This window comes from Miscanthus floridulus, chromosome 1, assembly GCF_019320115.1.
Source record: "Miscanthus floridulus cultivar M001 chromosome 1, ASM1932011v1, whole genome shotgun sequence".
In the NCBI taxonomy this organism is placed as follows: domain Eukaryota; kingdom Viridiplantae; phylum Streptophyta; class Magnoliopsida; order Poales; family Poaceae; genus Miscanthus; species Miscanthus floridulus.
The window spans coordinates 2,718,929-2,791,017 of record NC_089580.1 but is presented as its reverse complement, the minus strand read 5'-3'; the positions used below and the strand labels follow the sequence as shown (position 1 = coordinate 2,791,017).

The following is a 72,089-nucleotide window of genomic DNA, read 5'->3' as shown; positions in this document are numbered from 1 at the left end:
GGTAGGGTGGCTAGTCCCTCCTATTTTGTTTTCAGCAAAAGTTATTTTTTCTCGGTTTGGTCCTGTGGTGATTGCCATGTCTGGCCATGTGGGGTTGGGAAATAGAGCGAAAGGGAGGTAGATATGGAAGCTCAAACTCACTAATAATATACCTATGAGGTAATATAAAGGCGGATATTGTTTGTAGAAATTTTCAACTAAATTTTATACATGTCTAGATCATCATTTAATAAAACTTGGAGGGTACTATGTCACATGCAAATATTGATATAACATAGTAAATAGAACCAAAGATTTTTTTTTCTTTCCACTTATCATCTTCTCATTCATTAAAATCGTAGAAGTTCTCCGGTCGTTTTTAGATGGAGGGGCTGCCTACATATTACTCAATTATTTTTTTAAGTCTCAGTTAGTGTTCAGACCAAGAGTTAGAGGACGACCAATTAATCAACTATATTTTTGTGCAAACATAGGCAAATAGACTTTTCTAGACCACAACCTAATTTTTTTACTTCAAGTGATAGTAACATTTGTTTGACATTTTTTGGAGTCCAATCAATTCTTTTTTTTAGCAATATCGAAGGAAGACACAGACAATATCATGGCTAGATAAACAAGACCAAATAGTCCACAAAGTTGTGGGTAGCAGGGTCATTTGGCACAGCCCAAGTCCTTAATCGGCAAAGGAAAAGAAATCGAGGAATGCAAACTCTAACACGCATCCCCTTGGTCACTACACGCATCCTTGGTGAGGATGTTGTTTATGCACTAGGGAGGAAGAGGTTCTAGATTCAAGACTAGATGAAGCTGTGTTTTTTCATGAAGCAAGTGTCGACTGCTTTGTTGAAGATTCCCGAATATTGCTCACTAGATGATATGCTACGACTACTAAAGTACACGGCAGATTGTACGGTTCACATAGGTAACCTTGTCCAAGTGGAACTAGCCATTAATTACCATAGTTGCCTACTTGCCTACGCTCGTTGATGAACCCTCTGACTATTGCTTCCACTTTGTGGGAGTTGTTTGCATTGTCTTCTTGCTCGACATCTTGAACATCGTTGACCCTTCTGGATGCCACTACCTTTTCATAAGGTGCCATCTTTACACTCGAAACTTGACTTCGGAGTTTAAGCTTTTTCAGAGGTGGAACATTTAGTTTTTCTTTGTTTAGTTGGAACCTATATAAGCACTTCTTTTACTCCTAATTTTTTATGGCTTTGGTATCTCATGAGCCAATTTCTGTGGAGTGACGACCTGATTCTTTCTCTCTCTTCTTTTGGCATCGCAATGTGTACTTGTGTAGTTTCTTATTCCATATATGCTTTCTAGGTCTATTGCTATTGATGGCGATTAAGAAGAGCGCCTTCAATATGGCACACACGTGTCGAGAACAGAGGGCACAAAATGTCCTCTAAGGATGGAAACAACGCATGGTCCTTCTTACTCTTCCTACACCTGTATATTTTTCATTTAACTTTCATACTTCCCATTAGCAAGTTATTTAGTTTCCTATTTCAAAAATTGAAACTCTCTACTGACATGTCAGAAACTTCTACTAGCTATTTTGCGCGCCCATCCAAAACTTTGGACTTGAAATTGAACAACTTTGCACTAGTTATCTTTGTGTCATGGGAACAACATCATCTTAGATAAATGGGACACTATTGCTATGTGTAGATGGAAATATCATTTTGAGATGAACTTGGAGTACTCTTAATCCAGGGCCAATTCATAAAAAAGGCATCACCTATTTTTTAGACAATGAAAAAGAATATTTGTCTTCATCCTCACAGATGAGGAATCGGTACAAAAGAAGATTCATACTCTACCGTTCACGAGGCTCACACATAAAAGGGAAAGACCATCCATGAGAGGCAAAAAAGGCAAGTTTCTCCCAGTAGAGAATTAGCTGTCATCACTAATTGTTCGGCACTAGTGATTTGTGATGCCAATCCGTCCTCGATCTCATGCCTTACTTGTTTGCGCTGAGAGAGCAAAAAAATCATTATAATTAATAAGAAGACAATTGTGCCACTGCGCATAGTGGCTCTCACTAAAATGTATAATTACTGACCACGACCCCCAAGTAGTGATCTTATTTTGGCATGATTTATTGGCATATAAACCATCACGCTAAGGCCACGCTGAACATGTTTCACTAGGAGCCTTGGCCCATAGGAGAAGCCGAGACACGTCCTACCCCCTCCGAACTCGTGATATGAAAAGGTGGATGTGTACTATGTAGGGCACGCATGTAAGACAAGCGAAAACAAGTAGACAACCAGAATACAGCAGCATCCTAGGCTCATCTTCTTGTGTAAAAAGCTGCTTTCTAACATGAAGAAAGGCCCTAAATTTAGGGCGACAAAATCTGACTTCATCCTTACAAATGAGGAATCAGACAATGCTTATCACAAAAGAAGATTCACACTCACTCTAACGTTCACAAAGGTTCACAACACATGAAAATTCAAAAACGTGATCCTAATAAATGCAAAAGGCCATCCATGAGAGGCAAAAAAGGCAAGTTTCTCCCGGTAGAGAATTAGCTGTCATCACTAATTGTTCGGCGCTAGTGATTTGTGGTGCCAATCCGTCCTCGATCTCATGCTTTACTCGTTTTCGCTGAGAGAGCAAAAAATATTTTTATAATTAACAAGAAGACAATTGTGCCCTTGTCCACACTGGCTCTCACTAAAATGTCTAATTACTGACCACGGCCCCCAAGTAGTGACCTTATTTTGGCATAATTTATTGGCATATAAACCGTCACGCTAAGGCCACATTGAACATGTTTCACTAGGAGCCTTGGCCCTTTGAGAAGCCGAAACACGTCCTACCCCCTCTGAACTCGTTAAATGAAAAGGTGGATGTGTACTGTGTAGGACACGCTTGTAAGACAAGTGAAAACAAGTAGACAACCAGAATACAACAGCATCCATAGCTCGTCTTCTCGTATAAAAGTCTGCTTTCTAACATGCAGAAAGGCCCTAAATTCAGGGCGATAAAATCCGGCTTCATCCTTACAAATGAGGAATCGGACAATGCTTATTACAAAAGAAGATTCACACTCACTCTCACGTTCACAAGGCTCACAGACATGAAGGTTCAAAAACGTGACCCTAAAAGCGAAAGGCCATCCATGAGAGGCAAAAAAAGGAAAAGTTTCTCCCGGTAGAGAATTAGCTGTCATGATTGATTGTTCGATGCTAGTGATTTGTGATGCCAATCCATCCTCGATCTCATGTTTTACTCGTTTTCGTTGAGAGAGCAAAAAAAAATATTTATAATTAACAAGAAGACAACTGTGCCCTTGCCCACACTTGCTCTCACTAAAATGTCTAATTACTGACCACGACCTCCAAGTAGTGATCTTATTTTGGCATGATTTATTGGCATATAAACCGTCACGCCAATGCCACGCTGAACATGTTTCACTAGGAGCCTTGGCCCTTTGGAGAAGCTGAGACACGTCCTACCCCCTCCAAACTCGTGAAATGAAAAGGTGGATGTGTAGGACACGCTTGTAAGACAAGCGAAAACAAGTAGACTACCAGAATACAGCGCAGCATTCGATCTAGGCTCGTCTTCACGTATAAAAGGCCGTATAAAAGGCTGCTTTCTAACATGCAGAAAGAGGCCCCTAAATTCAGGGCGATAAAACGTAAAAGCGACCAGAAACAATGTAAAAAGCCTAACAAATAGCAATGGGAAGAGCACACGGTACTACCATGACTCACGAGAGAGATCGAGCGCTGGGTAGAAGATCCAAATACCGAGGCTTTCTTGGACGTGGATGCAAATATGCAAAGGATGGATGTTTTGGCAGGCACGTAAATGACTCCACCACACCACTACACGCCATTAATGGAGTTTCTACTGAACATAATCAGCAGCATCGAACGAATTCGACCCTGCCTGCGGCCTGCCAAGGATGGACGTCGATCTCTCGATCTTGCAGATAGCATGCGTGCCGGCCGCCCGCCCGCGCCACAAAACAAAGGACACCGGCCGGACCGCCGGACGCTATCTCTAACCCCGCCTGAACCATGCATGGCACTGTGCATGCCTGCATGCAGGATGACGACGACTAGAGTTGACTGATGCCTGCGCCTGCGGCGTCCTCGCTAGCTCTTCAATCGTGCAAGCTGCCGAGCTCTCGATCATGGCGATTGCCAGAAAAATGAGGGTCGATCGATCTGCGCAGGGAAGAAACAAAAACTACCGATCGATTTCGAAACCAAAGAGTCTAATGTTAATACAGAAGCAAAATTAAATTAAGTTTAGGAATTGAAACAGTACAAAACATGGTCCGATCCATGGGATGTCCAGATTATTGAACGCGAACTACACGACGAACGGTTTCTCCGGGGAATTAAAATGCTAGTACAACATGAAAAGATATACAACAAAGGAACGACAACGGCAGTAAACAAACTGGCACGCCCTTTTGACGAGCTAGCTGATGCTGCTGTCAATGCTTCAATGGAACCTGGCCAGGTCGAGAGTGACCTCGTCCTCAGACGGCGTCAGGAACTCCCTGGAGGCCATCTGAACGACGTCGACGTCGTCCGGAACGGCGGCACCTCCTGCATTGCTGGGCCGGCACCTCCTGCGTCGCCGCCGTAGGTGGAGCTGGCATGGTGGGCAGCGAACGGCGAGTGCCACATCATGTTGTCGACGAAGGGGTAGGTGATCAGGTTGGCGGCGGCGTAGGAAGCAGCAGCCTGGTGGTGGTGGTGGTGATCATGCTCCATCATGTGCGGCCCCATCGGAGCCATGAGCTGCATTGTCGGCGCGGCGCCGTAGTAGGTGTTGAGGTCCAGCTGCAGGAACGGCGCCACGGCGTCGGAGTTCATCGCGCCCAGGTTGGCCGACGGCGGCGCGGACGACGACGACGCGCCCAGGTACAGCCCCATCGCAGTCAGTTGGTCGAAGGCGCTGCCGGGCGGTGCCGCCGCCGCGCGGCGGCAGCAGCAGCAGAGGATTGTGGACTGCTGATCACCTTCGCCGCCGTACGAGTACGACCCAAGGTTGTTGTAGGACGACGGAGGGGAATCCTCCTCCGGCGGCGGGGTCGGGGCGGCGCCGTCGGCGAGGTCAGGGTACACGCTGCGGATGTACTCCTCGAGGATGGACCACTGGCCGGGAGGCACCTGCTGCGCGTTGTTCTTCTTCTTGAGGCGGCGCTTGGCCTTGAGGCTTCGCTTGGTGGCGTTCCAGTGGTTCTTCACGGCGTTCTCCGAGCGCCCCGGGAGGAAAGTGGCGATGGTCGACCAGTGGTTGCCGCAGCGCTTGTGCGCCTTGATCAGCGCCATGTCGTCCTCTTCGGTCCACACGCTCTTCTGTTAATCGTTGCAAGTCGACAGAGATAGACCGATCGATCAGTATTAGCGTATGCAGATGCACAGAACAAAACAAGCAGCGGTGCATATACGACAGCTCAAAAGATCGAAATAAAGCACAAGGTTAATCGACTTTGCAACATCGATCAGAATTTCCGATCGGTGCAGTGGTCACGAACTCAGAACATCCATACATCAAAATAACTTGGCATATGCATAACCACAGATAAAAAATTAAAAGATTCTCTCCACACGCTCCAATCGAGTACCTCAGGAAGGTAGGCAAAGTCCTTTTCCAATCAATTCGATCGTGGCTTTGATGAAGAATTGCCACAGTTAGTGGCCAGAGTCAAAAACACATGCAACATGTACAGCTCCCACTAATTTCTTACCGAGTTAATGCCCACTTTCGAATTAGACCAAAATTTAGCAGGATTTATACGTAGAAATTAAAGGCAAAAGAAATTCCCCTCGCGGATCATGTGGGGGAGAGCGAGGGGATATCGTTCCCCCAAACCAGCTGCTACACACTATTGCACACAGATCGAATTCAAGCTTCCACGCATCAAGATCTATCCATCCAAGAAATCGAACGAGACGAGGACAGATCGATCGATCTAGGAAAAGAATATGCACCTTGAGGTCCGGGCGCAGGTGGTTGGTCCATCTCTCGCGGCACTGCTTGCCCACCCGGCCGGGGAGCGACTGCGATATCACCGCCCACTTCCGGTCGCCGTGCCTCATCACCATCTCCCTGAGGATTCTGCAAGCCAGCGAGCACGGATCGAGCAAGCGAGCACGCACGCAGCAGCACAAGTTCAGCATCAGCCACGAGCAAACACTTTTTGCATCGAATCGAAGAACCAAAAAGAAGAAGAAAAGAAGCCAAATCAGAACAACTCAGGAGTCAGGACTCAGGAGCACTCACACGTCCTCCGCCTCGGTCCAGGGCCCCTTGTGCTGGTGCGCCCTGTAGCCGCCGTTGCCGCCGCCCGCTTGTTGGGGCTGCTGCGGCTGCTTCTGCTGAGCCCCGCTCCAGGCAGCGCGCAGAGCGCTGGACATGATGCCGCCGTACCCGGCGGATGTCAGGGCTCCTCCGGGCAGAACCATGCCACGCGGCGCCTGCATGCCGAGGCGGCCGACCAGGAGAGAGGCCATGCCGGCGGGCATCGTCATGCCCGCGCCCAGGATCACCTGATGAGCGCCGTTACCTGGGTGCACGCCGCCAGCCGCCACGTCCTGGTGGCCGAAACGCACCGATCTCCCGGACTCCATTCCCGGCCCACTTGCCTGGTCGAGGCTACGAACAAGGGGAATTGCAGAGGCCCCAGCTAGAATTTCTCTGCTTGGGAGAGAAGGGGGGCAGGAGGAAGAAGCAGCAGGGAGAAGAAAGGGCCACACCGGGCTTGCAAGTGAGGAGTGGGCCTTCCGATCCGGAGTGCACGCGATATATAGCCGGGCCCGCGCCGCCACTGCCGTCCATCTTCGGCGCATCCAACGGTCAGCGGTCATGCTGCGGGTGACCTTCCAACTCTCCCTTAATATTCGTGCGGAAGAGGACAGGGGAAGTGAGGTGGCTCCTTGTCACCACTCCACAAGTCCACATCACTGAGCCTAGCCTATGCGCGCAACGTGGGAGGCGCAGGAGCAGCGGTATGGGCCCCACCTGTCAGCACTGGTACACATGTCTTGGCCCGGCTGGTTTTTATTACAGTGGATGGATATATAGCTGCAGTATGGATATACAGCCGGTCAATAGCATGGGAGCAGATTTTGTTCATCCTGCTGGTCTTGGACACAGTTTGCACCCCGGAGCAAGGTACGAATGCAAGGATTGTTGATCTGTTGGCTAAGAAAGAAAAAAAACCTGCATGGAAAGTATATTTTGATGCATTTGGCGTGAAATTCAGTTTTTTCCATATCACGACAACGCTTAGATTCAGCGAATTTAAAGGAAAAAGTGACCGTTAGGCCTGTATAGGGGGAAACGTCGTGTATCGGAACGGATGAGAGGCGTGAAACGACAATTGATTTGTGGTTACTTGAAAAAGCCACAACGTATTTATAAAATATAAGTGTCCGCCTTCGATAAGGTATGTTCGCCATTTTATATAACGTGGGGCGGTTAGTCCCTCCTATTTATTTTAGCAAAAGTTCTTTTCCGTCGGTTTAGTCAGATATGGGAACATTAAGTCACCAATGATATATCTGTGAGGTAATATAGAGATGGATATTATTTGCAAAAAAATTGAAATATATTTTATAAATTTCTAAATTATCACTTAATAAGACTTAGAGGGCATTATTGTGCAAAGCAAAATATTGATATGATATAGTAAGTAGAACCAAAGATTTTTTGTTCTCAAACCTAATCATCTTTTCATCCATTAAAACGGTAAAAGTTCTCCGATCATTTTTAAGGGGGAAAGGAGGGCTGCCTAGATATTACTCAAATATTTCCTTTTCAAGTCTCAGTCGGGTTTTATCTAATGGCTATAGGAGAGAAAAACACTACACGGGAAGTATATTTTGATGCATTTGGCGTGACATTCAGTTTTTCCATGCCTTGACAACGCTTAGATTCGGCGGATTTAAAGGAAAAGTGCTCGTTAAGCCCGTATAAGGGGGAAACGTCATGTATCGGAATGGATGAGAGGCATGAAACGATAATTGATTTGCGGCTACTTGAAAAAGCCACAATGTATTTATAAACTATTAGTGCCCGCCTTCAATAAGGTATGTTTGCCATTTTATATAATGTGGGGGTGGCTAGTCCCTCCTATTTGTTTTAGCTAAAGTCCTTTTCCATTGGTTTAGTCCTGGCGATTTCCATGTGTCCACATGGGTTTTGAGAACAGGGCCTATAACGTAGAGCTTATTTTTAGAAAAATTTGGACACAGATTTCAAATTTTTCTGAAGTCGTATGAATTTTCTAAGATTAATTCATCTTCTGAAAAAGAAAAAGGGAAGAAAATACTCAGAGCTACCGTGTGGCGCTCTCTGATTGGCTGACAGCTCAACGGTCACTGACAGGTAAGGTCTGGAATCTACCGTCACTGATAGGTGGGGTCTGGGTCAATGGTCAACATTGACCGATCAACGGTCAACACAGACCGGGCTTGACTGGGCTTGGTGGGCCAGGTCGCAAGCCAGTCTGGGTCGGGCCGGGCCTGACACGCGTTGGGCGCTCGGCTAGTCATATAGCGGGCTCAGCTCATGGAGCTGGCCTACGGTGGACAAGAAAGTGGTGCACCGTGGACCACTACTGGTCCACAGGGAACTGGGTTCACGCAGTGCCTGTATGCACGGTGCACCGGGTGCACCAATAGGAGAAAAAGGGGGAGAGGGCTCCTATTCCTTTGCTCCTAGGTGCTCGATATGCATGGCTCCAGAGGGCTCACCGACGATGATGTCTCGCGATGGGGCTCTTCCACAGTCTCTAGGGGCTGATCCTATGGCCTCTAGAGGCTCGCACGCTCTCTGATGGAGGCGGCGAGGGGCAAAAGATAGCGACTTTGGGCTCAGTGGTGGCGCTCATGGCGATGGTGGTGTAGAGGCTCGCACGGGCAAGGTTGTTGTGCAGCCCTGGCCTTCGATTTGGCATTAGATGGGTTTAGGGGTAGGCTAAACTAGCGGCATCGACGACAATTTCGTAGGACAGAGTCCGCCCCGCGGTATGGCTTGCGGTGGAGGCATGGCTGAGGCACGACTACGATGACCAGCGGCTAGCGAGGGTCCTAGGGGCTAACGAGCACATGGCTAGGTGTGCTAGGACGCAACGATGATGATTGGCCCCTCCTCAACTCACGAGGGGGTCGATATCGGCGGGAACCACCACAGCACGGTGGTACTATGGGTGCGTGGTAGCACCGGCACTGTGAACATGATTGGGTGACCTAGGGCCTCTCTATAGTTGTGTTCAGGTGCTAGAGATGTTCTTCGGTGAGGCGGAGCTCGCCGTGAGGCTTCTGAGGTCTCTACCAGCCTGGCTTGGCCGGAACGAGGGCTCACCATGGCGGTGGCATTCTAGGGCCCCTAGTGGCCCTGTACGGTGTTGCCAGCGCTAGCATCGCATGCGGGTGTGCGTGCTAGGCTTGGTGCTTGCCAAGATCCAGCCGTAGGGCCTCTTAGGTGGAGAGACCATGATGGCGGCCATGGCGGTGTCCACTCAGGTGAACAGAGGAAGGTAGAGTGGCTCACCAGGGACTCAAGGGGGGAAAGGCTAGTGGTGCAGTTACAAGGTGGGGCAGTGGCAAGATGAGGCTATGCAGTGCCGAGCCGCTACACTGCTGTAGACGATTGAGGCAGCATCCTCGCTCTGGTGGCTCTCGGCAAACTCTGGTGAGCTCGATGTCCTCCTCCTCTCCTCTAGGCTTCCTCCGAGTGTGAGTGGGGTGTGCCACCAAGAGTAGCAGGTGGTCTAGGGTTCGGACAGGCTCGAGGCAGGGGATTTTATAGGCGGCGGCAGCTATGGCGCGGTGGTGGATGACACTTGGCGCTCGAGGGACATGTTTAAGGGGATCTAGGGGCTAGATCTAGGGTTTGGGGTGCGCTAGGCTCGCATGCATTTCAAATTCACAAATTGGAGCGATGGCCGATCAAAAGCAGCAAAGGCGTGGCGGTTGTGGTGACATCATCGTGGCAAGGGCCATAGCGGCAGGCGTCATCGCCTCTGCTGGCATCAACGAGGTGAGGGCATGGATCATGATGTGGCAGGCATCTAAGGGATGCCTGAGGAGGGAGCAGCGCGCGGACGACAAGGATCGAGGGGCTATCCCTCCAATTCTCGCGTGGCAGAGGTGCTCAGCAGAAAAAGGAAAATAGGGGAGAGGGGACAGGTGGGGATGATAGTTGGGTTCTTAGGGCCTACCTGTTAGCCTCGACAAGAGAGAGGAAGGGAGTGGCTCTGGTCTAGCATGGCGCTTCCTCAACTGGGTGGCGTAGCACGCACAGGCGCTTTCGGTTGTCGGTGGCACAGGGAGAATAGGGTGACATGGGCCGGATGGTCTAGGTTGCGTAGGGGCACATGAGGGAGGGGAAGCAAGCCAGCTGGGCTGGCTTAGTCATATCCGTTTCCTATTTCTATTTTCTCCCTCTTAACCGATACTTGTATACATGTATGCATGTATACTCTACTAGAGGTGGGTCCACTAGGTCAACCTTATAGGGCTTCGCCATGCTAGGGTCCTAGCACACTAACACAAGACAACTTGTTCATAGAAGTGATTACTTAATTTATTAACAAGCATAAGACCTGTCGGTGATTTGTAGACTGACTTGTGAATTTATACGAGTGTCATGCTGCTCTCAGAAGATGATGGTAGCATACAAAAGACACGAGAATTCTTACAATGGGGGTGCAAGAATGGTGGAAGAGGTAGGAGATGGACTGCCCAAATGAGAGCCTTTAGAGTCTGGAGATGATGTCTAGAGGGGTGCCCTGGCTGCCCTTATATAGAGTTCGAGGCCAGGCCACATATAAAGAAGAAGGTCCTCCCGACCGAGGGGGTCGTGAGCCTGAGGGAGGGAACCTATCTAACTTGTCTTGCAAGTAACGCCATCTTGTGGTGCACCTCCTGGCATGGATGTTGTCATGGTCTTGTGCCCACATCGCGACATGGTATGGTGTGGTGCTACTGTGCCGGCTGTGGCGACATTGTAGGCATGGTGGTGGTTCACCAGCCATCGTGCGTGACATGGTCTCACCATGGCCTTCATCATCGCCTCCTGATCTCCTAGGGGTGTCGTACAGGAGTTGGTAGCCTCCCCTAGGTTAACAATCGTCTTGTTGCCTATGGAGTTGGTGGTCATGATCCCGAGCTCCAGGATCTTGGCCCTTGTTGGCTTGGATGGCCTCTTAAGTCAAGGCCACCATCGTGAATCCCATCCCGTGGTGGGTGGAATTGTACATATGTCTTGTCGGGTCGTATTTGGATGGTGAGTCTCTGTGCTGGCCATCACCACTCGACGGTGTTGTCTTGTCTTCATTGCGTGGCGTAGGGATGGCGTCTGACTAGGCCAAGGTGACTATTGTCCCCTTGGTCCTTGTGGGGTTAGTACAGCATGTCTACTCTTGTTAGAGCAGGCGCGCTTGGTGGGAATCGATCTCTCCCCATTCCTCCTAGAGGTCATGGCGAGGGAGAGGTCATGAGTCATTGCGTGGCATGTGGTCAAGGCAGAGGCATGGGGTCATGGCCATCCCCTGCCTTAGTGTTGGCCCAAGTCCACGCAACTTAGCTAGGCCTCGATTGTTTTGGGCTTATACTAGCTAGCGTACCATGGGCCACTCGAGCAGCTAACTAATCGGTGCCTTGAGATACCTAGGGTATCATAACCCCGATAAGACCCAATAAGAAGCAACTCACAATTTGAGGTTAATGCACATGCTAAACCATCTAATTGGGCTTACCTAGTGCATCTAGGGTTGGTTTCCCAGTATGTCCACTCACCACGCAAGGTTTTGAAAAAAGTTTATGAAAGTTGGGATTTCCTGCTCTAGGATTTTTAGGGTTGTTACAATCTATCCTAAACCCAACCGTGCACTCTATAGCAACTTGGTTAAGAGAAAAGAAAATCCCTATGCTTATTGCTTTGCCTTCAGGCTTGTTTCCATCTCCTTCACTTCTCCATGTTGAGCACTTGCATCTTGTGGTCATAATCATGTCCACCATGCTCCTAGCCTTGCTCAACACCAACATGTGGACCCTAGCTCAATCATCTCCAAATGAAAAGCATTAGCCCACTAGTTGCCACTCAATTACCAAAACCAGACTAGGGCTTTCAGACATGGATAATATCATGGACAGAAAAAAACAAAACCAGCCCACAAGTCATGAGCAGCATGGTCATTTGGCCGAACCCAAGTCCTTAATGAAGTAAATTGAGGAATGTGAACTCTAACACACATCCTGTCAGATATATATATTGGCCAGAGGTACCTTCACCGCCCGTATACCAATCCATGTGTTTCTACCGGGCCGAATATGACGAGGGATGAAGCCCATAAAGGCCAAGCGAATCCATCAACTTGGAGATCAAGTCATTCAGAGCATATCCAGCGTGCCATCATATCTAGACGATAGGATAGAATCATTTTGTTGCGCATTCCATGTAACAAACTAGGAAACCCATCTGTTAGCCGATTGGATCTATTGTAACCCTACACCCTGGACTATATATATAAGGAGGGGTAAGGGCCTCCCGATTGGGATCCCATCTTCTACATTCTAGCGCATAGCTACATGCAACGATCCCTGTAACCGAGTATACGAATACAGAGATAAGCTACTTCAAACTAGGGCTAGATATCGAGCCAACTTGGCTCATTATAGCTTGACTCATTATCAAGCTGGCTTAGCTCGGCTCATTAGCGTAATGAGCAAGTCTAGCTTGGCTCAGCTCATTTGGTAGATTGAGCCAGCTTGTGTGGCTCACGAGCCACAATACCAAAGTACCTCGGACCACTACAGTACCTTGGATGATGATGGAGTCGCTCGATTTGAGGTTGCGGAGTCTCAACCTCCTCGACCGTAGACACCATGCTTGCCTCATGACAACAATGGCATCTTATTTAAGAGTCATGGACCTTGCCCCTCATGGGAATCTGGCTTGCGGTTGCGGCAAGTGATGGCCAACAAAACATGGACTATGGAGATGATGTTATGCCATTGGATCACTGGGCGATCGAGCTGTCAACTAGACCTAGGAGTTGTAAAATATAGCTTTTGGTATTTATTTTTTCAATTGACTCTTTAGTTTCTGGTATTTAATTTTTTTCATTGGCTCATTAGGATCATGAGCTGGCTCAAGCAAGCTCTTTAGCGAACTGAGCTAGAACATTGGCTCAGCTCATTACAAAATTTAAATGAGCCAAGCCAAGTCAAGCCGAGCTGAGAGTCAAGAGAGCTAGCGAGCCATGAGTTTTTTGTCTAGCTCTACTTCAAACTAGATGTAGGGCACCACATGCCTGAACTAGCATAAAATCCCTATCTTGTTTGCTACCCATCTGATTCATCTAATGCGAATGGTTGCTAGGTATTGCCAGAGCTAACTTCCGACATATCCCCTCGGTCGCTACACACATCCTTGGTGAGAATGTTGTTTGTGTATCGAGGAGGAAGAGGTTCTGGATCCAAGACCATATGAAATTTCATATTTTTGTGATTTCTTTATGGCAGGACTTTGCATTCCATGTGATAAGTTTGTTCACTAAGTTTTTGTCCAGTTTAGGGTGCAACTTCATGAGCTCACACCGAATGCTTTCGAGAGGATGAGTGCCTTCTCAATGTTGGTGAAAATGCACGGTTGTGAAGCTAGTGCCGACTGCTTAGCTCGATTTTATGAGATGCAACAACATAAAAAGTTTGTGGTGGATCTAGAAAGTAGCTCCTAGATCATGGCCTAGTATGATTTGTGCAATTTTTGTTCCTCGAAAGATGAGGGTCACACTATCTATAGTCTTGGTGTATTGTAACAAGTGGGAGAAGCGGTCCGAGTATTTGCTCTACCACATATGGTCCCATTTGGTACATCTAGAGGGACAAAGGACAACCCCTAGTTTCACAAATGGTTCCTTTTGAAGGTGTTGTGAAGCCATTGTTTGCATCGAATAGTGAAACCTTGCCATGGGGATGCATCATTTATTAACATTTTACATCATCAAACGTGTAATGACCCAAAAATCCACCTTTTTTAAAACTTTTGTTAAACCCTTATTAAGCCCAAATATTCCTTCTTTTCTAAGATAATCTGAGAACCAAAGCCTTTGGCATGAACTTGACCAACATATCACCGTCCTTAGATGTCTTGGAAGCAGCCTTTCAGAACCCTCTTTTATCATCCCTCTCAATAAAGACGTTCATTGATGTTTGGGCTTTAAGTTTGATTTTGGTGTTTGATGAACAACATGACCATTTGGAGCAATGTTTTTTGCTAGTATACAAGGTATAGTTCAAATGGATGCAAGGTGGACTTGGACTTGGCCAAAGGGATGATTCAGATGATCAACACCTCGAGCAAGACACTAGAAGCCATGTTGAAGACCCACATGACATGCAAGAAGTCCAAGACATAAGATGGAAGCGACGCGGATGTGAAGACCATGATGAAACAAGCTCATTACTACTAATTTAGCGGCATCGGATTAGTTCGGTGCCCATTAGAGGGTAGCACCGGACCATACAGTTAGCAGGGATGCAGCCATGCATGTCAGGGTTTGAAGCATCACAAGATTAGTCTGGTGCTCAATGGAAGCTAGCACCGAGCCAAGCGGTCGCCACCAGAGAGGGTCTAGAGGTAAAAAAAGAGCCACCAGATTAGTCCAGTGATGAGCACCGAACCAGTGTGCCTAGTCCGATGACTATTGAAGATTGGAGCCATGGAGTAGTGTACTTAATGGATTAGTCTGGTGGTACAGAGAGTCAGCGCACTGGACCAAGCGCTACTCCAATGGTCAGCAACGGCTAGCTCAGGACAAGCACCAAATTACTTCGGTGGTGCCACTCTAGTCCAATCTGGTGAGTATGCAGACAATAGCTAACTTTGTGGGCCTATTAATACCCCATTGGTTGGCTATTTTGGTTAGCCTAGAAAGTGCTGAAGATGTAGGAATGTTGAGTCACTTCCCCAAGTTCTCTAGCCACCACAACTGCTTAAAAGAAGATTAGGTGATTAACATAGCGCTTTGTGAAGTGCTTAGGCTAGTTAGACCTATGTTGATGGTTCGTATGTCTAGTGGAGAAATTCTGCAAGCGCACGGAACTATCATGTAGCACTTCGCTCGATGAGAACCGAGTGTCGAATTTATATTTTCCCAAAGGAAGATGGGAAGCTGAGTTGGTGTAGGTGGTTAGAAATGCTAAAGGGAAGTATGTCCTTAGCCAAAAAGGGTGAAAGGTCCTAATGGCTAGAGGGGGGGTGAATAGCCTATTAAAAATTTCTACAACAACACTTAACAAACCGGTTAGACAATTTTGAGGCAAAGCGAGTATTGCGCTAGCCTACTAAAAATGCAAGACACCTACCATAATTCTAGTTTATGTAGTTTCTATCCACACAATAACTATGTCACTACACTAAGTTAGTGTGCTCTCAAATGCTAACTAAAGAGCCACACTAACCAAACTAACAAGCTCTCACAACTAGCTACACTAAAGAGCTTGACAACTAGTTTGCGGTAATGTAGAGAGTGAGCAACATGGTTATACCGCTAAGTCAAGGAGTGAACCAATCAATCATAAGAATGAATACCAATGAAGACCAATCACCTCAGAATCAAATAATGGCACAATGATTTTTTATCGAGGTTTACTTGCTTGCTGGCAAGCTAGTCCTCGTTGTAGCGATTCACTCACTTGGAGGTTCACGCGCTAATTGGCATCACATGCTAAACCCTCAATAGGGTGCCACACAACCAACACAAGATGAGGATCACACAAGCCACGAGCAATTTACTAGAGTACCTTTTGGCTCTCCACCGAGGAAAGGTCAAGAACCCCTCACAATCACCATGATTGGAGCCGGAGACAATCACCAACTCCGCTCGATGATCCTCGCTGCTCCAAGTCATCTAGATGGTGGCAACCACCAAGAGTAACAAGTGAATCCCACAGCGAAACACGAACACCAAGTGCCTCTAGATGCAAACACTCAAGCAATGCACTTGGATTCTCTCCCAATCTCACAAAGATGATTAATCAATGATGGAGATGAGTGGGAGGGCTTTGGCTAAGCTCACAAGGTTGCTATGTCAATGCAAATGGCCAAGAGTGTGAGCTTGAGCTAGCCATGGGGCTTAAATAGAAGCCCCCATGAAATAGAGCCATTGTACCCCTTCACTAGGCACAACACAGGGTGACCGGATGCGCCGGTCATATTGACCGGACGCTAGATCCCAGTGTCCAGTCGTGCGATGCACGCCACGTGTCCCCTCTCTTCAAATACTGAGCGCTCGATCCCAACAGTCATGTGATGACTAGACGCACTGCTGTGAAGTGACCGGACGCTGGACCTCAGCGTCCGATCATTTCTAGTAAGCATCTAGAAATGAGAAATCACGACCGGACGTGTCCGATCATGCTCGACCGGACTCACCCAGCATCCCTTCACTTAGCGTCTCCTCTGTGCACTGCCATGTCAGCGGGACCAGACACAGCCCTCCAGCGTCCGGTCACTAAGTGACCCAGCGTCCGGTTAGAGACCGATGCCAGCATCTTCGCTGCTTCTGCTGACCGGACGCGCCGGTCCTTCCAAGACCAGCGTCCGGTCACTTACAGTGACCTCCATCTTTTCTGTATAGGGCGCCGGTGGCACCATTGGACACTCCGCCGGTGAAGTTCCTAACCCTTGCTCAAATGTGCCAACCACCAAGTGTATCACCTTGTGCACATGTGTTAGTATATTTTCACAAGTATTTTCAAGGGTGTTAGCACTCCACTAGATCCTAAATGCATATGCAATGAGTTAAAGCATCTAGTGGCACTTTGATAACCGTATTTTGATATGAGTTTCACCCCTCTTAATAGTACGGCTATCGATCCTAAATGTGATCACACTCACTAAGTGTCTCGATCACCAAAACAAAATGGCTCCTACCATTTATACATTTGCCTTTAGCCTTTTGTTTTTCTCTTTCTTCTTTTCAAGTCCAAGCACTTGATCATCACCATGGTATCGCCATCGTCATGTCATGATCTTTATTTGCTTCACCACTTGGAATGTGCTACCTATCTCATGATCACTTGATAAACTAGGTTAGCACTTAGGGTTTCATCAATTCACCAAAACCAAACTAGAGCTTTCAATCTCCTCCTTTTTGGTAATTGATGACAACCCTTTCACAAAGATATGAATTGAAATTCAATTGAATCCATGTTGCTTGTCCAAGCATTTTACCATGTGTAAAAGAATATGGACAAGTTTCATGAACTCCAAATGGTAGCAATTGCTCCCCCTACATATGTGCTAAGAGTTTGGATAGTAGCTTGCACATATGCTTAGATAGGAAATATAGGAGACAATGTCTACCAAATGATGCTAAGGTGTAAAAGATGGACCTTTGAAGCGTGATACCAATCAGAGTGCACCAATATACCATCCTTAGCACCATGGTTAGCTCGATACCACTCGGAAACACTTGGAAATGAGATCACTAGATAAACTTATGCATGCTAGATTTTCATTTCATCATTCAAACCTACAACTAGCATACACCACACAAGCATGGATATTGAAATTTAAAACTTGTGCCATGCAAGCAAACATATGAAATGCACCATACAAGTTCATGAGCTTGCTCCCCCTACTTATGTGTTCAAAATTTTAATTGATCCTTTTCCTTTGTCATATCTCTCCCCCTATGTCAAATGTCAAATTCTCCCTATCACTTATATCTTTGTTTTTCTCCCCATGTACTAATATCTTTGTTTTTCTCCCCCTTTGCCATCAATGACCACAAAGGTTCAAAATGTAGATAGGTTGAGATTATCAATGTCAATCAATGGGGTGAGGATCATTTTCCCAAATTTAGTCTAATCTAGATCATTTGCCAAAGATATTTAACTCGGTTTGATCCAAGGACAAGCTTCTTCACACCTCCAAATAAGGGTTATCTTGTACCATATTGAGTTAAACACTTAGAGCTCATTTTCTAGATTAAACACTAGGTTTACAAGCCCACAAACATGTCATATGCTACCACTAGATCAAAATAAGCATAGAAGCAATAGTGGTACCATACAATCATCAAATTCATTTGATTTTCAAGAATGAGCCTATTAAATGTGAAAAATGTCTAGATGCACTAAACATGTCCTTAGCAAGGATGTATGCCATGCCAATCAACTTTTACCTTAGATTGCTCGAAGGAGAGACATGTCATATAAGTGGGGGTGCATCAACACATATTTGAGAAATCCAATATGTTCAACTCATTCCTTAGCTTGCAAAACCTTTTCTCATCCAATGGCTTGGTGAAGATATCGGCAAGTTGATCTTCGGTGCCACACTCTCAATGCAAATGTCCCCTTTTTGTTGGTGATCTCTTATGAAATGGTGGCAGACATCAATGTGCTGTTGTTCTTGCATGTTGAACCGGATTGTTGGTTAACTTGATTGCACTCTCATTGTCACATAGCAATGGCACTTTCTTGAACTTGATTCCAAAATCACTCAAAGTGGCCTTCATCCAAAGTATTTGTGCACAACAACTACCAGGCGGATATGTATTCGGCTTCGGCGGTTGATAATGCAACTACTATTTTGCTTCTTTGATGACCATGAAACAAGTGATCTTCCCAACAATTGACATGTGCCCGAGGTGCTCTTCCTTTCAACCTTGCATCCCGCATAATCCAAGTCGGAGTAACCAACTAGCTCAAACTTTGCTCCTTTGGGATACCACAAACCAACATTTTGTGTATGCTTCAAGTACCTTAATATTCTCTTTGTAGCCTTCAAATGACTATCTCTTGGTGAGGCTTGAAATCTTGCACACATGCATACACTAAACATGACATCTGGCCTTGATGCGGTCACATAGAGTAGGCTTCCAATCATAGACCGATACAATTTTTGATCCACCATATTACCACTTGCATCACTATCCAAGTTGCCATTTGTTCCCATTGGTGTGCTAATGACTTTGCTATCACTCATGCCAAACTTCTTGACCATGTCCTTGATATACTTGCCTTGACTCATAAATGTACCATTCTTTAATTGCTTGATTTGAAGACCAAGGAAGTAACTTAACTCTCCAATCATGGACATCTCAAACTCATTAGCCATCATCTTTCCAAACTCATCACAAAAGTCTTGATTGGTTGATCCAAATATGATGTCATCAACATAGATTTGCAACACAAATAAATCTTTTCCAATCTTCTTGATGAAAAGAGTGGTGTCAACCTTGCCCATCATGAACCCTTTAGAGAGTAGGAAGTCCCTCAATCTCTCATACCATGCTCTAGGTGCTTGCTTCAAGCCATACAATGCCTTCTTCAACTTGTACACATGGTCAGGGCTTCTTGTCATCTTCAAAACCGGGAGGTTGCTCAACATATACTTCTTCATTGATGTAACCATTGAGAAATGCACTCTTTACATCCATTTGATAGAGCTTGATATTGTGGGCACAAGCATAGGCTAGCAAGATTCTAATTGCTTCCAATCTAGCAACCGGGGCATATGTTTCTCCAAAGTCAAGACCTTCAACTTGTGTATAGCCTTGTGCTACCAATCTTGCTTTGTTCCTTACTACTATCCCATCTTGATCTTGCTTGTTTCTAAAGACCTATTTGGTTCCAATCACATTGTGTCCCTTTGGTCTCTCTACTAATTCCCATACTTGATTTCTTAGTAAATTATTCAATTCTTCATGCATAGCATTCACCCAATCAACATCCTTCAATGCTTCATCTATCTTCTTTGGCTCAATGGATGACACAAATGAGAAATGCTCACAAAATGAAGCCAATCTTGATCTAGTTTGCGCACCTCTTGAAATATCACCAATGATAGTGTCCAATGGATGATCCCTTGCAATATTGGTTGGTTGGAGAATTGGAACTTGATTGCTTGCACTTGCTTGATCATTAGGTTGAGATGATATACTAGCCACTTGATCTTGTTCATTATCATGAGAGCCACTTATACTAGCTTGATTTGTATCATCTTGTACATTTGAGTTAGGGAGCACTTGCACTTGATCATCTTCAACATCATTCACTTGCCTAGGCCTCAATTAACCAACATCCATGTTCTTCATAGCATTTGAAAGTTGAATGCCTCTAACATCTTCCAAGTTCTCATTCTCTTCTTGTGAACCATTGGTTTCATCAAATTCAACATCATGAACTTCCTCAAGAGTACCACTATCCAAATTCCAAACTCTATATGCTTTGCTTGTAGTGGAATAACCAAGTAGGAATCCTTCATCACATTTCTTGTCAAACTTGCCCAATCTAGTGCCTTTCTTCAAGATATAGCATTTGCAACCAAAGACCCAAAAATATGCAATGTTGGGCTTTCTACCATTCAAGAGCTCATATGGTGTCTTCTCTTTCAATGGGTGACAATAGAGGCGGTTGCTACAATAGCAAGCCGTGTTGATAGCTTCGGCCCAAAAAGATTGACTCACATTGTACTCACTAAGCATAGACCTTGCCATATCAATGAGTGTTCTATTCTTCCTCTCAACAAGACCATTTGATTGTGGAGTGTACTTGGCCGAGAATTGATGTCTAATTCCAAATTCATCACACAACTCATCAATTCTAGTGTTCTTAAACTCACTACCATTGTCACTTCTAACTCTCTTGATGGTTGTTTCAAACTCATTGTGAATGCCCTTGACAAATGATTTGAATGTTGCAAACACATCACTTTTGTCCACTAGAAAGAATACCCATGTGTATCTAGTATAATCATCCACTATCACAAAGCCATATTTGTTTCCACCAATGCTAGTGTATTGTGTTGGCCCAAACAAGTCCATATGCAATAACTCAAATGCTTTACTAGTGCTCATCATGCTTTTCTTAGGATGGGTGTTTCCAACTTGTTTTCTGGCTTGACTAAGAGCTACAAAGCTTATCCTTTTCAAACACAACATCTTTCAAGCCTCTAACCAAGTCATGCTTAACCAATCTATTCAATTGTTTCATTCCAACATGACCAAGCCTTCTATGCCATAACCAACCCATGCTAGACTTAGTGAACAAGCATGTAGATAATTTAGCTTCACTAGCATTGAAATCAACCAAGTATAGATTCTCATATCTAAAGCCTTTGAAGATCAAATTAGAGCCATCTACACTTATGATCTCTACATCATCTATCCCAAATATGCATTTGAATCCAAGATCACACAATTGAGCCATGGATAGCAAATTGAAGTTCAAGCTCTCTACTAGCAACACATTGGAAATGCTCATGTCATTGGATATTGCAATCTTACCAAGCCCTTTGACCTTGCCTTTGCCATTGTCACCAAATGTGATACTATCATAACCATCATTGCCATTTGTGTTGATTGAGTTGAACATTCTTGCATCACCAGGTCATGTGTTGAGTGCACCCACTATCAAGAACCCAATGCCTTCCTCTGGCTTTGTAATTAACCTACAAAAGAAGATCAATTCTTTTTAGGTACCCAAACTTGCTTGGGTCCTTGAAGGTTAGTCACTAAGCTCTTTGGTACCCAAATGGCTTTCTTCTTTGAGCCCATCCATGGTTTACCAATGAACTTAGCCTTTACACCATTTGCACCCTTGGTAAGCATATAAAATGAATCAAGCTTAATGGAGGATACATTAGTATTTTTGCTCTTGTTTTTGCATTCATGCTCTTTTATGACCAACTTGCTTGCAACTAGTGCAAAACCGACCATTGTTCTTCACAAAACTAGTCTTGTGAGGAGCAAAAGCCGCCTTGCCTTTCTTGGGGGTATAGCCCAATCCCTCTTTGTAGAGAGAAGCTCTTTGGCTACCCAAGCACATAAGCAAGCGGTCTTCACCACCATAGGCCTTAGCCAAGGTGTGAGTGAGCTTATTGACCTCCTTCTTGAGGTTCTCATTCTCAACCATTAGTGAGGCATCACAAGTGAAACCATCACTATTAGATGAGGTGGAAGTAGAAGTACTACAAGAAGGGTTAGCGGGAGCAACAATGATAGGCATAGATAATGATTCATCAATTATATCACAAGTTAAGCCTACATCACAAGTCTCAACATGCTTCTTTTTATTTTGTTCATTAAGCAAAGAGGAATGAGCCTTTTCAAGCTTTTTGTGAGCCTTGCCAAGCTTCTCATGGGCTTCCTCTAGCCTCTCATGAGATGCATTGAGCTCATCAAAGGCTTGCTTAAGGGCTTTTAGTTCCTTACGCAAGCTTTTGCATTCCCTTCTCTTGATGCCAAAGTGTTCTTTAGCATCTTCTAGCATGTCAAATAGTTCATCCATAGTAGGTTCATCATCATCATCACTATCACTATCATTTTCATTATCATGTTCTTCATCACTTCCATCATCATAAATTTGTACCTTAGTGGCCTTAGCCATGAAGCATGATGGAGTGTCAAAGAGAGAGGGCTTCTCATTGATAGCAATGCTTGCAAGTGCCTTCTTCTTGGTGGTCTTGTCATCATCACTATCATCATCATCACTTGAGGAAGCATCACTATCCCAAGTGACCACATATGAACCACCCTTCTTCTTCTTGAAGGTCATCTTGTCCTTCTTCTCTTTCTTTTCCTTCTTGTCCTTCTTCTTGTTCTTCTTGTCATCATCTTTGTCGCTATTGTATGGGCATTGAGCAACAAGATGATCTTTGCTTCCACAATTGAAGCACCTTCTTGACTCTTCTTTGTTCTTGGATGAAGACTTCTTTATTCTAGCGCGGTAGCCCTTCTTCATCATGAACTTGCCAAATCTCTTTACAAAGAGAGCCATCTTCTCATCGTCATCATCATCCCATGAGCCATCATCTTCACTTGATGTTTCTTGCTTTGCCTTGCCCTTGGATGATGTGGCCTTGAATGCCACACTCTTCTTCTTCTCATCTTTCTTCTCCTTCTTTTCTTCCTTCTCATCATCATCTATATGTATCATCGGTCATAATATCTCCCAACACTTGGTTTGGTGTCATGGTGTCCAAACCACTCCTCACTAGAATAGTGACCAATGTGCCAAATCTTGAAGGCAAACATCTCAAGAACTTGTGGGAGAAGTCCTTGTCCTTCACCTCTTCTCCAAGTGCTTTGAGATCATTGACAAGCACTTGAAGCCTATGGAACATCTCCGGCACACTCTCATCCTCCTTCATCTTGAAGCTTGCAAACTTTTCTTTGAGAATGTATGCCTTTGCACCCTTCATGGCTTGAGTGCCCTCAAATGATTCCTCCAATTTCTTCCATGCCTCATGAGCTCTCTCAATGTTCTTGATTTGCTCAAAAGTTCTCTCATCCAAAGCATCATGGATGGCACTAACAGCAATGTCATTATTTTGGAGTAGCATTTCTTCGGCGGCGATGGGAGCCTCTTCATCTTCAATCTCAATCTTTGTCTCTACCACCTTCCAAACCTTCCTATTGATTGACTTGATATAAGTTGTCATCTTGGCTTTCCAATAAGGATAATTTGAGCCATCAAATTGGGGTGGCTTCTTGGTGTTGTTGATTTGAGCCATTTTTACACTGAAGGTTGTTAAGCCTCAAATCACGGTGACCATCGGCTCTGATACCACTTGAAAGGTCCTAATGGCTAGAGGGGGGATGAATAGCCTATTAAAAATTTCTACAACAACACTTAACAAACCGGTTAGACAATTATGAGGCGAAGCGAGTGTTGCGCTAGCCTACTAAAAATGCAAGCCACCTACCACAATTCTAGTTTATGTAGTTTCTATCCACACAATAACTATGTCACTACACTAAGTTAGTGTGCTCTCAAATGCTAACTAAAGAGCCACACTAACCAAACTAACAAGCTCTCACAACTAGCTACACTAAAGAGCTTGACAACTAGTTTGCGGTAATGTAGAGAGTGAGCAAGATGGTTATACCGCCGAGTCGAGGAGTGAACCAATCAATCATAAGAATGAATACCAATGAAGACCAATCACCTCGGAATCAAATGATGGCACAATGATTTTTTACCGAGGTTCACTTGCTTGCTGGCAAGCTAGTCCTCGTTGTGGCGATTCACTCACTTGGAGGTTCACGCGCTAATTGGCATCACACGCCAAACCCTCAATAGGGTGCCGCACAACCAACACTAAGATGAGGATCACACAAGCCACGAGCAATTTACTAGAGTACATTTTGGCTCTCCGCCGGGGAAAGGTCAAGAACCCCTCACAATCACCACGATCGGAGCCGGAGACAATCACCAACCTCCGCTCGACTGATCCTCGCTGCTCCAAGTCATCTAGGTGGCGGCAACCACCAAGAGTAACAAGTGAATCCCACAGCGAAACACGAACACCAAGTGCCTCTAGATGCAAACACTCAAGCAATACACTTGGATTCTCTTCCCAATCTCACAAAGATGATGAATCAATGATGGAGATGAGTGGGAGGGCTTTGGCTAAGCTCACAAGGTTGCTATGTCAATGCAAATGGCCAAGAGTGTGAGCTTGAGCCGGCCATGGGGCTTAAATAGAAGCCCCCATGAAATAGAGCCGTTGTACCCCTTCACTGGGCACAACACGGGGTGACCGGATACGCTCGGTCATATTGACCAGAATGCTGGACCCCAGCGTCCGGTCGTGTGATGCATGCCACATGTCCCCCTCTCTTCAAATACTGAGCGCTCGATCCCAACAGTCATGTGATGACCGGACACGCACTGCTGTGAAGTGACCGGACGCTCGACCTCATTGTCCTGGTCATTTCCAGTAAGCATCCAGAAACGAGAAATCACGACCAGACGCGTCCCGTCATGCTCGACCGGACTCACCCAGCATCTGATCACTCGACGTCTCCTCTGTGCACTGCCACGTCAGCGGGACTGGACGTAGCCCTCCAACGTCCGGTCACTAAGTGACCCAGTGTCCGATTAGAGACCGACGCCAGCATCTTCGCTGCTTCTACTGACCATATGCGCTGGTCCTTCTGAGACCAGCGTCCGATCACTTATAGTGACCTCCATCTTTTCTGTATAGGGCACCGGTGGCACCAGTCGAACACTCCGCCGGTGAAGTTTCTAACCCTTGCTCAAATGTGCCAACCACCAAGTGTATCACCTTGTGCACATGTGTTAGTATATTTTCACAAATATTTTCAAGGGTGTTAGCACTCCACTAGATCCTAAATGCATATGCAATGAGTTAAAGCATCTAGTGGCACTTTGATAACCGCATTTCGATACAAGTTTCACCCCTCTTAATAGTATGGCTATCGATCCTAAATGTGATCACACTCACTAAGTGTCTCGATCACCAAAACAAAATGGCTCCTACCATTTATACCTTTGCCTTGAGCCTTTTGTTTTTCTCTTTCTTCTTTTCAAGTCCAAGCACTTGATCATCACCATGGCATCGCTATCATCATGTCATGATCTTCATTTGCTTCACCACTTGGAATGTGCTACCTATCTCATAATCACTTGATAAACTAGGTTAGCACTTAGGGTTTCATCAATTCACCAAAACCAAACTAGAGCTTTCAAAGGGGTGAATGGATATGGTGGGTGATGATGTAAATGGATGAGTGGAATGCATGGGTGAACAAGCAAGCAAGCTAACTAGAAGTAGGATAGCTAAGTGGGAGAGCAAGCAACTATCTTAAGTAGCAAAGCCAACCTTTGCTTAGAAAGAGACTTTAGTACTTCGGGGCATAGCCCGCCTACCAACTAGGAGGGTTAACTAGACAAGGTCTACCATGAGCCCTACGATTTAATAACTAGACCTATTATGGTGGAATACAGAGGATGGATAGGGTTATCACCACCTGCTAACTACCACAACCTATCCGGAGGCCTAGCCGTACCCATAGGTAAGGTATAGCCTAAGCACCGTGCTTAATCTATAAACTTACTACTTCGATCTGAGCTCCGATGAAATGAGATCGAAGTACCCTAAAGAGACTGTGGAATCGGTAGTAATGAATACCTAACTAAACAAAAACTGCATATGATACTAATGCCAAGAACAAGCACCTAAGCTCACTAATGATGAACAATAATGAACTAGACCTTGAATCAAAGCAAAGCAATAATACTAAATAAAGTGCTCAAAGTAAAGTACTGAATAAAGTAAATGCTAAATGAAAGAATTACAAAGGAGCTATACCAGAAGAAGGTCCTGCTCTAGCTCTACTTCCACTACTAAGCTACTACTCTAGAGCTACTACTATAAGCGAGAGAGCTTGAAGAAGCTTGGAATGCTTGAGGAATGATGGGGGCACTTCGTCACCGAGCTCCATTGCCCCTTTTATAGTGTGAAAAGGCAGTGGGGGCTCTTATAGGCAGTGTAGAAGGTCGGTGGAGCAAACTTGGGCGTTGGGCGACCTCCTTGGACATCGACCGACTGTCCATTTGCACCGCCTTTGCATCCAACGATAAGTCGGTTTCTTTGGTTGGTAAGTTGGTGGTTAAGTCGGTGGAGCTCCCCAAGTATATGACAGTGGACCCAGGGATCCAAGGGAGCTCAACCTCCACCTTTGTTGGATCAAACCGCCTCAAATCAATGCTGTGGGAGGACTCCTAGGGGTGCCACCTAACTCTCCCACGAATTAGTGACGTGGCAAGGCCACATGGGGCGTCGGGCGACGCCACATGGCTTCGGCCGACATGGTCATGTGGGCCCACAGCACCCTACCACGTCCATTTGCCTCCTATATACCTTTTTTGTACATTTTTGTGAAAATTTCCTGCATACAAATATATTTCCAAGTACAAGTGGAACTAGGTGAAATAATAAGCAAATTCAGCACATGTGATGATGATGTACCTTGCTTTACTTTGCTTTTGGGTGAAATGTTGATGGTAAAAATGGGTGTTAGCGACCATCAACAACCTGCTTAATTGATCTTGCTCTAGGTTGGCCTAGTGTTTATTAGTGAGGTTTGCATACCTCTTACCACTTGGTGCTTGCCGGCATCATTGTTATACTCGGAGGGACTTGTAGTCTTGCAAGACCACACCAACCGCATTTGTGGTGTGGTCAGTCACCTGTGTACCTAGGGAATAAGGCCCACTGATGTTTCGACCAGAAGCTTGATAGTGAAGACGATAAGGAGCGGCTCGGGAGAGGCCATCTCAGAGACTCATTTATGCGTAGGGAAAGCCCGAGGGCTATCCGCGGATTTACCCGACTGGGAGCTTGGCCCTTGCGAGGGGCTCCAACGAGGATTAGGGGGAAGCGAGAAGCTTCTTGATATCTTGGTAAAAATTACAGAGTTGTCAATGGTAGTTTGCAATCTCTACCCTTAAGCTTCCGCATTTATATTGTGTACTTAGGTTATGTGCTTTACCTTTCTAACTTAGTTTGAAAGGTTAGTTGATAGGATTGAAATCTAGGTCGTATAACTCTTTTGCGGTAGAGACAGCAATACACTTAGCAAAACATTTGTTGCACATCTAGATAGTTTATTTATTGATAGGTTTTTTACTAGGTAGAAAATAGAGATCATAATTTTGTAAGTAATCTTTTAGAAAGTCTAATTCACCCCTCTTAGACCTCACAATTCCTTCATAATTAGTCGATCATTATAGTCGAGATAATATATTGTATTTCATAAAGGTGCATTTTTGCTACTCCTAGGAGTAGTTACTCCCACCTTCAATGAATAATATTGTGTATGTGTGCATACTCATTTATCAATTTGAGTATGTTTATATACTCATTTTATGATACTCCAAATCATACTACATAAAAATTTTTAAAAGAACCCATATTTTTTTAATATGTTATTATAATACTATGACAGTAGTATACAAAATAAGTATAACCATATATTCAACGTATACTTGCATACTCGACATATATACTACCATAGATGATCATATACTTCATCAACATACACTTTGTCGGCCCATATACACCCTAAATCTAAAGATATACACATGGGAGTAACTACTCCCTGGGAGTAGGAAATAATTTCCCATTTCATAATTGTTATATATCTTATACTTCCTCGGTCCCAAATTATAAGACGTTTTGGTATTTTTCTAAATTCGTAGCTTTTATTATGTATCTAGACATAACATATATCTAGGTACGCAGCAAAAACTAAAGCCAAAACTTATAATATGGAATGGAGGGAGTATTTGATTATTGTTAGCATTTAAAAAGAATATGGAAATGGGCAATTCGCTGGGTCCTCGATATTATGGTGTTGTTGGTTACAATAACATTGGCTTACGTGAAACAAACAGATTATTTAATTATGATTAAATTATCGTGTTTCACCAATTATATTATTTGAAATTAATTACTAGCCATAATTGTTTTATATAGTATATGTTAACTAGGAAATACATATAGGTTTTTAAGCATGTAGCAAAGTATGCGTATGCATCGAAAAAGAGATGGTAAAGGAAGGGGGCCGGGAAACGGAAAAGGAATTCTCGGCATATGTGATGCAGAGCTCCGTGCAGGTGCACGGCTTGGTTGCCGTCGGAGTATGTCCGGTGATATCCGAGTTCCGAGCGGACACGGTCCACACAAGGGATGTCGAGCAGGGCCGTCCCAACCATTTCTAGGGTTCTTGGGCAAACAAGACAATAAAGTCCCGGCAATCTAATATTTTAATATCACGAGATTGAACTATATAGTACTACTGATAATAAGAGTTAACTCGCAAAATATAGTTTGTTAAAAAACGACAATACATCAAAGAAGTTTAAAGAACGGTGAAATCCATGAAATGACTTAAAATTTAAAACAAATTATGGGCAGCCTGCTGCCTGTGGCATGTCCATAAGTTCCTTGATGAATTAAATAATTAAACTAATAGATCAACAATTCGCTGCACTATCGCTTGATGCCTGTATGTATTGGATTGCAAGGTAAAAAAGAAACTGAAGTTTTCAGATCGAACAAACAATAAATACTGATGAACTGAAACCATAATCACTTACCGCAGAGAGTCGGGGACAGGGATGAAGGGACTGCAGCGCAGCTAGGTTAGTGGGCGCCTGCTGGGATCACGGGATTCCAGATTACGGAAATCGGGATTTCAGGATTTGGGAACGCCGGAACAGCCGCCGCGGCGCAACAGCACGCATGCTTTGACGCGGAGTCGCGAATAGGAAAGGGTTGCCGCGCAGAGCCGCAGACTGAACTGGACGTGACCGTATGGAGCCAAATACATGTACTACATATACGTATACTCATGGGCCCCTAGTGCCATGGGCCCCCGGCCGTCGCACTGCCTGCCCTCCCCCATGGGACGGGCCTGATTCCTGATGATCGGTGGTGCTTTCGTTGACCAGGGGCGGCGACCGTACGGCCAGGCGGAGCCTGTTCTGCTCACCTCCTCCCTCTCGCATTGGCCGCTGCTGGCCTTAAATAGGCGGCCCCCGCTCTGCTGGTGCGCTGTCCAGCAAGAAATGGCCAGCGTCGGTTCCCTGTCAGGGCGCTTTCCGTTGTCAGGCGGTCATTGGCCGGGGTCACTTATGCACGATGCGTGCTTCTCAACGCCCTGGCGCAGGCGCGCGGGAAAGAAAATATCAGCCCTGTCCGTCGCGCTTTCCCCCTCACTTCAGTCTCCACTCTGCTCACAACTCCTCCCACTCTCTCTCATGTGCCTCCACCACTCCTCCCACTCTCGCAGCAGTACATGTGAGGGTGCGGGCGGGCGTCCCGGCGCGGCGGCCCCGGTATGACGACCTCGGCACAGGTGGAACCTAGCGTGGAGGCCTGAGCGGCCCCCGACATGGCGGCGCAACGGCGCGGACGGGCCCTGGTCACGGCGGCCCAGCGCTGCAGCGTTGGCACAGGCAGCAGTGGATCTACCGCCGACGGCGAGGTAGACTACCATCTCTCTTCTCTCTCTCGCTCTCATTCTTTTTAGCTCCGATGAAGCTCAGATCTCCCAGTCCTCTCTCAGGCTCGTGCTTCGTCCACTCCCTCCGTTGAGGCCACATCCCCAACCTCTGCCCTGCAATCCACGCGTGCCCGATCAAGGAGGAAGGTGTAGGGGCGAGCGTGGCGGCGGGTCTCCGGCGGCAGCCCGACCGAGGGCAAGGCAGACCCGGATGGGGCGACCGATGGAGCGACGGGAGTGGAAGGCAGCGACCCGATCGAGGGCGCGGGCGGGTGCAGCGGCGACCCGGTCCCCTCCCAGCAACACCACCTGGATCCAGCGTGCGGGGTTCCTGTGAGGTCGGATCACATTTTCTTTCTCGATGCATCTGTTTGTGCTCTCGTATGTGCTCCTGTGTGCTTTCCGTTTCTTTTTCTTCATTTCGATTTCTGTGCTGCCATGGTTGGAGATTGGAGGGGCCATGCCCGATCCAAAACCTAGAGACGGATGGAGCATATTTCCTCTATGCCTCTCTTAGCTTCTGTGTTCATGAGGATTTTGGGCTTTCCTGTTTCCCTTTGCTGATTGCGGATGCTTATTCCTCAGTGTATTATGATGCAAGGCGGTGAAGGAACAGAAGGGGGTTCTATCAAGAAATCAATTCGTACAGTCCAGTAAAATCAGAGATGACCCGGTACATCCTTTGCTTTCAGTTGTTTCGTGTGTCTTGTTCGTTTAGATTTGCCATGTGGTGTCTAGTCATGTGTGTTTTCCATCAGATTACTTACAGTTGTTGTTCTTTACAGGTTCGAATCATCTTGATCCGAATGTTCTGTGGATGTTTCGCGTCCTGTATATTCATGACCACCTCGTCAGTTCTGATGGCTAAAGAAATTGATTTGGTTAAAAAAAAAGGGATCAACAGCGTTTGGTGTTTGCCACTTTGGAAAAATATTCATTTATCTACTTTCTCCATTTTACTTTCAGGAAAAGATGTTCATGTAGAGGCCATGCACTTTGGATTCATAGCATGTATACGGCTCACTCTTTAACATAAATATTCAGAGCTGACTTTTAGTTCTTTTACCAGGCTAAAAAATGTGTCGGTTAATGCAAGACACTCACTTTCATTTTAGTAGATTAGCATTTTTAGGCTGTTGCCATGTTGGGTTGTGCCGATAAGAACAGACCACATGTAAACTTTGTTTTTGAGATACATATTTTAACTTTCAGCACTAACTGATACGATCATTTCAATTGTAGGAATGGAAGGAGCCAGGGGCTCATGGTACCTTGGTCGGACGGATGACTACCTCTTTAGGTACGTATTTCTTTACAAAGCATCTCAGCATTCAGTCTAGAGATTCTGCTTTTAGGATTGGCCTTATGTTCCTTACTCTGTTTTGTGGCAAATTCTGGTTAATTGTGGTTAATTGATCTTATGCCTCCTTGGCTTCCTTTCCTAGGACTATCTCAAGATATATGTACTATTTGGACACTTTGCATACCGGTTTAGAAATCCGGCTTTACGTATGTCTCATGTAATATATATATAGTATTTGAACGTCTCGCATGGTTTAGAAATCTGGCTTTCTGTTCGGCGCGCATGGGCGCGTGCAAACTACTACGATAATTTCAGTACCTAATGTGCTCTCATCCTACAATAATCACAGTTCGGTTTCTCCCATCATATTCTATCAGATTGCTCCTTGAATCTATGTTTCATTGACACATTCTTTTTCATTTCTTCATGGAATGATTGGTGGGCAGATAAAAAGCAAGAGGGGAAGGAATGGTACCTAGAGCAATCTGATGTAGCGGTCTATTGGTAAATGTATGATTGGTCTTAACCTTATATGAAAGTCATATTTTAAAATACTTATCATAAATGAATGTTAGGCTGCTTGACTTTTCATATGAAAGTGTTCAGGTCCAACGCCTGATTACTTTACGCATTCTCTAAAATTGGATTTTATTAGAAACTATTTAGGTCCCAGCCTTTCTTCTCTATATGCTCTGAACTGATAGCTACCTTACAGCGTTCATATTTTTTTTCTTGTCACAACCAACCGATGTGTTGCATATAAGCATGTTGGGTTAAGTGTATGCCAACAAAATAAAAATTTTATTAACAATATTAGCTAATTGGGTTAAATGTTGCTGGGTGTTTAAGAAGGTCTAGAACTGAAAGCACGAACAATGTTTCCTGTCGGCTCTTTTTTGTTGTTAATTACAGTTTGGTCATACGGTTATTATCGCATAGGAAGCAAATGGATAGCCGATCTATAAAATATATGTCTGAATATATGTTGAACTCTGTAGTTTTTGACACCGAATCATCTTATGCTTTGAGTATGTCATTTTATATTCTACGAGGTTGAAGTTTGAGAGCAATTAAGCACTATAAGTTTGTCTTTCTATAAGTTTCACTAGCATTTTAGTGCCGTCCTGCGAATGTGCTCCACAGATTGATTTGCTTTCTATTTTTGTAAAGGTCCGGCGGAGAAACAGCAAGAGGCGGTTGGTTCAGAGCTAGAGAGGGATCCATGGCCTCCTCGACGCGTCCATTGGCGGCGGATTTGGTGTCGCATCCTGGGATGCATGCCTGTGGCGGGCGTGGGCGGCAGCGGCACGGCCTGCTGCGGGCGGGCACGGGCGCAGGGTGGGCGCGATGGGGGCGCGGCGGCGGCGCGGCCAGAATCACGGGAGCGGGTTTTGTTTCCTTGCAGCGACGTTTCTTTCCTGGAAGGGAGACGGGATCGTAGGCGTGGACAGACAAACGAACCAAAATAAATGTCGCACCAAAAAATATTCACGCTTTGTTCTTTTTAGTTGTAGGAGATTTTGGCCTGACCTAGCTTTGCGGACTGCAAGCCAGCAGCACCGCGGCCTTCTCCCGGCCCACCTCCCTCAGCTTGCTCACGGCCAAGCCTCACGCAGCAGCACAGCGCAGCAGCCAGCCCACACGAGCGTCCCCGACCCTATGCCGCAGATGCAGCAGACCCACGCCTCAACGAGATCAGGCCATGACTTGAGTAGATCGATGCCAGTGAGGTTTGGCAACTTCAAACTAAGGGTAGTCACGACTCAAAAACTATAAGATTGTTTCCATACTTGCCAAGTGATAAAGAAACTACACAAATAAATCATATTTCCAAACCTAATGAATGATTTAAAAAAAATAGATTTAATCCAAACATGCATCTATCAGAAGACTCTTCTTCTCTATTAATACATATATCAAGCATGCTCTTGATGCTGCTTCTTCAAAAAAATATCTTCTTTCTCCTACTATCCACCTACCATGGTTCTCGTGTAAACATAGTTTCTTGTATAAAAAATCATTTCCTTCTCTCTTTTTTTTTATTTTAATGACACATCATTATTTTGCTTAATTGACATTCTAATTAATATCCATGTAAACCATCCTAATTTCTGGATTGGAACTGCACCAAGCAAGCAAGAGATGATGGATGGCCGCGAAAGTGAGAAGGGTCGGAGTGATTGACAGAAGAAGAGTGGTGGGAGTAAGAGATGATGGACAAGGGATGGAGGAATAAATATCATAGTTTTAAATATCAGGCTATAGTGGAGCTATAGCGACACTATAACGACTCACACCAGTTGTTACTACAACACCATTGCACTAAATAGTAGGCTATAGCGGCTGTACATACATTTTCGCTAAATGATATAGCTCGCTATTTAAAACACTGATAAATATCATAGGCTCCAAGTAATACTCTCTTTACAGCTAAACATAGCGCATTTCTAGTCATTTTTAGATAAAATAAGGGAGAGCGCAGTTGACGCATGCACCACTCACATAACTTCCTCATCTATTGAAATTAGATTCTATTCTCCATGATTAAAGGGTGGACTTTCAGTTTCCTTACATAAAAATATGGCAAGTAATAAATCAAGTGTTTCTATTTAATAAATATTATCTTTTGTTCCCCAAATCCCTTGTATCGAAGGATAAATTTCAAATGCCAGAATGTTCTATACTACAGGACCGAGGAAATAGTTTGGTAGGCACATATTATACTCCTATATACTCTCTCTGTTTTTTTTGCATGTCACACTAGCTTTGTCCTAAGTCAAACATTACTATTTTGGCCAATTATTTGAAAAAAAATCTTTATAGTTTCAAAACATATGAATTATATATTATGAAAGTATTTCTCATATACTATACAAATGTTTGACTTAGGACAAAGCTAATGCGACATCTAAAAAATGGAGGGAGTACGACAATATGATGCGTTAGCAAACCAACCTAACTATCTTATCTCTACAAAATTTATCTCAATGATCTACTTCCTTCGTTTTGAAATATAAGGAATGGAAGGTTCAAAATTTGTATCAAAACAGAAGGTATTTATCCTTCCTAAATGTTAGGAATAGATATCTTGGTGAAAAATAATCCTCCAACAGCTTCTCTAAATGGTTATCCAAATATAGCCTTCTTCTGTTCCGGGTTTTTCGCTAGCCAAAAATAGAAGACAAGAATGACTCTCTAGATTGCACACAAGATATAGAAAAACTGTGGAGAGTGAAAAGATATAGAAAATGATTTTATACTAATGACTCTTCAAATGATAATTTAAAGAGTGGGATTTAGAAAAGCTCTGGGAGATGCTCCTCTCTCCCCTCTATCTTTAGTACCGAACACCTCTTTCCTTCTAAGTACACCGTACATTTTCTCTCTATTTCATGGCAGAAAATAATAAATAAATAAAGATTCCTTTTAAACTAGAAAAACAATAACCAAACTACTCACTCCCTTCTATTTAGCGAGGGGTAACACGGCATTTTACCAAACTCCTTATTTTGTGTAAAGATCGTTTTAATTTCTTATATTTCAGGACAGTCCACAATCGCATTGAGAAAATTTAGAAAGCACTGAAACTCGATGAACCATGATTTACGCCATGGCAAATTACAGATCGAGGTCGATTTTATTCCAATGCAGTGCTTCGACTGGTTTCATGATGCTGGTGAAGCAGCCGTCTCGTCGCCGGTGGGGAAGGAGGCGATCAATGGGTGCACCACTGTGTCTTCTTACATGAATATCACCCTCATGCTTGTAAATGCCATAAAGTTCTAGGCCTTATATGGTCTAGTATGTCAGTTCCCCGTGGGTTCCTGACGGATCATTGTGAACTCTTTCGCTAATACTAGAATTTTGAATACTGCAGTGAGACATAAATCACATCATTGTGTTGGTAATCAGTAACTTTTTGTTAAAGATCTTTGAAGGAAAAGTTAAATTCAAACTACACTTGTTGAGAAGAGTAACTCAAATACATTTAATTTGGTATTGAACAGTAGGTGAACTGAGAATATTACTATGATCCCGTTGCTTATTTTTTAAAAGTTCTAAGAGTAATACACTTGTTGAAGCTAGAATGCCTCGTGCAAGTTAGATTATTGTTTGGGGGTACCTAGCCCGAAAGCCACCCCCCCCCCCCCCCCTACACGGTTGCTCACATTTTGCTGTGATTTGTTTCTTGGGGGATATTGATGTGATGACATAGTTGAGCAATCGTAGGATGCCCCCCTAACAAATTCTTCCCACAAGCATCACGAATTTGGATTTCGCCAAAATTTCCCCTCTTTGGAAGCTTTCCTGATTTTCTGAAATTCGCGAGAAAGGTTTAATCTTTTTCAGTGAATCTGGTTGGGATTGCACTCACATGATCTGAGGTTGAGCTCCAAATTTCAGTTCATCTCGTCTCGGTTGAAATTGTTCGGTGGTCTTCAGAGCTTAGAGTGTTTAACGACTAGTTTAAAAGAGTCATTGAGATAACCGTCGTTGGGAGCTCCGGTGGTACCATGAGAGCTCTCTAGCGAGTATGCAACCAGCCCACTAAGCGGCTAGTTTCTTGAGTGGGCTTGAAAATAAACGATGTGGTCGAGCAAGTTGGCTCTCATGGTACCCTCTATTGAGATCCACACACATTGGATCTCAACAAACACATCCACTCACATTTGTATAGTAGAGACAAATTTGCTTTGAGAGTCATCTAGTGGCACTAGTGGTTGTGTTCACAGCATGATTCTCGTTACTGCTACCTAGAGGGCTTGGAGGTAGGAAGATTCCATGAAAAGTTAAAAAAAAGACTTCTTGAAAATCTCCTTTGAAGATTATGAGATGCTCCGAAGGAGGGTTTCTGAGGGGCTCTTGTTCCCATCCTCGCCAGAGAGGCGAATAGCAACTTTAGTGGATACAAGATGTCACGCCCGATTTTAAAGATAAAATAAGATGCATAAATCTTATGTGCTCCTAGAGATCAGTCGCACACATAAGCTAACAAATTACAAAGTATCATCACAGTGTTTATTACATCATGAATAATAATTCATTACAATAATATAAGTCTATCATGAAAGCGGAAGAACTAGATAACTACTCTCCAAGAGAGCCTTCAACTCCATAGGGACATCGACTGGTGAACCACAAGTCTAGTAATCCTCAGGGTAGTCCTCATAACCATTGCCATATGTTACCTATCCAGAATTTTTATCCAAATAATGAAAATAAACAAGCATAAGAGCATTTCGTGCTCAACAAGAATAACATGGGTTTATGAAGCTCAGGAGGCTGACACTGGTTTACTGCGGTTTGCATTTTAATAAGTCAAAGTTTTAGCGCTATATTAGCATTAAAATGTGCTTAAGCCCCAATTAAACCACATGATCATAAGGCTGGATAACGAGCCAGCTCGGCTCGTTTGGGCTCGGCTCGTTCTGGCTCGTTAAGATAACGAGCTAGCTCAGCTCGGCTCGTTATCCTAACGAGCCAGAAAGCCAGCTCGGCTCGGCTCGTTAAAAGCTCGAGCTGGCTCGTTAAGCTCGCGAGCCAGGGATAAAAAATACACAAAATATAATATTTGCATTTATCTAAAGTTTAAGAATAATAATAATACAAAAGAAATACATCTAGACCAGTTACCAGTCAATTTATAGGGTCTAGACCAGTTACCAGTCAATTATAAAGTGTAAGACATGAAGTAATACAAAAACTAATACAAGTTTTGATATTTTTTTCTGGAAGCTTGGCTCGTTTAGCTCGCGAGCGGCTCGCGAGCTGGCTCGAGTTGGCTCGTTATAGCTAACGAGCTAAAATCTTGGCTCAGCTCGGCTCGTTATCATAACGAGCCGAGCGAGCTAACGAGCTTCGAGTTTTTCGTCCAGCCTTACATGATCATAAACATGTGTAATAGTCATCATTAGAATTATTATCATTAATAACATCATCATCAAGTGAGCAACTATTCTGTCAGTTTTTTGAGCCGCTCGTGTCCGTGAGCATGGCTGATATACCAGTTTTAAGACTCTGCATAGTTTGTACACTTTCACCGCGAGCCATAATTTACCCTTTCGCCCGAGATAGCTAATCTCTTAACCCCTTCCTAGGGAGGTCTGCAGGGTTTACTATGAAGCCTTTCAAAGATTTTTCTAACAAATTAGTAGCCGCTAGGTTTTCCTGGTAAGGGAATATAGAGTCCCCTTCCGAATGACACTTTCCGCGTAGGCTATACGCATAGGTACAGAGGCCACACTATACTCAGCTCGGCAGGCCCCATTTGTGCCCTTTTGGATAACTACTAACAAACTAGGAAAGGTCCTGCTATTGAGCTAAAGCCAGAGCCATGTGGCACCCCCGGTTGTACTGTATGTCCCAGCTTTTACCAACAAATAAGTCATTAGGGAGGGCCAAGAGCATCTTATACAAAAGCTAATTGCTCTCTCGCCCTATCGTCCAGTTGCTAAGAGCAAGTTTTACCATTCGTTCCATAGAACCATTAATCATCATTCAGATCATGTATAGTTAATTTGAGCGCTAGCAGTTACCCATATGCTGGTATAACCCATCGGTAATCAAGGTACAAGGTAACAATAACTAGGAGATCCTTACGGGTATCAAATTAGACACATGCACATGACTAAATAATTAAATGGTGAATAGGACAAGGAGACCCCATGCTATACTTGCCTTGCTCAAAGTTTCCCTGCTGGTCCTGGTCGTCAAAGTAGTACTCCTGATCACCCGCAAATTGCTCACCGTCTATACTCGATCAACATACAAGCATCCACGAGCAATCATGCATAGCAACAAAGACTATAGATTAGAACAGTATATCAAAAGAGATAAAACAATATAAAAGGTTTAAAAAACGAATCTATGTCTCACTGTACACAGACATGAAGATCACGAAAATCGAAGCTCAAACGTGAAAGTTATGAGTTAACCAAGATTTCCTATAGTAGTTTAATAGATTAAATCTAACCATAAATTCTAAAAGTTGAAAAGATGATTAACAGTGTAATAAATATGTAGATTACTTAATTGCGAACCTAACGTAACTTGAATGGATCACATCGGATCTAAAACGGGTGAAATATGATGAAAATGGCTCTGGATGGCAAAACCGTAAATAACGCGAACTATTTTCATAATAAAATAAATCAAAATTCATCATTTTGAATCTGACGAGGACTACGCTCATAAATAAGAAAAACCTAAGGACCTATTTAACAAATTAGCCACGCGAAGGGGTATGGACGAATCTTGTCCATCGGATCTACTATGGATGGTTCAGATTAGATCGGCGAGAGAGAGGGGAAGGGTGGCGAGGCTTTTCCCTTTGTACCATTAAAAAAGATGGCCTTTTTCCTACAGGTCACTGAAAAGTTCGGACTTACCTAGGTGCCATGACATTTTATTTCTTTGCCCCTCAAGCCATTTCGTCCATTTTCGCTGGTAACGGTGTGTAACAGCGAGGAGAAAAGACCGAAGTGTCCTCGATCAAGGGAGGATGAGTGAAATTGCCGTTTGCCCTGTGTGCCACTCCCTGATCATGCAGATCAAGACGCTTTTTTTAATCTGATATCTGATGCTGGGGCCGTGTGGGGGCTGGCCGGCTGGGGGAATATGCTGTGCAGCCCTATGCTTGACAGTGTTTTTTTTTTTTGTAGAAGTGCTGCACTGCAGTGGAGTGGACAGTGGAAGCTGGAGAAGACAAACCGGATGGTTTTCTTTCTCTTCTATTCTGCCTTTCTTTCTTTTTCCCTGTGATGATGAGTGTGAGAGTACAGCCATACAGGGGATTCAGGGAACGATGGGTCTTGCCATCTTGGTACCGAAAGAAACCTAAATAAATAAATATACAGTACCATTTATAAAAACATCTTATAGCTTAGTAAAATTGAAAATAGATCACTTACGTTCTATATAGGTCATGTTCGCTTCTCTTCTAATCCATCTTTTTCAGTCGAAACAATGTTTTTCTCTCCCAACAAATCAGCCGGAACAGTATTTCGACTTGTTTTTTTAGCGAAGCGAACGGGGCCATAGCATCTTACGATTTTGTGTTTGTAATATTTTATACTTTCAGAGTCCACGAATCTAAATACAAAATTTTGTCACAATCAAACGTTCGAAGATAAGGAAGCTAAAACTACCAGGAACACGGTATCAGTTTATCGATCATAACACTTCAGTTAATCTTCGATTTCAAGGCTAGAGGAACCATCGGCACCTCCGCGTCATCGTGACGTAAAAATCAGCGCGTACAATACAAGTCTACTAGTAGCACAGACTTCTGAGTAAAGTAATGGTTTTTGGCTGATGGCCGTTGTTGTCGCGCGGTAGCTAATCACTGTAGCAAATTTCTTGATTTCAATCCTAATCACTGTAGCAAAACTTGATTTCACCATTAAATCTTCATGCAAATCAACATCTCCATTGTTTTAGCCCCCCTTATCCCGCATCGTGCATCCGCCACTGCGGAGTAGTATCTCACTCGTTCATGAGAAAATATTTTTAAATTTATTTAAATATATAGAAAAACACTAGTACATTCGGGAAACAGGTCACGCTTCTCATGAACACTGTTACACGATCATTTGATTTAAGGTGCTGTTTGGTTCGGCCTTCATGGCCTGTAATCAGTTAACAACGGTAATGGGTCTCGTTGCTTCTTGTTTGGTTGCTTCGGCCTGTAACCGATCACGACGTTATCAGATGACGGCCTGTAACCGATCACGACGTTATCGCTTCCCGCCCGGCCGCAAGGCACTAAAAAACTGAACCAAACAAATCTCGGTTTGCCTTCCCGTGCAACAGGTACCACATTACCGTACCTACAACCAATGAAATTAGACCTGGTTATGGGTCACTCGATCGGTCAACTCAACCCATCTCATAAAAACTCGAACCAATCCGGCCAACCCAACTTGTCGGATAAAAACTCGACCCAATCCGATTTGCCGGTACATCGAGTTGAGTTCAGGTCATTATTTTCAACCAATTTACCAATCCAACTAAAAAACCTCAACCTATAAAGTATAAGAGCAATCTCAATGATGCATTGATGATGGTTTCTATCCTCATTAAATGACTTGCCACGTAGGTAAAATGCTGACATGGCAACGTAATTAATAAAGAAAGAGCAAAAATCATAGAAATGGTTTCTTCACGAAGAAATCAGGTCTACTCTTGACCCAATGCACCAAGAAAACCATGAAATCGCCATTGGGGAGAAACCACCAGTTTTTAGGGAGCTCGTGTCGCACTCCCATTGGAGAAAAAGATAAAGTTGGAGAGAGAAAGAGAAAATAGTTATTACTCATAGAAACTATGGGTTGAAAAGCAGTACTTTTTTTTTTTGCGATATCCTATATTATAAAGGTATATTTCATGATATAAGGAAATTTGACGCTGCGTGGTCAGGGAGTGGCACACAGGACAAACGGCAATTTCACTCATCCTCCCTTGACTGAGGGCACTTCGGTCTTTTCTCCTCGTCGTTACACACCGTTATCAGTGAAAATGGACGGAATGGCTTGAGGGGCAAAGAAATAAAGTGTCATAACACCTAAGTAAGTCCGAACTTTTTAGTGGCCCGTAGGAAAAGGCCATCTTTTTTAATGGTACAAAAGGAAAAGCCTCAAGGGTGGCCGGCCGAAACAGGGCTCCGTGGCGGCGCAGCCATGGCCGGCGGCGAAACCTTGCCGGCGCACATGAAATGAGGCCTTATAGGCCACGGTTTGAAGAACCGAGGGTACAGGTACAAATCGGAGTGCCATACAAGCTCTCCTAGGGCTTTAATGCGGCCGGAGAAAGGACCAGCGCGGTGGCAGCCATGGCCAGCGGCGAGGAGAACTCGCCGGCACGGTGAAACTGGCCCTAGAGGCCACGATTAGTCTCGAAATTAGCACGGGATGAAATAGGGGGAAATGAGGATTCTCACCGCAGATTAAACGAGGACGGAGGCGAATCAGAGACGGTGAGCGGCTAGGAATGGCGGACGGCGCCTCCCTGCGAAGTTCGGCGAGGGTTAACGGGGTCCAGAGAGCGGTAGAGAGCAGTTAGAGGGGCTATAAATGTTCTTAACCTCGTAATGAAGAGCGTCAATGAACCGGAGATGGCGCAGAGTCTCCCAACGGCGGAAGCGACGTCGGCGACTGCGAGCTAGATTTGCCGGTGGCGCTGTGAGCTCTGGGCAAGGCGGCTGCTCGTAGATGGGAAAGGAAAGGCGAAGGGGGGGGGGGCGACGGCTCTTATAGGCGCTCTGGGGAAGCGCCCAACTCTGCGAAATCCAAGGGCGAGGCGCGGGATGAACCCGGATGGACTTCCGTCCCGCTCCGTGCTCATCCAGTTGAGGACTTGAGGCCGGCGCCAGGTAGGAGGAAGCGCCGACAGGTGGGCCCCGCGCGTCAGCGAGACAAAGGGAGGAAGAGAGGGAGGGAGCTGGGGCGCAGCTTGGGCTGCAGCCGCTCGGCTGGGCCGGCCCAAGAGGGTGGCGCGCGGACCTGCGGGAAGAGGAAAGGATGGAGGCAGGGCCGGGCTGGGGTGGCTGGGCCACCAGGCCGAAAAGAGAGGGGAGGGTAGGAAAATTCCTTTGCCTTTTTATTTTCAGAAGTGATTTTCCAAAACCATTTTCAAAAGATTTTGAATTCCTTTTCAGTTTTGGTCAAAACCAATCATCACAAAAATGAAAATGCAGCAGCATGAATGCATCAACATGTATCTATCCTTATATTTTATTTTAATTTCATAAAAATATTATTTCTCTATGTTGAATGCACACATAATGTCATAAATAAATCAATTTCGCCTATTTTGAAATGATGCAAATTTTAGGGTGTTACACAAGACTTGTTGGTGTACCTCATGATTGACCGGTTAATACACAAGTGCTCATGTTGGAGCAGACCTTGAGGGATCATTGACCTTGTAGAGGAGAGGTGATCTTTGGACACACCTCAACGTAGAGTAGGTGACCAGCAAGTCACAAAACCATGCGGATAATTCTTTGTGTCATCCTCTATTTGTGGTTTTCCCACTCTACACTTGCTCTTTACTTGTGTTATACAATTGCTTGTGTAGTTGCCTAGATCTAGTGTTGTAGCTAGTTGTTTTGCTCTTTCTCACTAGACTTGTGTAGGAGTGCTCTTGCTTAGGCCTACTGGACTAGGTTATTGTAGTTGTTATTTAGGCCCCCTTGTTACTAATACTTGTGTGTCTTTGTAGTTTTTAAATAGGCTATTCAACCCCCCTCTAGCCATCAAACCGTCATTTCAATGGGGCCTATGTGTCAACATTTAGAAAGGGAGAAGAGAGGAGAGGGATGACAGGTTGGACCAGGTAGGTCGGCTTCGTTGGCTGGGCTAAGGGCTCTTTCTCCTTTCATATTTTCATCTTTTCTATACAAAAGCTCACACATATACAAATGTATACTCACATATAAACTTACTTATCTACACTACTACAAAAATCCTTTTAGGAGACAATTTATTTTATTTACATTGGCGGACATATTGGCCCTGTTTGCTTGTCTTATAATCCATACTTTTCAGCCGAAACAGTGCTTTTCTCTCACAACAAATCAGTCGGAACAGTGTTTCGCCTTATTTTTTTCAGCGAAGCGAACGGGGCCATTGTTCTACTGTCTCCATAAATGATCTAAGGGGCTCCACCGCCCCCATCGTGCCAAGATCCACCACCCTGCACCTCTCCTTCGTTGATGTGGTGTCTCTGGTGAAGAAGGAGAAAGATGTGTTTGCTCCATATCCGTTTGCTCGTCTTATGGGTCCGTCTTGAAGCAGAAGTAGGAGAAGGATCTGGTGCAAGATGCAGTGGTGGCCATCTTGAGGAACAAAGGTGGAGACGCGAGGACATGAATATGCATCGTGGTGAGTGGAGTAAGAGGTGTCTTTAGTGACAGCAGCAGGTGGCTGGGGCGCGCATGGACGGGAGAGGATTTGGTGCAGCGATGATGGATTCGGCACAACTGTGGTGGGCGGGCGCACTAGCCGTGCCCAGGGGCTGTTTTTTTTGTTATTTTTGTATTTATAGAGGCGGGCATCCACTTATTACCTCCAATTAACAATGGCCTCTAACGTGAGGCGGGTGATCAACCCATCTCCGGAAAACAATTTTGTCCGTCTATTAATGTGTATAGTAGTAGTGCTATGTACATAAATATATGTATATAAATAAGTAGGGTTTTAAGAAAAATAGATCTAGCTAAAAACAATTAAAAGATGCAAGGAAATTCAAATCCCTTAGGATATATATACTATGTGCAAAGCATGACCTAGGGCCAGCTCATAATTAAATTAGGTTTAATTATGAGTTCTACCTCACTAACCTCCGTGTATATCTACATGTCACATCACCACACAAGTCCTTTTTAGACAAAATTTTAAAAAGTTGGAATTTTTGGATAAGGGGTTTTGATCGTTTGTTGCAGGCATCAACCAAGCCAATACAAGGGTCTCATACAAGCTTGTAAGGAGAAATTAGGAGCGCTCAAGAGGATTACACTAGACCTTATGTTGCACTAGATTATTGTATTGGGCAAGAATCAAAGAGTCCTAGAGGGAGAAGTAGGGTTGTGAGAGGGCGACAATCACTTGTATCCTTTTGGAGTTGTGTTTATAGAATTTGCAGTCGATTTTGCAAAAAAAATCCTAATCTCTTATTGTGGTTGCTTCAACATCATCATCTAGGGCTTTCTACGAGATTCGTCTACGTTGTTATTGATATTGTGCAAGCTTGTATCGTACTCGCATTATCCTTTCCAACATATGAAGGCTGCTACGCATAATTAGAGTATCATATTCTAATACATTCATTATGCCTACATGTGTGTTTCTTATGTTAACATATAGTTATGCTTTACCACATCTGATGATGATGATTTAAGTAGTTTGAGTATGTTTGTGAAAATTGTTCATAGTATGAAATGCATGTAACCCTAGCTAACTAACCAAATAACCTGAAAAGTTTGTTTAATCAACTTCTAGTAATGGAACTTATGCAAATTCTCAAAGGGAGAGGTCTTTGTAAAACCAAGAATGAATGAATTGTTGATTGATACTATGTTGGGGGTTGTTTATTTAATCATTTTTACTTAAGCACTTAATAATGTGGAAATATGAAATTTATGTGTGGGACATGTATTTTAGTTTTGGACAAAGGAAAGATGAAATTTTGGTTTGCTTCAAAATACAACCTCAAATTTGAAGAACTCTGAAAATCCAACACTTGATTTTCCTAGGCTTACCCCATGTTCGGCTTGTTCGGTTTCTTTTTTCAGCCGGAATAGTATTTTTCTCTCACAACAATTCAGTCAGAACAGTGTTTTTCAGTCAGTTTCAGCCAAAATTCTGCCAGCCGAACGGGGCCTAAGTAGTAACCATCAATGTTTACAGCTCTATTTGAATAAATGTTATGTAACACTTCACAAGCTTTTGAAACCAAAGTTGTAGAATGGACTTGTAACTTAAGTTTGGCGGAGGTCTTATTGAAAAATAAACATGTTTTGGTCAGGTTCTATGCACCTAAAGTTAGAATGAAATCATCGTCTTTCAACAGTCATATTCTTCAAAGTCGGAAAACAGACTGACAGTAACCCATTGACACTAACTTTTCTTCAAGTTTTACAGGTAAACCATGCCAATTCATGAACTAGAAGTTAAAGACTATTCTTTGAACTCAACATAAAAGGTGAACATGATCAAGTTTAAACACGTTTTGAGTACAAAAATTGAGAACAATCTTGGCCAAATAACACTAAATTGGGATATGGTGTTTCATGCTGAAACAATTTATTTTCCCAAACTTGAGCCCCTGCATCTATTAACCTATGAATTTGATCACCATATATGGTTAAAGCCCTTTGTACCCTCTACAAATCTTAGTTAAACCTATCAAAGTGATTTCACATAAAGTTTGAAAAAAAAAATCAAAGAACAGAGGGGGTTCAGACTTCAGACTGGAGCATGAACACTAGAACTTTGAAGTTCAATCTGGAAACCAGTATAATTTACCAAGGTTCATCGATCTTGATATTTTTGGACCTTTGGTCAGTCAACCTTAGTGTCTATAAGACCTGTAGCTCTACATACCAGCTTCAAACTTTAGTAAGCCAACTAGCCAAGGGAGGTTGGCAACACACATTCATCCCTGACAGATTTAGATACCAAACATCATATTGCCATGATCCACACCTAGACAGATAAATACTACTTGATACAAGAAGAACACCTACAACTCGAACCAGCTAATCAAGAACACATCCCCATGCATGTGCACCGTGACAGACCAGGTGTGAACTCCACACCTGCCCCTGGCAGCCGGCTTTGAAGGTGTAGAACTCGCAACTGTGAAGTTGGCTGCTTCAGCCACGGTGATGGCATGGAATCCTGGCCAGTTTACCCTGCCCTTCACATCGGAGCCAGGTCCAGAGTTATTGTACTCGCCGTAGTACAGAGTATCAAGACCCATAGAACCGTTCCAAGGCAGGTAGCCCCGGCGGTCAACTACGGAGTTGATGAAGCACTCGATGAAGACGACACGGGAGTAGGGCTTCCAGGGGCGTCCGAGGTACGTCTCCACAGCCTTCTCGCGTAGAAGTGGCTCACCAGTGATGTTGCAGAGCTGGAATACAAATCCAGAAGCACTGCTCGCCTGGTAGCGTCCTTGTGCTGTTATGACGTTCTGCTGGCCTGGGTGAGGAATGCGCGCTACCAGCAAGCAGCTCTGGAAGACAGCAGTTGCGTCTCCAAAGATGAAGTCCACCGTGCCTGAGATCTTGCAGGCATGGTAAAACTGGTAGTTGTCCTGAGCGTAAAGCGTGTCTTGGTGGGCTTCCAAAGACACTCTGTACACCACAGACCAGGCCGAGCGGGACCGAAGTGCCAGCGCTTGTTGCTTCACAGAGCCAGCCGTGTTCTGGATGGTCAAGTCGTGCGCTATGAAGCCAGGGCCATCCACACCTATACACATGGAAAATTGTTAATTAGTACTAGTGAGGATTGATGAAATTATACTTATAGGAGATCCAACAAAAAAGTAACCTAGCTCGCTCATAACTTTTTTCGAACCAGGATACCCCCATTTCCATTAACATGGAAATCAATACAGTTACATAGTTTAGAGCAGCGAAAGACAAAGATACTGAAGCACCTGTTTCAGGTGAGAACCAACACTTCTAACAGAGAGGAGAACTACAAGCCTAATCCATTACCATCCCAGCAAACAACAGCATCAGAAAAGAATAATGTAGGAAATAATATTCTATATGTAAGTATATTGTGATTATAAGGCAATAATATATACTCCTAATAACACCTCTGTTCATAATATATAGTACTACTAGAAAGCAGTACGTGGAGTGCTGCCATTGTGAAATCAGTTTCAGTGAAGTCGGATACAACGTGGCTGATAAGCAAAATTGGCAGTTACACATAGTGAAACACTATTGATAAGTGGGCAGCAGAAAAGTTACTACAATCCTTAGTCGACTGGAGTAATCAGAAAGGGCAATGTGTCTGTGTAGGGTATGATATGTAATTAAGCAAAGTAACCTGGAATTACAATGACTTTTAGGCTTCTAACCGTGAGAATAACCTGCTTCCGAAACCAAATGGACAGGACATAGTCTTCTTCATACGCTGCACATAAATGAATATATGACAGAAAATGTGTTACGTCTACGTATTACTAAATGGTTGACAGTTCCGTTGCTTCGCATTAAGGTATATGTATTCTTTCATAGTAACTAATATTTGCCAATGAACATAGAAAAGTGCTAAGGAACACAAAAATCTCATGTAGTATGTAAATCAAATTAAGAAAGGAATACAAGCATGGCTCAGCAACGAGACTTTCCTTAAATAGACGATCGGAGATGTATGACAGAGTAGAGATTTATGAAAATTAGTAGCTGTAACGATTAAAATTAGTAGAATGAGAATGTCTTCAAATCAGTCTTATCCTCTTTTATGAAAATGATTAAAATTAGTAGCTGTAACAGTCTCGCAATGCCAGGGGGAAACTAAGGTAACAGTGTAAATCATATATAAACTGCAACGGTTTCATCTATCAAACGCAAGAGGCAAGGTAACCAAAAAGGGAAGCATGTGTAGTGTGTATACCAGCAGGTTGAGCAGATAAGCACCATGGCACAAACTGCCTAGAAGTTAAATGGAATTAAGTGGGATAAATAATCACGATGTGGTATGGAAGCTTCATCAAGTAATTAATTAATGCCAATTATAAACATTCATTGAATTAGTTCTGACATAAGAGCTTGAAATTATGCAATGGAATTTGAGAATGCCAAGTACATGGTTTCATGAAGAGAAAATAGGCAATTCATATGGAAGAAAGATTCCCAGAATATAAAGTACCTTATTTTGCTAATTGATTAAGTTTTGTTTATTTCAGTTAAAAATAAGTTGTAGAAACTCTTTAAAGTTTCATGCTTACAGACTGAGGACATTTTTTTTAATGCAACTGACATCACCGTTGTAATTTTGAGCCCAGAGCCTATACTTGCTTGTGCTTTGTGGCAAATAGGTTACAAAGCATACCTGAAAGTTTTAGCTCAATGAATGACATAAGGTTAAGTAAGAATGATAGATTACCACCTGATCTTGGGAGTGCAGTGACAATTGCTATCTTGCTGTAATGTATGACCTGTATTGTTTTTTATTACTCACAAAAACACTCTCCTATGGTGCATAAAGTGATGATCTCAAGTAGCCAGATTTTGTCATGAGCAAAGAAGAAAATGTAGATGGATAAGCAATTGCCTCACTTTGGTTATCTTCAGGAATACAACAAAAGGGATTTTTTTTATACTCATGCACACCAAATAGATTCTGAAAACTTGACATTATATGTAAATTTGATAATGATATTAATCTACAAGGCCGAAACTAAACGAAATTAGCCCATCAAAAGGAATATAGAATTAGCATATTTTGTTTGTAGGTTGAGCAAGTATTTATCTTTGTTTTACTCTGTAACATTCACTGTATAGGTATGGGAGAATCTCTGGGCCTATGTGTCAACTTGCATTTGATTGTGCTTATCGTTCAAAAGTATCTAGTAGCATATCTCTGAAGGTGTGAAGTGTAGTGCAATGGAACACATATGCCTGCACTGGCTAACAGCCATCAGCACCATTGCATCGCTTAGGCAGGGCAGACGGTTTCGTGCAAAGGAAAATAAATGCACATGAAAAAGCGATGATCACTCACTAAAAAAGGAGACTATCATATGCTAGAAATGGAACCAACACTGACCATTTTCATCTGTGATGCCCAGATAATATAAACCTCCAAAAAGAGGTGTCAGCAAATGGCGCTTGTGGGACTGAAATTCTGTGAATCAGATAGAACCTGTGATGTTGCTCTCAGGTTGCATTTTTAGTGTTTTTATAGTTCGGTGGTGAAACAGTGATGGTGGAAGAAAACTGTGCATATGGATAAAAGATTTGATTCACACATTGATATATCAAAGTAGGATCAGCATTTTGTTAGTTATCTCATGTACTTCCTCTAGCCAGAATCAAACTTTGCTTTGGACAGCAATGAGGCCCTAAAGACACAACTTTGACTATTAATTTGTTTGATGACATATATCTATAAAAAACACAAAGATATGGAAATAGAAGTGATGGCTTGTTGATTGATCCATCAATGTGCAATCTCAAATAGTAAACAGAGTGCTGTTTTTATCTAGGCAACACATCTCACAAAAACTTGAAAATGCTCAAGATTAGACGGGCCTGTCTACTGTACACCCGTGTGTTTTGGGAACATCCAGCACATGGGTGTTTTTTAGCTTCAAAATACACGAATTGTAATAGAGGAAAAACCATGTGTTTTTTAAAAAGCTAGCACATGAATTTTGGATTCAACGCCTAATTCTGTTCTGGTTGTTTCTGTGCGCAGCAATGTTAACGGGTCCGTGAATCAAACCCATCAAACCTTACCAGGCCCGCCGAAGCCTAACGAGCGGACAAACCGATAACCGCTAATTGAAGTTTTGCTCATTTCGGCAACTATTGGCTTAGTAAACACACGTACAAGCTTATTGACAAAATAACGACTCTGCCACAAATCAAAATTAGCTCAGAGCACCCAATTACTATTTCATATGCTGCTAGATTTTGCACAATCTTATATGCAAATTAAGTGTAATGCATTATATTGATGAAATTAACATAACAAAAATATTTCCTCACCCATAGTGAGATGTTCTCGGTAAAAAAAATGTACAATGAATATCATCTTAAAATATTACAAAACAGAAATATAAAAATTGCACGTTTCAAATAGTGCAAATAATACATATTGTTATTGCAATTATACTTTATATGTATATAAATACATAATCCACCTTAATAAATCACTAAATAACTTGGACGACATCTACACCACTAATCCAACCTGCTTATCAAAGCAGGCCATGACACTCCTCATATGATATCACAAAAAACATTCACAAATAACTACAGTTCACTCAACTATAGAGCAGCTAGTCAGTCTAACTGCCTGAGAATATATCTACAAGAGAACTAATGTTAGCTATCCTTGAACAGAAACAAGAACCTTGTAATCCAACGAGTGAGCACTCTACATTCTTCACAAATGCCCCCACAAGACAAAGACAAGTGGAACGAGGAAGACTAACCTGCAACAGAACCAACACTTCCATTGGGTCATTGTCTTCACAAAGAGTCCTCGAAATGAAACCATAATTGTGAGGGTATACAACTAATGAGTACATGACTCAATCAACCTACCAAATTGTAGCACATGTCAGAAAGAAAGAAAAACAAACTAAACTATTACATTTCATCAGTGCAGGACTCAATCATCCTGTACTAGCAAATTTCTAAAATGTGTCAGGATAAATGTCTAAAAATCTAGCAGATCTATGACAAGCACTGAAGATAAATGTCTAAAATCTCTAACGGCCTCCTACCAAGAATTAGTTAAATTATTATTAAGGGATGTAGCCTGAAATCTCTGAAACATGGTAGTAAACTGTATGTAAAGCGCAGGTTAGCTTTGCATGAGGCTACAGAGCTTAAAAGACACATCAACAACAATACTGAAGGACACTTCTGCCTCTGCTATCAACTTTCAAGGGCTAGATACTGAGCATTGACGTGCAAGTGCAGCTTCAGTAATGATTTGCCTCTAGCTATTAGAAAAATACTAGCATTATTACTAATTTAACTATGGTGTTGGCCACACAAATTGGAATAAACAAAGGAAAAGTCGTGGCCCAGTAAGGACATTACACAATTCTAGAAAATGTGAAAAACCACTCAAGTAAACTACACCATGTACAACCCACTACACACCACCCAAGTAAACAAAGTTGGAAGGATTCTTATGGAAGAATGATTTCCTTACTAATAGTCAACCCTTGAAAGTAGACATATTACATGTCCTTAGCACTAAATTTGCAGAGCTCAATACTTGCAATTTACAGCATTGCTAATTGCAATTATTAAGTAACCAGCTCAAAAAACTTATGCCTGACTGTTGAAGCAATCTCATATTCACAATTAAGTTCGTACTAGTTTACAGCTCACCCAATTTAAGGTCGTGGCCGCTGCTGCCATGGTTCGCGGCGCGCTGGAAGTGGAGTCCCGCCGTCCAAGAGATCGACCGTCGAGGCGCGTGCTGATAAACATGAAATTGAAGCAAATTTTGTTGGGCATCAGTGCATCACAGCAACAACCTGATATAGTAATACACCTACTACTAACGTCCACAGAAAGACACGACAACCAAAAAAACAAGACACTGGAAATATATAAGGACATAGAACCTTTTTTGGCACACCTAATAAGTGATAATTATTGATAGCCTGACATGATTATGAACTCCATAGAAATAGGCAACTATCAAACATCTTGTGTTAATTAATCTGGATGCATGTGACGTAAACGAAACTTATGAATGGCAAAAAAAATGCAAAAAACCGCTAGCCTTCAGTGGCATGTGTAGCACTTTGGCCTCAGCTGGACATTCAGATGGAGTCATTAAGAATTTTATAACCATTGGTGGCTGTCATGGAATCCATCTGACCATCCATTCCCTGCCAGGCAAAATGAGCGAGAAGAAATGGGGAAAGGAAGAGACCGCTCGGCTCCCCGGAGCGAGACCCGAGATACAAACAGTCCACAAGGTGGTGGGGCCAGCCCATCAGCTTCACATCGAAACCAAGGAGCGGATGCGGCTGAGGGAGTGCACAGATTGAGCGAGAGACAGATCGGACGGCCGTGTTGCAAACAAAGAAAACACACGCGTGTGATATACCAATTCCGAAGGAGTGGAATTAGAAGCTCACAGCCAATAAGCAACTAGGCAGCCACCTCATTAACAATAGTTTGCATCATAGGCCTTTAAATTTTGGATTCAATAACTAGAAAACACAAGAAACAAGTCCCAACTCTTGTTCTACATCCAACATCCTTCATCTAACACAAACACAGATTACAAGAGACAATTACAGTAGACAATTTTTTCTATGGAAGGACAATAGATAAAATTTTCTCCCTAGACTAGCACAAGTGCAAGCAAATATGTGGACGAGCAGCACAATAACAAATACAATAGACAATTTTTTTCTATGGAAGGACAATAGACAATATTTTCTCCCCAGACCAGCACAATTACAAGCAAAGATGGGGAGCAACAACACAAAACAGCCAACGCAGGTCTCCATTCTCAGCAAAAGAAAGCGTCAGCGAAGCTCCTATCTCTGAAACCGCCAACGCAGGGAGGTCCTAACCCCCACGACAAGCAGACAAGATAAGACCCAGCCAACGTTGAATTCTGCAGCGCCTGATAAGGTTTCAACCTAAGACTGAGAACACAAACGGGGTCACACTAATCACATTTGCAGAATCAGCATCACCACAAACCCTTACACAGAATGCTAACAAGGCTACAACTATCCTGAGAGCACCTGACTCCACTATCTGTGCTAACATGAGAGCACCTGAATCCACTATCCTGAAGGCTAGTAGGACAAGATCATAAGAGACGACTGTACAACGCTATCTGACATGCGAACTGACTAAAGGTATGCACCTGAAACTAAAGGCTTCGACTCACTAGACTAACAATACAGGTTAACACCATAATACAGATGTCTAACAATAAACAAGGCACAATGAATATGACCATGAAAAATTATAGAACGTATATATGAAAATTACACATTTAAAATAGTGCAATTATACTGTATAATATGTATATATATATAAATATAGAATGCAGCTCATTAATGTTCCTTGAATCATAATACAGATTTACAAACAACACCAACAAGAACGGACAAGCATACCAGTTGAGAATATACACAAAAGTAAGACCCTTAATATAAAATTAGGTAGCAGAAAGCTCAGTAGTGCAACTTACAAAATGTTCTCCTGCAGTCCTATCTCTTGAAACATTCATAGCACTTTCAAATGATTTCTCCCGAACTCCTATGACGCAACATAGAATAGTGTAAGATAATCTTGTATGTGCTAGACTCAGTGTACAGGTCTCAAAAGAAAAATAATTGTTCATTAGTCAACTAAAAACATCACAATATGACCAGAAAGTTAGTTTTGCTCTGCCTAGGTTATGACAACCCTATAATGTCTCTTTAAGTCATTTAATTTCTAATGTCATATTTATTTATGGAAAAGGAATGATCATATACCTATAGGTAGATATGTAGAGGAGACCAGTTCATCATATACCTAAAAAAATTGCATATACTCTAAACTACAATTGCGGTTCTCCATATTTGCAATTTACATTATTCTTGTTTGCAATTCTTTAGATGACCTATATACATAGTTTACTGCAAATAATCTACAGTAACACAGAGCAACAACATACTGACATAAAATAAATTGCTTCTCTCTGATATATGTACAGGACAAACCTTACTTAGACCTGCAGCTTATTAAACTAGAGCAGTAGTAACATCACAGAAGGCTAAATACGCATTTCAACTAGCACCTAAACTACAAGCAGCAACAAACAAGACCGATCTCTTAGCTCTGACAGGCAAGGAAATAATCTTGCCCTACTAATAATAAGACTGTAATATATTAAGTTCAAAAACAATAAGACTGTAATATAAGAGGGTGAACTGAACCCACACAACAAAAGATATACAAAATCAGTTATAGCTCTAAATAAAAAATATATGAAATCATTATAAACATATTTAGACTGAAATTTTTAACAAACGAGTGGAAGCAGCAACACAAACATAGGAACAAGCTGAAGTCGATTGGGCTGGGAATCCACGTGATGACAAGAAAGAATCAAATTCTTTGGTGGCTTCCCTAGGAGGGACCGAGTCCCATGCCATGTAGCAATGCTCAAAAAAGAAGTATACAATCCTAAAACTACATAGTACAGGTGCAATTCTAATTTGGATATCATTTGTTCTCTACATTCAGTTAGCACAAACTGGTGAAATACACGGACTAAAAACAACAAAACAAATTGATAGGTCTCCATTCAGTTAGCGCAACTGAGCAGGTTCAGACTAGAAACCCACAACAAATTCAACCAATCGCAAATACAAGGAAGAAATGTGCACATGAATTTTGTGTCCGCTGGATCAAGAATCAACGGCGCTACTGAACCCCATTTAGGAGTTCAGGACACAATTTCTTATCAGCTAGAGAATGACACAATTTATTCCATTAGAACAATTATCTGAAAAGTCTGAAAATACAATGGCACATTCAGTCCAAGTTTGCAGCAACAACTAAGTAACTGATTCTCAAATTCACATGGAACAGACGACACAATTGAAAAAAACAGATCAGCATGAACCTAAAATAAAACATGGAGAGGGAGCAGATCAGAACTGCCATCCTGAACCAAATACAAATTGTCAGAAAACAGGTACTAAAAAATTGAGCATTTCATTTGCTTTAACTTTGCACAATATGTTGAATTCCCTCTGAATCTCAACTTGACAAGGTTAGCAAAAATTCTCTAAAGTACAGAAGTTATAGGTGTTGTAAAATGTCTAGAAGCATCTGATGCAGTAGGCACAGATGGCTGCCCTGATGACCGTGCTCCAGCAGGAACAACTGAAAGGCTCAATTACTAACCATTCAAACATTGATATGAAACTAACCTAATGCTACAAATCCATCAATGGGCGAAGCATCCATGAAACTCAAACTAAAAAAGAGACTAATAGAACCGTTAACCTACATATAAAACACCGAATAATGACTGCATCCAACATGCAGTCAAATCACAATTTCACACTAGCTACATCAATAGATTTCTAGAATTAGATATTCAGAGAACAAGCGACTACTATCACAAAGCAGACTTAATGTTACAAGGAAACTACGATCAGCAGAGACACATATGAACTTAATGTAGGTTAAAATGCAAGCTAGACCAAATTAGAAAAATGCAAGCTCATGCTCAATGCAAATTAGAGCAAATTTCACATTATAATACAAACTAGGACCGGAGATGTTTATTTGACTGCATAATAACTCCTATCTGCTACTAGTAACAGAAGGCAATTTCCTTTCAAAAAAAACATGCAGAGGCTCAAGACTTGGCCTGCAAAAAGGACGCTCACCATTCAGAACAAGAGAAAGGCTCCGATCCATCCTGAATTCCTAATAGCATACAACAATTCTAAATGTGCATTGCAGTACCGATAAATAAAACTAAACATGAATATTTAGTTTAGCAACATATTTAGTTCAGTGATACAGGAACATATGAACATTCTGATGACAATGAAGGCTCTCCACTAGCTTTCAACAAGAATAAACAATACTACTTTTCCTTAGGACAGTACACACACATGCTCAGTAATACATGAACAAGTCAAGTTAGATTCACCCAATATGCATTTAGAACAGTAGAAGTAAGAAACAAACAAACTACACCATAGTGCATGCAGGTCCTTGCTCCTAGAAAATTTGCAGCCAAATATGCCAAAAAAACACCTTCACCAAACCAACAACTCAGCATTTCCCCATGCCTCCCAGGTCCCAAATTTGTCGAAAGACCACCCCACCCGACAAAACCAGCATTCAGCTTAGATGGAATGTTGTTTGGTTCAGCATGCAGGTATCAGTGAACCCCATCCACCTCCAGCAGCCGCCACTGTGGCAACCAAATCCACACCCAGAACCCTAGCCGCAACCAAGGCAAATACAACACAAAATGCGAATCCCTCCATGAACTAGGACAAATCCCCCAAATCATGAACGCCGACGACCATCTACCGCGCCACCCATCCCCGAGCAGCCTCCCCTGCCCCCAATCCGGGCGACGCACACGAGCCAGCAATCGTCATGCTGACGAGAACCGCGGACAACCTCCACAACCTCCATCCTTCGCCCCACCGAAAAGCCTGCTCGCGAATCCATTGAAATTCCCACCCAAATCCCCTACCTTATCCCACCTAGATCCCATAAAAATTCCCCACCCAAGTCTCTAGATCCATGAAGAAACGGGATCGAGTACAGAAGTGCAAAGAAGCAACAAGGGGGGAAAACAGCGACCAGAGCACGACCGGGAACCTGTAAAATACCTTCGCCATGATTCCGCGACGGGGAAGCGCGAGTTCGCCGGAGCAATCGCCGCAGCGATGACGAAATCGCCTTGGGAGCGCGCAGGGGAGAGCGTCGAGGCTGGGGAAGAAGAGGAAGAGCAAATGAAACGCTCAGAAATGGGGAATGGACAGGCGTTCCCAATTTTAGATAGTACCGACAAAGGGCCCTCCAAATCAGAGAAAGAAATGGCACGGTGGCAACGAGACACATGATGTCCATCCAACGAACAGAAAATTTGTGTGCCAGCAACCAAAGAAACAAACGTGTGTCTTATAGCATTCCTCTAAAAATAAGGGAGGGACCTGTACCAGAACTTCTCCATATTGGTGAGGAAGGAATCGATGAGGGGCAACTCGGCATGAGTATGTGGATGCTAGATGGGTATGCCGAGGTGATTGCTGCCACATCATCGGAATGCAGCTCTGAATGAGTCTTGAGGGAGGCATTTCGTCGAGCAGTTGCTGGCCGTCTTCCATGTCGACGGCTCCTCCAACTGTTGGGGCGCCGGCCGGTCTGCGGCGCAACCGACGAACCAATTGCTGGGGCGCCGGCCGGTGTTTTGGTCCAGGATAAGTTCCACTAAACAAGGGAATGGCCCGCATCAGGTTGCTAACTTTCAGCTTGCTTTAGCTTATTCTCTCACAAAATATTATTGAATTGGCCGAAATCAGCTGAAAGTGTACCAGCCGAACACGCCCTTGCTATGGACGCCCGCCTGTTTGTCAGCAAACAGTGAACCCAAGGACAGAGCCAGAACCAAATTCGCAAGGCAGTAGCGGCCGGCAGGTGATGTCGCAGCCGTTGCTGTCCCTTACCCCCTGGGCCGTTTGGGCCGTCACACACTCAAACCTTGATACCGGCCCAGACAGCCACGATCGAGGCAATGGAACAGGAGAAACAACACAAACTAGTACTACTGCTAGCTACGCTTCTTCGGTAGTATACGTACGGAGTATACACACGATGCAAGCACGTCCTCATTACATTACCATTATGAGTCTATGACTACTAATTAATCACATGCATGCGTTTGTAAGCACGACATACGAAGCTAGTAGTAGCTAGATAGTACTCCCTCCGTCCCAGAATATCTGTCGTTCTCGCTTCCCGAGAAACAACTTTAACAAAATATATATTGAAAAATATTATTATTTATGATACATAATTAGCATTATTGGAAAGATCTTTAGTTTTTTAACAAATTTATTTAGAGACACAAATGTTGCACATATTTTATACAAATTGAGTCAAAGTCGTGGCACGGACACCGAAAACGACAGATAAATTGGGACGGAGGGAGTAGAACACATACAAGATTATCCGCCTTACCGACGGTGGCGGTCTCCGGCATGGCGTAGCCGTCATCGATCGCACGGATGCCAGTGACGACCGTCACGCCGATGCCGTCGCCGAGCCGACCGTCACGTTCCACAGGTCCTCGATCGGGAACGCGAACGATCTCGTCGTACACTATCGAATCATGAGCAGACTGTTGTCGTTCAGTTCGTCTGCTGCGGGCGACACAGATGAAGGAGGCAGGGCAAGAGATAATAACTAAACTGAAGCAAACTTAAGAGCGGAACAAAACTTGAATCGAGCGATCGAACAAGCAAATGGGCGAGCGCGGCCTGAAGCTGGGCGGGCCGGGCTCCGTCGTCCGTATGCGTCGGTGGCTGCACGCACGCGGCGACGCCCAGGGCGTCTGCGTGAGGTCCAGATTCATGGTAGGGAACAGCACAGCTAGCGGTGCACGGACGCCGAGATGGTGTCGCCGTTGGAGGAGCATGGCAGCGCGACGCGCGCGGCGCGCTAGGAAGTTGGACCCCCGAGATAGTGGTGACGTCGGAGGAAAACGGCCGGCAACCTCTACGAGCTCGGACACTCTGCCTCCTACCCTCCAGGACGGCTACGGCAGGACCCCAAAGGGCCGCCTCCTCTTGGTCGATGCGTTGCCCCTCGCTGCATGCGCCGCGGCGGCTGGTGGACTAGCTAGCAACGGCGTGGATGGCGACGCCGTGGATCTCTAGCTGTAGCTGTGCTCCCATATATGTGCTGTGAGGGCGGCGCAAGACATGGCAGCACGAGCTCCAGCAACCAGCATGCGTGCTCGGCGGTCATCTCTGATCTCTCTCTTCCTCTATGCGCGTGAGGGGACACCAACCCATGCAGGGTGCCGCTGGAGCCGATTCACCACAAACCGCGGGGCTAGGCTATGGTTCATGGCTGCGTGCAGCCATTTTCACACCGCGATGCATGAAATTGACGGAATGGCAATGAAGGGAAGTAAAAATGTAAGTGAATGGCAATGAAGGGAAGACATAATTCTGAATGGCAACCAAGGAATTGTTATAGTTTTGAGTGGCAATGAACGGATTTTCTCATGCAATTCCTAGCTACATTACCTGGATTTCCGCGAGGAAGACGACGGCCAGCATGAGGAAGAAGAAGAATTCCTCGAGCCTCGTCATGGTGGATTGCTAGCTGTGTGTGTTCTGCTCTACACAGTGTACCGTCTACTACAACTAGTACTAGCATATATGTAACGCGGTCGATCACATGGTGCGTTGCACAGAAGTCCCAAAGTTGGCCGAGCAACTGAGCAAGAATAGCAAGGGTAAACAGCTAAAAATGTTGGAAATTTGGAATATTCTCCCATATTAGGGCCACACTGCCACACCCTTGTGCTATTAAAAAACAAAAGAAGTGCAGAGATATGAGCCGAGAGGAAGAATGTAAAAAGAGAAAAAGGAAAATGGAGGGGGCTAACGCCGTTTACGATGATGGAGGGAGTACGGGTATATATAGAGAGTATCAAAATTCAAATAGAAGCATGTTGCCTTTGCTGCGGAAACAAGAGAAAAGGTGGCCATGGTCCTAAAATTCTTATCTTACTCTAGTCTAGAACTAGAAGTGGCAAGCGCGCGGCATGCATGTTGCTTCCTCGGTTCCTCCCCATCTCTCTTCTAGAGTTTTGCATATTTATGTAAACTTAAAGTTTGCTTAAATGTAAAAAAATTCCGACTGACTTGAAAGCTAGGTAGACATAAGCTTTATACATAGGCTCGGTTTGGCACAGCTCCATCATCAGTTCGTGGAACTCCTCAAATACTGCTCTTTACTAAGGTTTGGTGCAGGATGGAGCTGAAAATAGCATCCGTGAAACCCCATCGTGCACGAATGTCAAATTTGCCCCTAGTCGGCGCAAAAAAAGGGCGTGTAGGTTGTCGGGGCGTGGCCGCCAAGGTGCACAGCCCACCGCTAGGCCAAGGCACGTGGGTCAATAGGACGCGTAGCCACTGGGTCGCGGCCACTAGGGAGGGAAGCATGGGCTGCCAAGGTAGGGCCTGCTATGTTGCGGATGTCGGGAGAAAGAGGATGAGGGAGGTGCCGGGAGAAAAAAGAAAGAGAGAAGGAAAAAAGTGAGAGAATTAGGAGAGGGAGTAAGGGCATTATAGATAATATAGCATTTACATCTACTATGAGGAGTTGTTTTGTTAAACAATTTACCAAACACAGCCTCAACTCCTCTAGGAGAGCTGTTTGTGGAGCTAAGTCGCAAAAAAGAGCTGTTTTTGGAGCTGAAGAAAAAAACGGCTCCAGCAGTGAAGTGGAGATGTGTCAAACAGCCCAACAACACCTTAGATGTTGAATGTTTTTTAATGTATGAAGTCATTTCATAGAGGCTTCGAAGATAGCTAAATACGAAAGTATTTTGCTATCAACTAAAAAGTTGGGGTGCTAAAAGTTTTCTACATATAGTTGAAGTTTTTTGTATGTACCTTAAAATTTGGGCTGTTGAAACTTTGTACTCATACTGTGTATATTGGTTTTGAATCCATGGATCAAGTTATTTCAACCCGATTTGAAAGTTTGGTTAACTTTTGAGTTTTATGCTTTTAACATATATAAAAACTAAGTGGCAAATGCTTTTGTACTTGTTGTTTGAAAATTTTTAAGATATAAATGTAAAGTTATGGCAAACCTTTTGAATTGATTTCAAAGTTTTCATATATTTCTAGAGTTTTCTAAATGGTTTGATATGTCAACTGATTTGAAAGTCATTACAAGTATAGTCTCAACACACGCATATACTAGGCACTGTTCGCCTAAACGGTCGTTTAGCCCGTTTACACACCGTGTAAACGCTACATAGTGGTGCGCCGTTTCCGTTTAATCATCCGTTTACCCTGTTTAATTGGCCGTTTAGTCCGTTTAATGGGACGTTTTGCCCGAATAATGGCTAAACAGTAGGTGACCGACTGTTTACCGTTTAGCGTTTAAGAAAACATTAACTAGCAGGTCTCCAAAAAGGAGTGTTCCAAAGAGGCATCAAGATTCTAAAATTACCATGCACACAATCGCAAGCAGCACCCCCCTTTTCTTACATGTCCCCACATATCTTCTCTCTCCCCTTCGCTTCAGCATGTCATTTTCACCCCCCCCCCCCCCCCCCCCCCCCCCCACGTCTTTTCTCTTTCAGCCCTGCGCTCTCCCTGGGTAGCTCCATATTTTTCGTTAGCATTTCCAAAACCTTGCACTGATATTGTGCTTATACCAAAAGAGACATTCCAACCAAAACTACAAAGCTATTAGCCTCACAAATGTAGCCTACCGTCTTATTGCAAAATCTTTGGCAAACTGAATTATTAAAGAAGAGTTGCCTAATTACAGACATCACTCACAATATGCTTTCATTCAAGGTAGGAGAATTAATGTTAATATCATAATTTTCTAGGAAAGTGTGTTCTTTTAATCAGCATGTTTTTATGTTAAAATTAGATTTGGACAAAACTTTTGATAGAATTAAATGATATTTTATGATTCAAGCTCCTCGAGAAAAGGGGTTTCATGATCATTTTATAAATTTAATCCGTGCACAAATATCTTTTAGTTTCTTTTCTATCAATATTAATGGGCAAACCTATAGAAAATTTTCTGCAACACAGCGAATCAGACAAGGTTGTCCACTATTGTCATACCTTTTTGTCCTTGCAACAGGCTATGGACAATGCAGATCTTTCAAGTGTTATGCTAGGCTTAGGTCGTCTGCCAATTCATTCCATCCTCATTGATGATCTTCGCGTGTGTTTAGTTTCAGACCATGTAGGATGGGTTGGACCTATCCTAGTTTTAAGAGTTGAATTGGACCCATCTCATATTTGATTTGAGGGATGAAGCCCGTACATTTTTTTTGGTGGGAGGGATTGAGTGGATTGGGATAGATGATATTTTAACACTCTTAGTTGCTATTATCTATGGGACCCAGCTGTCACCATGGGCCCTGCAATGTCAATCACTCTTCCACCTTCTTCTCCCTCCCATTGAGCAAAGCCATGGCCTACTCCGTTGCCTGGCGCTGCCCCGCCTCAACGTTGCCCACACCGACACGCGCCGCGCCGTGCCGCCCCACAGCAGTGGTCCACGCGGCCCCATGCCAGCAGCCCACACAGCTCCTCCCTCAATTAAAATTAACTGACTTCTTTTACTTATTAAAACTAAAATACAAAATCAAGAATCGTCGTAAGACCGAAGATGCATGTTTGTTCTCCTCAAATGTTCCTGGTGCTGAGCCGTGACTAAGGCATAGTCGCTCAAGACAGGCTTAGCGCTAGGAACATTTGAGAAGAGCGAATATGCATCTTCGGTCTTATGACGATTTTTTATTTTGCGTTTTAATTTTAATTGTATTCTAAGTAAAAGAAGGCAGTTAATTCATTAAGGCTTGTATCAATTGTCAATTATGAGTAGAAGGTTCCATCGAAACAATTATTATTTATTTCAAGCTTTTTAGGCTCTTTCTTAATCTTTAAAAAGAAATCAATTCCATAATGGTAAGACGAAAAAAATAAAAATAAAAAGGAAGTGTGGAAAAAATGACAAGAGGATATCTTGTGTTCTTTCCAATGATTCTCGTAAAGAAACGGTGGATCAGTTTGTCAGGACCTGCTGGAGCTTTGTCGGTCTTTTTGTGCCAAGTTTGTTGGGACCTTTTCAAGTGCTTGAACACTTCAAGTCCCAGCTCAATGTGCCATTTTTTATGGAAACTATTATCCTGATGTGTGAAGTATTTGGACTGTGAGAAACAACCTCATTTTCAAAGGAGAGGCTGCTTCCAGAGATAGTTGCAGGCTTTATATCTACAAAGAAGTCTTCGGCTTGGTTATTCTCCTCGTGAAATAGAAGCACATTCCTTGTATTTCTTCATGTCTACAGCAGCCTTATGTTCTTCATGTCTACAGAAGCTCTTGAGGGATAAGTGATCTGCCTTATTTTTCTTTATTTCCTTCTTTGTCTCTTGAGGGCTTTCTGTTTTTCTTCCTTGTCTCTTTGGTCTTGTACTGGTTTGTTTTGTTTTAATTGTTAATGCATTTCAGTAGGGACTGGCCCCCTCTCGGTCCCTCCTGATCCCTTATCCCTTAAAAAAAACAATGCAGCGTCATAGCAGCACGTCCGGTGTGTCCACGTAATACGATTTCTTTCACCACCTCCCACTCCCAGACGTGAATGTAGTCAAGGAGAACATGCACCGTTGGCGCCCCTTTGATGTCACGTATCCTTCGTCTTGTATCGTTGATCTCGCCCCTCTCCCTTGGGCTACGTCGTTGATCGACGGCTGGTGGCCGGACGGGTGCCCGACTGCCCGTGACTTCCCGCAGGGTTTGTGCTGCTGGTTTCTTGCCTAAAAGAAACGGTAGTATGAATTTCCATCGTCAAGCGACACACAGTCTGTTGCTCTCTTGGACCCGAGCAGTGCCCCTGAAAGGTTGCAGTCGTCAACGATTCTGCCATGAATATGGTTTTGTAACGATTTTGCTCTGAATATGGTGTCTTTTGGTCCAGTAGATACCTGTGGTGTGCTTGGTCGGTCCGCTTCACCAATTCGTCTTGTGTGTAATACTACCTCCATTCTGTTTTGTAAGACGGCATAGTCTCCTAAATAACACTTTGATCATTCATTTATTCTATATTATATTATTTATGTTTATAAAATTATGATTATTGGATAGTACGATTGTTTATGAATCTAACCATATCAAGTTTGTATTATACAGTTCCCCGCAAAAAAAAAAGTTTGTATTATACAGAGTAATAGTTAAAATTATTAGTCAAACTATTGGTTAAATTTTTTAAAGTTTAAATCTTAATATACATGTACGCTTTATAAAAAGGATCGGAGGTAATAATACTCTAGCATCTTTTAGGTGATCTCTGCTGCTTACCACGGTAACCCAGCCTTTACCATACGGCTTTTTTTTACTCGATTTCCTCCTAAACACGCGCTACGTCACGGTTGCAAAAAATAAAATTCTGTGGAAATCGAACTGCAATCCTGTTTCTAATTCAGTATTACATCCAAACAGCCCCAAAATGAAAAGACTCCCCCATTCCTGGTTCAATTCTGAGAACCAGACGGTGCCCAAGTAGTTTCGGAAATCTGAACTGATAAGCAGATCTGAAGTGCCGAACAGCAGAAAGCAAGTCAAACCCAGATGGCTCGAGAACTCGTCCTTCTCAAATCAGCGAACAAACTCGATAAATGCAGCTTCGGTTTATTAATCAATCCAGAGAACAAAACAATGAAAGCATATGCTGAAGCCATAACAGTAACACACTTTGAACAACCAAGACAGCACAAACTAACAAACAAACAAATTGTCTAACATGAAACTATGTTGTAATTCCCCTCAATTATCTGATTACAGAAATCTAACAGAGCCCATATTATACACACAAAAGAATCAATACACAGCGTCCGACCATGGTTCCATTAGCAAGGTCCTACAAATACTTCGTGGTGTATCTCTGTTTCAAGGATGTCCAAGCAACCCATCACTGGATGCTGCATGGTATTTCTAACTTTGTATATAGAACACACAAGAATAAAGTACGAAGTTGCAATAACGTCACACTTTCCCAGCTGTGACTCCAACTACAACGCTGCTGACCTGTGTGAAGAGCAAAACGAAGTTAATCAAACGATGGTTCAGTCAACAATGCAAAATATGCAACTCAGTAGGTCAAAAAGAGCTTACAAGTTTTCCCTTGTCATCAACTGTCATAGGGTTCTCAACAACAACGGTTACATTTTGAGGTTGAGATTTAGGCTGCAGGATGTAAACAAAAAGGTGATAAATCACTCTACATTTCAAGAATGACTAGTTAAACCATCGAATTTCATTGATAAGGACTTACAGCAGAAGTAGATGAGCCACTATATGAAGACTCATTTGATGTTGGCCTCACAGATGGAGTGGGTGCCACAGTATTTACCTGAGATTCAGAACATAGGTCAGTAAACTCTGCATAATACACTGATTGCATTTGCATGGCAAGTAGGCAAAGAATGAGACTTGACATACTCCAGTAGTCGTGACATAATTGCATATGGCACATTTTACTGAAGGTGCGCCATATGGATACATCAAAGTTGTCCGGCACTGGCCGCAGTTCACATGAGCTATATTATTCACTGCACAAAAGAGAAATTGTCCATCATAAGGGATAACCACACAAATGGACATGCAACCTAAGCTCCATGCCCAACTAATTTTTTTTTGAAAGAAAAGTGGCAGGAGCTCTGCCTTGCATTAAAGGAAAGAAGGAAAACACAGTTTTGCCTCGAATGGCAGAAACGCCTCAGCAGGCTACAAAACATCCCCAGCCACTTAAAAAAGGACAAGCCGCCAAAAAACAGAACAAGATACACATAGAGGCCCACAATTTACAGGTTTGAAAAAGCACACTGCCATTGTTCAATGTTCTGTTGCCCTCCTAAATGGAGCATCTTTTGCCTGGTTTATAGGTCATGCTAGAACAAGTTACCAGAAAGAAACATGTGTGCCACATGTCCAGATTACCATGTGAAGATATCATAACTTAATTTAGTACAATAATATATTTACATAAAACTATGGCATTATGCATAGATTTTAATCAGTTTCAATGTGAGTGACAATGGTCAAACAAAGTAATTCCTTGTTATCCCATCTATGTAAAGAGATGATGAATGTCTGAAAGTAGTTATGTAAAAAGCTCAGAGAGGGAAGGATAGAGGAAAAAATCAATAGTACCTGGTCTAACAAGATTGACTGTGTTGCAACATGAACACCTTACGGTGTCTGCACTGCGAGTGTACATCAGCAAAGTTCGACAACCACCACATATAAGCTGAGCCATATCCAGTCCTGAAATAATCAAGTTAAAAGAAAATCAAACTAGTGTGTGAAGGACTATGAACCAACTATAAATCTCATAATGGTATTCAGAAGACCTTTGTAAATTTTTTCTTTTCATGCAAAGCAGGGGCAAAAAACTCCATTGGAAACAGAGAAGATAAGACATATTAAGTCATATTGTAGGATTTGCCTCATTGCAAAACAAATAGTGAACACGATGCATGGTGGTAATATGACTGGAACATAGAGGTGAGCACAGAAACAAATTGCGAACAAAAAGGGACAGAAGGAAAGGATACAGAATCTGTAGCTTGATAGAAAGATAGAGCTTGTTACCAAAGCTGCGAGGGATTAGCTTCTAATGTACATAAACACAGATGATGTAGTTTTTTTAACTACAACACATTCTAAGGCAGCGATAGAAACAAACTGGTGAAAGCAATTTAAAATGCCATGACCTGTGAGCTAACATGCTTATTTTTGTGATGATCATATGGGACTCACCAAATTTTTAGGATGCTATTGGGAAAACTACAGAAGAGGGCAGAAGAGATGGCAAGTGGAACACTATAGATAACACATGTTCTTAAGAATAACAGAGGCTTGAAATGTAGTGAAAACCTCTGATGGTGGATAAACTGACAATTTTGGATTCCTATTTGTGCTTTGATGCTAGGATCACAGAATACATGCAATCGGTTGAACACACATACAGAAAAGTACCCACTGTGGTGTACCAGCATCAGTCAAACACTTAGAAGCACAGAAACCAGTACCCAGTACCTAAATGCAAGTTATACAGAGCAGACCGCGACAGGAGAATTGTCAGTGCCCTGACGGTGTAAACTTAAAAACTGGTTTGTCCATTATTTTAGCAAAGTTCCAACTTCTCTGTTTTCGAACCAGAAGGCCACAGCAAGAGAAAACCAAGTGCAAGTGCAACCTCATCAGAGTATTAGACTAGCATGAATCCTAGATGATACCCAGATGTTAAACAAAGAGATGCATACAGTACAACTAGGTATGGTCAAGCTTGAACTTTAGTAACAACCGACTTTTCCAAACAAACTGAACAGCACGTATGCAGAAAGGATAAAGTTACTTGTGACATGTAAATTATTGTCCAATCCATTTTTCATGTGTGTTGGTAAACAGACTCACAATACCCAGCCAAATGCCACGAAACTATGTAGTCTATTACTATCAAAACATTATTATTATTAGGGTACATAATGTGAAACTCCAATGTTCGTTTCTCTTGTACCCGTAGCTAATTTGCTGTGCCGTAGCACGATTGGCTGCACAGGTTAAAATCAGGGGCGATTATTGCCGCGTCCCAGTCCCAGAGGAGCAAGCAGTCGGAAAAGGAAACCAAGCATCCAGTACGTACCTGGTGGCGGCACGGTGGTGATGGCCTTGCAAACCGCGCAGCAGACGCTGGACGCGCCTCGCGGGTAGAGCAGAACGGTCCGGCAAGCATGGCACACGATCTGGCTCTGCATTCCTGGAATCGAAGGAGGAGGGAAAAAAAAAGAGCACGCACGGAATGAGCACCCAATCGCAACCAGATCGTAATCAACGAAGCAAGCCGACCATCGGATGAGTCGAGCGACAGCGACAAAAGCAATCCGACCATCGGATGAGTCGAGCGACGACCACCGGCCACCGGGGCCCAGCACTGAATTCGATTGGGGACGACAGCGCGATCGTTCGATCACCCACCCAACGCGTACCTACCATTAGCCGAGGAGCCAAACGCATGCCAGCTATCCTCGCACGGATTGGGACCCCGCCAAACGTGAGAAGAAGGGGAGGACGAGGCTACTCACCGGCGTGGGACGCGCGAGGCTGTCCCAACGTCTGCGCCTCCGGTGGCTCCGGGAAGAGGTCGATGCAGGAGGAAGGCGGGGAGGGACGCAGCCCGTTCTTCCTCGGCGAAGCGAGGGGGGGGGGGGGGGGGGGGGGGGGGGGGGGTGGTGGGGGTGCGGCGGTGATGACTTCGGATTGGATTTGTCTGGGATTGGGAGAGGAAGAGGAGGGAGGGGACGAGACGATTCGGTGGCGCTCTGCGTTTGTCAGGAAGGCAGCACAACGGAAAATTTATTACCGGCTTTACCAGTTTATCACGCGCTGACGCGCACGCGGTTCGGATGGGGACGCCTTGTTCTCGCTGCCTTTTCCTCCGCGCGTGAAGGCTACCAGCCGACCAGACCAGGGGGCCGAATTTTTTTTTAATAGACTCCTGACGGAAAGAATTCAGAAAATAGATCCTTAGTTCAGCATCAATGCCGCCGAGCTAGGCGCCAGCGTCTCTGGCGCCGAGCTGCTGGGTACGGTGAAAATGCCTGCCAGGGGACTCGGCGTCGGCCACTCTGGCGCCGAGCCTCCAGCCATTTAAAAGTGCATGCAGTGCAGTGGCGAGTAGTATATGCTCACTTTTAAAAGTGCATGCAGTGGCGCAGGCTGACACAGCGTATTCAATTGGACTTGAAGAGTCACATCAGAGTACTACATTCAATGGGACCGTGCAACGCATGCAGAGGAGCAGATGGTGCAGCACATTCAATTACTTGAAGAGTCACATCAGCTAGCCCCTATTTATTTGTGTATATTTGTTTCTTGTACGGATAGATTACATCTCAGTACAGGGAAATATAGGTGGCTAAGATAGTTGTATCACTGAGAAATTAAATATGCTAATATGATCTACCCTCCATGTTTTAAATTGGACTTCATCAAGGGTCAGTCTTAAGCCCGTATCTCAGTTGATTTCAGTCTTATTCCTCTGCTCTTACTAAAAATAAGACTGGATGTGATTGAAAGTTAAGGAAACAACAGAATCCGTGATTTCTAAAAGCAAAATAGAAAGCAAACATGACACAAACAGCCGAGGTGCCAAGGAGAAATTACTAATACACACAAAGTTATTCGATAGAAGAAATTCAATATCTAGAGCCCCAAATGGTTGTCTATCGCCCTGTTCACTTGATCGTAAACGATCGTATAATATACTTATTTAACAAAATAGAAATGAGATTTTTGAATAAAAGCAACGGCAACTCACTAGAGTTTCAACATAAAATATAGAGAAAAATATTTAGTAGATAATAAGAACTAAAATTGAAAGCTGGAATAGATTTATGAGGTCATGACATATGTCATTATAATCTGTAATACAACCTAGTCCTTGCTGCCCCTTTTTTTTTGGTTTCAGAGTCTAATTCATCATTAGTTCCATGCATGTAGCTGAACAAAAAATGGAAAAGGAACTAAAAGAACGCGACGACAAATATGTTGAGCTGGATACCAAGTTTCTGAGGCTTCACAAGCGTGCAAAACAACATATACAAGATATACAAAAGGTAACAAGTAACCAATTTTTGATCTGTCATATCTTCACTTTAGCTTGAAAATAGTAGATTTTTTACTTCATTGCCTCGGTCTCTCCCTAAATATGGAATTTTTCAGCTGTCCTATGTGCACATTAGTTTGAGAATAAACCAGTACAATTTGATTCAACGATTGTTGTGGTGTAATCGACTCTTTGCTGCCTGTTTCTCATGTTTCATGAATATACTAAATTATTGAAACAAGAAGTTGATCTTTAGTGTTTTTTTCCTACACATTTACAGAAAAAAGATGACCTGGAAGCTCGGTTTAATGAAGTTAATCAGAAGGCTGAGCAGGCTGCTTCTCTGCAATTAGCAGCACAGCAGGAACTGGAACGTGCTCGTCAGCAGGCTAGTGAGGCCTTAAGGTCAATGGATGCTAAAAGGTAGCAGTTGCGGATAGTGAACAGCAAGTGAGTGACTTTATTAATCTCACTGTACAATGTATGTGTCATCTTTTAACATTGTGCAAATATAGCACTAGGCCTGTCGTTTCTGTCCTTGTTTGGGGTGGGCGAAACTGAGTGGTATAGTTATATGAAACCTGAATATGTTGAAGTGCAGCTCCTGCATGCGCTGCACGGTCCCCATTGAATGTACTACTCTGATGTGACTCTTCAAGTCCAATTGAATGCGTCGTGTTAGTCTGCGCCACTGCATGCACTTTTAAAAGTGAGCATGTACTACTCGCCACTGCACTGCGTGCACTTTTAAATGGCAGGAGGCTCGGCGCCAGAGTGACCGACGCTGAGCCCCCTGGCAGGCATTTTCACCGTGCCCAGCAGCTCGGCGCCAGAGACGCTGGCGCCTAGCTCGACGCCAGCATCAATGGCGCCGAGGTAAGGGTCCATTTTCTGAATTCTTTCCGTCAGATGTCTATTTGTGAGAAACTTTCAAAAAAAGATCAAAATGTAAAAAATTGGGACTAGGGGGTCGCTAGATTTAGGGGTGCTTGTTTCTCCGAATAAACTTTAGTTGCTGTAGCATTGAATATTTAACATATATATGAAGTATTAAATATAGACTAATTATGAAATTAATTGCACAGTTTGCGACTAATTTGCGAGACGAATCTTTTAAATCTAATTATTCCATGATTTGACAATGTAGTGCTACAGTAAACATATGCTAATGACGTATTAATTAGGCTTAATAAATTCATCTCGTGGAGTACAGCGACACCATCATGTGACACCTCCTAAATTTTAGTCAACAGATTCAAACACCCTCTTAGCAATATGGATAAACCACGAGTTTAAAAACGAAGCAATAAACCACGCGCCTCTTTGAATTTTCGGCTTGTTTTTCAGACCGTTCATTCGATGCTGTGGGTTCAAAGATGAGATCGTTCCGTATGGCAATAGCAAGGTCCTAAAGTTATCTTAACTCAATTTTTTTTTATGTTTCATTGAATCTAGAAAAAAGAGTATAAATATTTATGATATCAAATGTGTTATAAAACCGTATTTTATAATGTATCTATTGTATTAATTTGATGTCATAAATTTTGATATTGTTTTCTATAGATTCGGTCAAATCTAAAAATGTTTGTCTTTAAGACAACTATAAAAATTGATTTGAAGGAAGGAGTTGCAGCAGCGGAGCGACCGGAGTGCATGGAAAATGAGGATAAGGCTCTAATATTATAGGTACGAGGTTATGCTGGTTTGGCATAAAATGAGTATATATGAGATAAAACGGTAGAAAATTTGTGTGACATGACATAGGGTTAAAGAAAACAAAGAATAGAGTAATATCTTCATGTACATGTAGCTTGGACTTGATATCTAAGATTAGAAAACTACACCTGAATTTTGGACCAGAGTATGTTAAGCCGGTTGATTAGAAAGGGGAAAAAACAATGGAGGCGGCTTCGTCTGTGGAGCCTTTTTTAAGACTATTTTTTATCTAACCGCAACTAGAAAAAGATAAGGTGCCTGTAAAAACCGTTTATGTAATATAGTAATAATTAAATATAGAAAACTATAATAAGCACCTAAATGGATATGTAGATTCCACCACAAGAAACTTATGACTATGTTAGGGGGCGTTTAGTTCCCACCGAATCCAAACTTTGGCACTATAAAAAAGAAGATTCCCCGTCACATCAAACTTACGGTACATGCATGGAGTATCAAAAACTAATTGTACAGTTTGGTCGTACTTTGCAAAACGAACGTTTTGAGCCTAATTAGTCAACGATTGGACAATTATTACTAAATACAAACGAAACACTACAGTGCTGGCACAGTGATTTTGGTTGTCCAAAATCGGGGCAACTAAACAAGGGCTTACTTTCATGAGCTATTTTAAGTTGGCAGCCTGATGCACACAGGAAACCAACTGAGCTATTTTGATTTTGCTACTTACTAATGCATAGCAACACAGTTTCAGAAAGAAAATGCAATAGCAACACGAAGAGTCTATGTATTTGGTTAAGAACCTGCGTAGAAAAGTTGCCTAGTCAAGCGCTGCGATCAAACGGCCCAGAGGTACTTTTTCAAGTGATATAATAGGGTTTTTACAACAGAGAGTAAAAAGGGATACACTAGTGTTAATTAGGTGCAAAACTATATGTCTATATATATATATATATATTACATAAATGAAGACGGACCTTTCGTACAAGCCTTGTACGTAATCACTGACGGTGTGGGGTTCTAGCATTCTAGAATACGTTGGAGAAAAGTCAAGACCTATCTTATTTAATTTAATAATTATCCACTCCGTTCGTATAGCTGACACACATACCAGACCAGCGTTGACATATATAGGAGTACTAATAATAGGTTTAGTCGTAGCCTTAAGGAGCAAGTAAAACAAAATAAAAAACGTAAAGAAAAACGACCAAACGGTAGACAGGATTCCAATTTAATCCGATCCGAATATACCTTTGACCTTGCCTCTTTGCCGCCACGAAATGCCGTTGTTCTGCGGGCGGTTAGCAAAGTGTGCATCCGAATATGTTGTCGTAGAAATATCTTGCCATGAATCTGTTAGAAAAAAAAAAGATTGCTTTGGAATGTACTCGAGTTCAAGTTTGAACTATTTTCTACTGATCATCTTATTGAGAATTCCAAATATCCAAATCCACTCTCGGTCTCTCCGTACTTTGGCTTTGTCACAATCAAACTTTTTTAATCAAGTTTGAGAAAAATACAATAACATTTAGAACATTAAGGACATGTTCGGTAGAGATCTAGATTCTCTCACAAACGTCTCAAATTCAGCTTTTTCTTAGAAACTTTTTTGGTGAATCACAATTGCTTTCTCAAATCTTTCGGGTTGTTGGCCAGCATCTGATTTGTAGAGGGTGCAAAACCATTGTTTTGTATAAAAATCATAAAAATATAAGTTTCACAAAAATGGTAATTCTTTTATGGGCGACGTTCAAAAAAGCAACTTAATTGGTCTCTCTTTGAAGAGGGCCACTACAAATTTTTCCAAATTAGAGAGGAGGTAGGGAAAGGAAGAATCAGAATAAGGCGAAGCTATCCTGGAGGTGATTTTGATCTCTAGTATAAAAAAAGAATCACTAGAGACGTTTCGAATCAATATTGCCTTTGACTGATTGGTAGAGTTTGTAGTGATTCTATAAAGAATCAGAATTGATTCTCACGTTCAAACGGACCAAATTTGTTTCATTAGATTCTTATGATAATCAACTTGTAGATATCAATATATATATATTCTTATAAAAATATGGTTAAAGTTAGTTAAATTCAATTTAAAACGAAACTAAAGTGAGCTATATAATTTAAAATAC

At 43.1% G+C, this 72,089-nt stretch overlaps 2 protein-coding genes, 1 long non-coding RNA gene and 1 pseudogene across 3 annotated transcripts; all 4 read right to left on the bottom strand.

Moving 5' to 3' along the window:
* Positions 1 to 4,485: 4,485 nt before the first annotated feature.
* On the bottom strand, positions 4,486 to 6,623 carry LOC136471082 (transcription factor MYB73-like; annotated as a pseudogene).
* A 29,501-nt stretch (positions 6,624 to 36,124) lies between these two features.
* LOC136471074 (uncharacterized) lies at positions 36,125 to 41,358 on the bottom strand. Its single transcript, XR_010761918.1, has 4 exons — positions 41,221 to 41,358; positions 41,077 to 41,144; positions 37,818 to 37,889; positions 36,125 to 36,328 (listed from the first exon to the last, which is right to left on the bottom strand). It is a non-coding gene; the product is annotated as an uncharacterized lncRNA (long non-coding RNA).
* A 3,771-nt stretch (positions 41,359 to 45,129) lies between these two features.
* On the bottom strand, positions 45,130 to 55,891 carry LOC136486221 (probable pectinesterase/pectinesterase inhibitor 32). The gene is made up of 4 exons (XM_066483391.1): positions 55,737 to 55,891; positions 50,734 to 50,824; positions 49,739 to 49,820; positions 45,130 to 46,111 (listed from the first exon to the last, which is right to left on the bottom strand). Exons 2-4 carry the CDS (start codon positions 50,761 to 50,763, stop codon positions 45,381 to 45,383), a joined length of 843 nt encoding a protein of 280 aa, XP_066339488.1. The 5' UTR covers positions 50,764 to 50,824; positions 55,737 to 55,891; the 3' UTR covers positions 45,130 to 45,380.
* Positions 55,892 to 63,330: 7,439 nt separating this feature from the next.
* On the bottom strand, positions 63,331 to 66,912 carry LOC136485335 (protein LOL3-like). Its single transcript, XM_066482515.1, has 7 exons — positions 66,764 to 66,912; positions 66,325 to 66,438; positions 64,830 to 64,943; positions 64,119 to 64,228; positions 63,952 to 64,029; positions 63,792 to 63,863; positions 63,331 to 63,704 (listed from the first exon to the last, which is right to left on the bottom strand). Exons 2-7 carry the CDS (start codon positions 66,434 to 66,436, stop codon positions 63,663 to 63,665), a joined length of 528 nt encoding a protein of 175 aa, XP_066338612.1. The 5' UTR covers positions 66,437 to 66,438; positions 66,764 to 66,912; the 3' UTR covers positions 63,331 to 63,662.
* Positions 66,913 to 72,089: the final 5,177 nt, after the last annotated feature.

Excerpts from the sequence above, each read along its gene's own strand:
- LOC136486221 (XM_066483391.1), bottom strand. The coding sequence starts at position 50,763 with ATGGCAGCAGCGGCCACGACCTTAAATTGG. Across the intron at positions 49,821-50,733 it reads CGGCCACGACCTTAAATTGG|GTTAGTCTTCCTCGTTCCAC; the intron begins GTGAGCTGTAAA and ends GTTCTGTTGCAG. Across the intron at positions 46,112-49,738 it reads CTCACTCGTTGGATTACAAG|GTGTGGATGGCCCTGGCTTC; the intron begins GTTCTTGTTTCT and ends CCATGTGTATAG.
- LOC136485335 (XM_066482515.1), bottom strand. The coding sequence starts at position 66,436 with ATGCAGAGCCAGATCGTGTGCCATGCTTGCCGGACCGTTCTGCTCTAC. Across the intron at positions 64,030-64,118 it reads ATTATGTCACGACTACTGGA|GTAAATACTGTGGCACCCAC; the intron begins GTATGTCAAGTC and ends TCTGAATCTCAG. Across the intron at positions 63,705-63,791 it reads TTGATGACAAGGGAAAACTT|GTCAGCAGCGTTGTAGTTGG; the intron begins GTAAGCTCTTTT and ends CTCTTCACACAG.